This window comes from Taurulus bubalis (genome assembly GCF_910589615.1).
Source record: "Taurulus bubalis genome assembly, chromosome: 5".
NCBI lineage: Eukaryota > Metazoa > Chordata > Actinopteri > Perciformes > Cottidae > Taurulus > Taurulus bubalis.
Window position 1 is genome coordinate 20,978,074 of NC_136593.1, and position 72,089 is coordinate 21,050,162.

General features: G+C 41.9%; 1 protein-coding gene across 1 annotated transcript; it reads left to right on the forward strand.

The window, feature by feature from the left end:
- Positions 1–5,994: 5,994 nt before the first annotated feature.
- Positions 5,995–43,887, forward strand: cntn6 (contactin 6; the record flags this gene model as incomplete). The annotated part of the gene is made up of 21 exons (XM_079218911.1): positions 5,995–6,055; positions 10,168–10,291; positions 10,425–10,600; positions 11,681–11,776; positions 14,977–15,180; positions 15,760–15,862; positions 16,018–16,202; positions 18,771–18,913; positions 19,174–19,303; positions 19,631–19,781; positions 25,372–25,499; positions 26,139–26,311; positions 28,130–28,247; positions 30,209–30,367; positions 32,777–32,926; positions 33,515–33,585; positions 33,952–34,186; positions 34,290–34,405; positions 41,327–41,507; positions 42,636–42,748; positions 43,615–43,887. 21 exons carry the CDS (start codon positions 5,995–5,997, stop codon positions 43,885–43,887), a joined length of 3,090 nt encoding a protein of 1,029 aa, XP_079075037.1.
- Between the last annotated feature and the right edge of the window lie 28,202 nt (positions 43,888–72,089).

Genomic DNA, 72,089 nt, shown 5'->3' on the forward strand with positions numbered 1-72,089 from the left:
ACGGATTGTTTGATCTCTTAATGCTGACCGAATGAGCCCATGCACATAGTGTATTTGGTTGAAGGATGAATTGTTGGTTTAACAGCACTGTTGCCAGCACAGTAAAACCATCATTTAAATGGATTTAAACATGAAATCTGTCCTGCACAGAACAAAACATTAATCCATTTCTCTACAACCCTGTTTACCTGAAGATTATTTCTGCATATTTAAATATTTGTTGCCAAACCTCAATCTGCATTGTGATCAGTGAGAGCGATATTTGTTAATGTCTATCATGTCCCATCATTTTTTTTTGTTGAAGGAACACCTTAAAACCTGCTGTGTCTTGCAGATTGTCCCCTTCCTGCTGCAGACCGTCTTCAGATTATTACTACAAGTACTCTCAATACTTCCTGTCTCTCTCTGTGTCTCCCTTTCTGTCTGCCTCTCGTTTAGCTATCCGAAGGCTGATAGTTCCTAGGCTGCGGTACTCAGTGAGTCCTCAATCAGTGGGAAACATGCCTGTCTGATGGGCTCCATGATTTATTCCATTCAATAAACGAGTGGGATCATAGCTGCTTTTCCAGGTGGAGGAGCTGTGTGGCATGTTAAGTAATCTCCCCCTTCCTTGAAATGTGTTTGGCTAGATCTATATACCTAATCTGTGATATAGGCTGTATATTTAGGTTTAAGTTATTAGTAAGCTAAAATATGTCATCAGACAGATGTAAACCATAGGTCTATGGAACTCCTCCAATTCTTCAATATTAAATATATAAACCAAAACCAAGATTATGAAAAACAAAACTACAAACTACAAAAAGCCATTAGGGACATTTTAGCTAGAAACAAATACAGACAAATAACCAGAGCCGGTCCAAGATTAAAGAAGGCAGAAAAACCTCAAAAATGTATGAACAAATTTAATTGGATATTCTCTGAGAATAGAGTGGCACTTTTGCGAGAGAGAGATAGAGAGAGACAGAGAGAGAGAGAGAGAGAAAATACATATTTTTTTGTCTAGTAACCACATCGGTTCACTTTGCAAAGTCGGATCGACCTTGTCGCTCCACAGACGACACCCTCAAACGCTGCTTTAACGTGAGCTGCAGAGCGCAAAATGTATTATACTGTACCATTCTCCTCTCTTATCCGGGGGGAGTCTGGCAAACAGCTAAGCAGCGTGTGCCAGATGTCCCTCTCTCCAGCAATCTCTAAGGACACGATTCACCAGAATCTGTGGTTCAACACGCGGTCTTTGCCTGTTGCTTTCCCTCCACACAGTGAAAAGTTCAGCAGTGTTCCAGTGTAACTATGGTGGACACACACTCCATGATCCATGTTCTGAAAACTGGAGGACGAAAAAGGAAATAGAAATGGACAGTGACACACATACGTATGCACATGATACAGCTCAGAAGCCGCTCAGGTTCTTTGTGTCGTCTCACTTTGACCAAGTATTTCCACGCCCCAAACTTCATGTACGGATGTGTTTGCTGAGCCTCTATTGGATTGACAGGATGTTAGCAGTCAATATTCTCCTCCAACTCTTCATCAATGAGTATTAATATGCACTCGCACCGAGAGAGACAGTTTGCTTCCCCAGCTGCAGCGGCGCTCATGCTCCCTTGTGGCTGACTGGATTTAAGATCTGAGATCAGGAGGCTTTTTCTGGATGTTTACACAGCCTGGCACTTTCCATGATGAAACTGGAGCCCTATACAGATCCGACATTTTAATATGGGCGTCAGTTTATTGCACAATTACTACAAGCTACACGGGAGGGTGGGAGGGGGGGGGGGGACAATCATCAGAGCGATGACGTGATGTCAGGCCGATGCGTTAGGGCCCCTGTTTGATGCAGATTGGAATGCCCTCCTTCTAAAACAAGAAAAAGAGGGGAAATAACAAAAGCCTTAATTACCTCTCACAAGGCTGCTGAAGCTAATTTCTGTCGTCACATGTTCAGCCAATTACACGGCGTGTAATGAAGTGGAACACGGCTCACCAGAGTTCACAGGACACCCTTTTATTCAGAGCCCAGTTTGGCTACTCCAGAGCAGGAACCTCATTGTCACTGAACATTACACCGCGCATAACTTCACTCTGGATACATACATTTATCCGTGTCAATATCCATCCCCCCCAACCCCCCCATCCCTAATCATTTTCTCCACAGCTATCTCAATATCACGGGCTAGTGAGAGAGACGGGAAGCACATTATCTGTGGCGAGGGGAGGAGGGGGTGTTACAGTATTAGGGATTATCCCTGACAGATAGTTTCCCTCGCAGGCACCATTAGCTTGGCCTCATCCCATTTGGTATTTCCAACACCTGCGACCACCATCCGCCGGGCACAAGAATTATTACCATTGTATTTTTTTTTCTAGGGTATATAAATTAATCATGGGGATCACAAGCAACTACTTTAAATTTCTGGACTGTGACCAAGAAACACATCCTCCCCAAAGGATGCCACGGGCCCATGCATCATTAAAACAGAGTTGTGCTCTTCGACAGAGGAGCGGCGGCAGCTCCCCTCGCTTATACACCTTACGGGATTGTGGCCTCTGCATTTTCCACACTACATGCATAATAGCTACTGTCTATGGCTGAATGCAATCGGGCTCCTTGGGTCTGACTTTGAATGCCAAACGAGCGAGGTTGGCGAGCAGGCGAAATGAAGTTGATCAGCTCGAAAGTGAGAGTGGACAGCTGACTACAGCGGACATAGATTAGCATTGATCACCGGGCAGAGCACGTAGGCTAATGACTCAAGGCTGCCGGGGGTCTTGTTAGACAACCTCTGCAGTGTGCTGTAATGGTCCCCGTATCCTCTCAATCCACTAAATACCAATGGCTGCAATTCCTCATTGCGCGTCCTCGTATCGGCAAATGATCCGTCTCGGATTCACGTGCATGAATGAATTATGTGGGCATTGATGTAGACATTACCCCTGGAAGATATACATCAAACAGCGCGATTAAGTTCCGCTTTAGGGAGGAGTAAACGCTCCACAATCCAAGCTTCTGAGTCATTTCAATTCAGGCTTCGAAAGGTGGCCGAGACAATTATCAGCTCAGTTTGATCAACGTGAAGAAGCTCCTTCTCTTTCATATCCCGTTAAAGAAGCAGCTGATTGTCGGTCCAAACCACGAGTTTCGCTTTCTCGGCTCATTTTAAAAACATATTGATTTGGAATTACTTACAGGTGCCGGCCTATAACAGCATCGATCGCAGATAGGCGTTTTGACAAAATGTCTGGAAAACATTTCACATCGATTTCAAAAGTTTCTCAGAGCCCGAAATAAATAAAAAAAACTTGCGTTTAACCGTGTAATTGTCAAGCGCACCTTTGTGTGATTCCCTTCACGCCTATTCATCCAGTGTTCTAATCAACGAAACAGTTTTACCTCTGACTCTAAAGAACAGCGTAAACTAGAGCAGCTTATTGAAAGGTCATTGCAAAGCTTATGACCCGGAGTAGGTAAAGAATGCGTCTCTTTCTTCTTGTTGTGCGGATAAAGTTTCCTCATTGGTTTTCTCCGGAACGGGGTAATACATCAACACAGTGAGTCTCATAAGAAAAGTCATCAACCAAATCTCCCGTTACTGATCCATCCATCCATATTTGATTGAGACTTATGATGGGATTGTGGGCAGGATGACAAACAAAAAGGCAAAAGCTTGGAGAAGAGACAAAAAGTTGAAACCAAATCAATAATGATGACTGACAGGAGGAAGCTTGAGTGATTCACATTGTGCCCCCTTAGAATAAATAATGTAGAACAGAATAAATCTATTTCGCTCCCTATACGACTAATGCTTCTTCTCCATTGCATCCTTCATGAGTGGTGATTCTTCCTGTTTTGTTGCATCCATCTGTCTGCAACACTTAACCAAAGGATAAAGAGAAACAGAAAGGGCAAAGAAACGCTGTAAAAAAAAGAAAACATTTTTGTGTTTTATTTATTTATTTTGTAACATTGCGTGTTCTTCTTTATGAGAGTTCATAGTTTGTACGTATAAGTACTCGTTTAAATTAGTTTTGATGTGGGTGCAATCAGGTGTTTCTCATCATTTTCACTTAATGAAACTTCACTTTAATGATTAATATACAAAACAAGCATATAGATTATGCATTTATAAGGGCATAGAGAGAAAAGATGAACAGAGATAGCGGTGGTGCGTTAACTCTTCATGTCAACATCACACAATGGAGATAAGCGCGATAAACCAGGCGCCAACCTCCGGGTCTGAAAAATGAAGCTAGTGCTGAAGTGTCCTAAACTCTCTCTTATGGCCAGCAGGGGGCGACTCCTCCGGTTGCAAAGAAAAGTCTGATTGTATAGAAGTCTATACAAAATTTCTCTACTTCTCTCTTCATTTATTCCCTCAGTAAACATTGCAAGTATGGATTTATGGTCTCAATCTCTGGTTTCAAGTCTTCTTCAATAGAGCATGATATTTATTTAGTAAATTATGGTCCATTTAGAGTCAAATAGACCATAAAGTAGGGTATGCATATCTGTGATTGACAGATCGACACCACAGAGTTTTCCAGTCTGGACTTGTCCGTGTTGTTGTCTTAAAACTTTAACTTTCACAAAGGGTGTTTTCAGTTCATGAAAGTTAATTGTAACATTGTGTAAGAAATATCCTATTCAGCGATTGGCTCCACCCTCTTGTGTCACTTCTAGCTGCTAAAAAAATGTCGACGGGTTGAAAACAGACTAAATTAAATTTGAAAGGTCAAGTGCCAAGTTCATTTAGTTAGGAAGTAGTAGCAGTATGAATAATAATTAAAAGATTAGCCTTTTAATGTTGATTCATTTGATCTTCTACAACAAGTATTATTTATTTGGGCTAATTATTTTGGTAAAGTGACCCTTGGGGCAAAGTGAGCATGCCTGGGTTAATGCAACAGTAATAATACTAAACCATCCTGTACCAAATACACTTACAGTGACAAGATAAGAGGTAATAGCAAGAGATCAGGCCTAAACCTGCCACTCGGCCTCTTAGGACCAGCAAAGACGAGCAGTAAACACAAACAAGTGACATAATATTATTTGTATTATGTTAATATGGCCAACCTGTTGCCAACAGCACTCCCTTGAAGTCATGTTACTGCCCCCTGATAAAGACCAATATTAACTCTCCTCAGAGCTGATCGTTCTCTGTGCGTTCAAATATCGATTATAGAAGTTGTCAACAACAACGAGCTCAGCGGTAATATCCCAGCACCCTGATGTGGCTGCAACTGAAAAACAGCGTGAGCGGCATTGTCTTACCTGTAATTGTATTCGACAGGGTTGGCCAATTCATCAAAGCTTTCACTGTGCAGGTCTGAATCTGATGGTGAATGTTGCTGGCATCGTGATCCACGGAGGATGTGCTTTCTGTTAACATGTTTTTAAGTGGGTTGAATGATTTGCCCACAGAGGGAGCGTTTTATTTTATTATTTTGCTCTCCTTCAGTTCAGTCTGTCTACATTCATTAGCATTCTCTGTGATATATACTATACATTAATATATCACACATTTTTGCCAAAGTAAATATGTTGAACTAAGAGTTATTAGAAAGCTTAGCATTACCGTTGGCAGGCAGCTCCGCTCATCTGTTGCTGCAAGCCACATTTATTTTCCCTTTTCATTTTTTTCTCGTTTTTAATGCTTCACTTCCCACGAGGAGATAGTGTAGCAGCGGTATGTATACACTAAATATCAGCTCCTCGGTATCAGCTGCTAGCTGGCCCTTCGGCTCGGGATCTTGGCTCTGCTTATTTGGTTGAATGATTTATTAATGTCTTGCCAATTTTCCGCAAGTTCCAGCATGTTTTCTTTCTTTCCTTTTTTTTCAAGAAGTCTTGTTGTAGACGGCATCTCCTCGCGCTCATGTTCTCTCATTTCTATTTCCTCCAGAGCCAAACAGAGCAGCGTCTGCCCAGGAAATACTCTCCGCTCTCCTGGACTGGATGGGAAGAAGGAGAATCTTTGACCTTGGAAAATGAAGATGCTGTTGCCATGGGAACTGTTAATCCTTCTGTCACTCCAAGAGTGCCTGGCTGGTGAGACGCCAAGTAGGGCCGCCTTTTTTTTTTCTCTTTCGACACACACCTGATATGCATACATCTCCCTACAGGGAGGGCTTTGCCTCAATCGCATGCAGGTTCATTTCATTTGAAAGGGAGCGATAGTATTTAGCTTTTGTAGATGGGCAAAGTCTAGTGACGTTTTTTTATAGAAATGAGCAAAACACAGTCAAATCTGTAGATTTTAATTTGGTTTTAAAGAGCTTAGCGAAGCATTTTAGGGCAAATAAGAACGACAGAGGCAGAGTTTTGAATTTAGTGCTGCACTTTTCTATGGCGGCAGGAAGTTGTCTCAGGATTAAGTGTGACTGCCTTGTGCCATTCTAAAGGTTGACTATCATAGTTACATTTTTCTCGTAATATTTAACTACAGCCAGGGTTGAACATGTTCTCTTCAGATCCTCCCTCTGATAAACGTGACTCACTTTCGGTTTCATATTTGAAGAGAGAGTCTCATACGATAGCTCACACTTTCTCTGCTTTTTTTGTTTTTTTTAACGCCTTCCTGTTTTATTATGCAATTTCCCCACTTTATGTCCAACTGCTGCCACTTGCGTGAAATGTGTTAAGCGCTATAAAAAATAAAATAAATCCAACACAGGCTCTTTTCTCAGCGCTAATGTATTCCGTGCTCCGTTCTCAGCAACATAGATCCCGCCGTGTGCCTCCAGCGCCCTAATATCTGTGTGAGCTACAGCTGAGGAGTTAAAATCTCTCTGAGAGCTCTCACTTACCGCCTGGATACGGTGACCCGTGCAGGCCCCGGCGACCGAGTGACATTTAATGTTGACATATGACGGGATACGATGTACACTGATCTTAAGCTCACCGTGTATTCATCAGAAAAAAATAGATTTAAATGTATACAGCTTATGGAGTGTGTTGTTTTCTTATTTATGCTGCCATCTCCATTGATTTAGCGTCTCATCTCCAGTCAGCAGTTTGACTGCGGTATATCTATGCAGCCTGCAAACACAAGACAGAAGAATGAAATGCAAATAGCAGCGTGTGCCGCAACACATACAAACCTGCCAGTGAGCTCAAATTTGCATGCACTCCCATGAAATCTAATTAGGTGTTAATTTTGTACGTGTGTGCGTGTGTGTTTACGTGCATGCTAGCGGTCAGTCCAGTCGGTGTGTTTACAGGGCAGGCCTGTTCTCGAGCATACACACAGAACCACCCGGTCATTTCCCTGGTGAAATAGCCCGGCTATTTAAGGCTCATTAATTTGTTTAATTTAAAGGACATTGCCACCAGGGTAAAAACAATTCCGCTTCCATCAGAGGCCGGGGGAAACAAGGCCTCTTACCTGAAGCAAAGACTCCCACTCTCATTAGGATGATGATGGCGATGATGATACGGGAGGGAGCAGTCTTTGTCCTCGTCAAGGTTAGAGACAAAAAGAAAGACAGATGATTTTTTTTTTTTTTGCAAGAGCAAAGCTGGCGTGTGGCTCAGAGGAAAGGGGAGGGTGTTGGGGTGGACACCAGTGTGTGAGCGCATGTCCATTGAAGAAATGTTAAATTTCATGGAAGTAATTAGTGCAACATCGGTTAATTACTCCTGTGTATTGATCGCTTTCCTGGAACGTCCCAGGAACACAAGCTCGACTGAGCAGACGCACATGTACAAACAAACACGCATGCAGCCAACACGGCTCTAATGATCAGATTGCATCAAGTAAAGGCAGCTCTCTGATATTGCAACTCCCATGTAACCACCTTAACCAAGTTATCCTACTTGCATTGCAATCATAATAAAGCACAAGTCAATTAGCCAACAGGGTTACTTGACAATGTTTTTAATTACTCTTGACATGTAATATAGTGATATCTTTCTGTCTGTGCTTTGGTTCCCTGCATGTACGGTAAAAGTAACACATAATTTTACCGTACATGCAGGGAACCAGATGCAAAGTGTGAGTTTTCACTAAACAGTAGCAGATGTAGCGCCTAAGTAAAGCGCATTTTTAGGAACACTGAACACCAGAAGCAATCGACCATTTGCTTAAACTCACTCACCCTCAAACAGCAATTGTCCAATCAGAGCCTCTGAACCACACATTGATACAGCAGGCCTTTTAAACTGTCTCTACAGCGCTGTGTCAGCAACTAAAGGAAGGTCTGGCTCCACACTTTATCATTTTGGCGTAGAGGGAAAAAAAAATATCTCCTCTGGCTCGTTGGTATTTCTTTAAACCAATCACAATGGTCCTGGGCGGCGCTGAGTACAGGATGCAGCGACGGGGCCCTCGCAAGATAGAGTGCCGCAGGAGTGAGTCCCGAAACCAAGAAATGAGTAAGCTTTCCTCCACTTCTGGGTCCCTCGTCTCAAAATTGAAGCCTGAAATAAGGTCTGCGACTAACACAAGCTTAAGATGTTTTAACGTTTTGTTCTACGACATAAAATATGTCAGTAAGTGGATTTTGAAGTTTTTACGCTAAACTGTAGTCCGTCTTGAGCCTAACGTCAAATTTACGCATAAAGAATCATAAAAGTAGTGTTAATTTATGAAGATTACCTTGCTAAACAAAATGTGGCTGTATATTTATCAAAAAGTCAATGAAAAAAGCTTTTTGTGTTGAGGTAACAAGTGCGATGCAAACTTCTGGGGTTCGTCTTGGAAAAATATGTCATTCCCGCAGCGCTCTATAGCACAGATAGCACGAGAATGCCGCATGTGATACACAGTCCACTATATACCCACAGTCCACAGCTCTCTCTATGGATACATCCCAAGGCTCTTTATTGTCTTTATTTATTGTCTTTTTCTTTTGGAAACCATGCGAGGAGAGAGGAAACGAGGAAATATGTTCTTAGAGAAATGAGACGTCCTTTCCTCTAAAGCGCCAGGTGAAGCGATGTGTGTTTCTGATCACAGCTGGATCAGCTGCCATTCGGCTTAAACAGCTGGAGAAACTTTTGATCATTGTACTTATACTCCTAAAGACACAGTTATCATCACTGTCAGAGAGATGTTTTCTTTCTTTCTCTCTGTATTATAAAGAAAGAAAGTTGTTTGTGGTCCTTTTATTGTTGAGACCTACAATGAACATCTATTTTAACCAGATGGGGAAACAACTAAATATATAACTTGAGTTTAATCTGTGATCTGTCTTCACTCTGGTATGAAACTCCAGTGATGTTTAGACAAACCTGATCATTTTGATCAGCTGCAGCGTCCAATCAAATAACTGATGAACAATGAGGGGGCGTGTCGGCCGCTAAAACGCTTCCTGGAAGGCCGCTCTCGTGCATCCTCGCTCATGGCTCCTCAGAGATCCCTCTTTGCTCCTCGCTCCTCAGAGCAGAAATATGAGCTTTGGGACCGCCGTGCCGCAGAACGACTTTGGGTTCAAGCGAGGAGCGAGGAAAAGACAAATCTCTCAAAAACTAAAAACACGAATGTCATGAGTAGATTACAAAGTGTGTTTATCTGCTGCAATGGTCAGCATTTCTGGCAAACTAGTTTACTAACTAGAGATGTAACCTAACCCAAGAAGGGAGCATTTCATTTACTGACTACTATCTTCGATGAAGAAACATGTTTAGTTATCTCGGTAGCTACAATTGATATAGTCTGCTTGGCATTTTGAATATTAAATCTGCTACCGTTATCTTTATTGACTGAAAATGTATTGTGTGAGAATGGTACATGCTGACAGGCTTGGCAATACTAATTAATGGGGTTCGAAATTAATGAATGAGTCAAACTTGCTTCTATTTCCCGTTTCCTGTAACTGCACTGTATTTACACTGATAATACTTATCTGAACAAGCTTCCCGATTGTAAACGATCGAAAGAAACGCCACGACTGGCGCGTTGAAGGCTGCACAGAGTGTGCCAGTTAGCCAGTATAGGACTGGGTTATCCCCAGTTAAGTGCTCTCTCATCGCAATGCATTATCTGCCTCGTGACACGTGCACAAGAGGGTTTAATAAATGCAGAAGAGCCATATTGGCAGCTAATTATATGGGTGTAGAGTTTAAAGTTTTTTGAGCAGCGTGTGATTTATTTTTGCATTAATTCAGTGTCACATGCTGAGCACAGTTGTAGGGCTAATGTGCTTTTTTTCCCAACACAGAGAATACACGCCACGGTCCTGTCTTCACCCAGGAGCCCAGTGACAGTATTTTCCCCCTGAGCACTGATGATAAGCAGGTGTTTATTAATTGCAAAGCCAAGGGAAACCCACCTCCGCATTATAGGTGAGTGTTTTTTTTATTGCCTTTTGACTGTCTGCTATGTGAGACTGCAGTGTTTATGATTCATTTTCCCAAAGATGAGAAGGAATCACATTATTAGCAGACCTAGGAAACCTATCTTTTCGTTCCTCTACAGGTGGAAAATGGATGGGGGGGAAATAAACACACAGTCGGATCCTAACTACAGCCACGTGGAGGGCAACCTGTTGATCAATAACCCTCATGTCATCGACCATGGAGGAGTGTATCAGTGCATCGCCACCAACACTTTTGGGACCGTCGTCAGCAGGGAGGCAAAAGTTCAGTTTGCTTGTGAGTAGAGTCAGATTTTTGTATTCACTGATACTGCTACTGACATGAAGCTTAGCTTTGTAATTGCCCATTTGATTTGTGAAATTGTGCACAGCTTCACAGAATAACAATATTGAAGGTGTAACATACGGGATTCACAGGAGCAAACAGCTATTTGCTACATAAAGATGTAGTGGGGTGAAGTCTACGGAGAATGTAGTCGCTCTCCCTCGTGTGTGCTGTTGTCTGAGTTCCTCCTTCCTTTGTTGACGTAGCCTGGCAGGCCGTGTGTTATTACTGCATGTTGGTGCATGTGAGTCAGCGCCCCACAGCTGATAACGTCATCCCGACCGACGGTATCGTACTAACGGTGGTAACAGACTGGTGCACTGAAGTTATTCCTTGACTGTGCTGGTTTGGTATCTCTGTGACACATCCCCAAAAGTGAACATCACATAGTCTTGGCAGTATATTTTGTTCTGCAGCATTCCTATTTAAAACGCTGCACATCCACACAACAACCATAGGCTCCCTCTGAGGAGAGCTCTCCACAGGCATCCCCAAATCGCCATAATTGTCTTCGGTTTATCCTCTCCGATCCCGCCCTCGTATCGAGGAGCGCCATCTCGGATTGAATGTCAATCGCCATTGTCTGAGATGACGTGTCACCTAGGCTTGCTAGTCTGAAGGACCGAGGACCGCCACGTCTTGATTTTGGGCGATTTTCTTATCGGTCGAGTTCTGATTTGACCACTGCTGATATTTGATGGATCCCTCCTAGGTCTCGGCTGGCATTTAAAAGACTTTTGGGGATTGATATATCCTCCCCGCTGTTTGTTCTCTCACACCGCACGGCAGCATTTAATTAAAGGCGAAAGTAATCTCTCAAGCTCGATTGCCGAGGGCTACCCTTGACCAGATCTCCTGCTTGTGCCAGGATATTAACGAGCGACTCCCGGGTCTGACTTGTAAGCAACACGAACAGACAGGGAAGTCATTCTGCAGAATGAAATGCCCTTCTGCTCGTCATCACCTTATTAGTTATTCAAGCTGTGAAACACTGATAAATTGTCTTTTTTTCCCCCATTTCATATTCAACAGTTCTGCAGAACTTCAGCAGGAAGTCAAGGAACACGGTGTCGGTGCGAGAGGGTCAAGCCGTGGTTCTGCTCTGCGGCCCTCCACCCCATTACGGAGGTACAGCGCTAACTCTTCTGCATTGTCTGCCGCGGTCTCACACTCCTGCTTGCCTCAGCAGTCTTTATTGTTCCTCACTCGGCAGCTTATTATCTCCCTGTAACACTGCCGTGTCTCTTTTGTTTTTTTGTTATACCTTCCCACCTGCACTTTTCGCTGCTCTCCCTCTCCAACTCTGACACAATGTTTTCCACTCACCTCTCCTTATCTGCTAGACGGAGGGGAACTTTTTTTTTTTTTTCAGCCACCGCTCTACCTGCCCGGACCCATGCCTTCACATCTATAGTTCATAGCCTCGCACTTCTTAACCTTGAGCTCACTTTTCTCGCCCATATGATCTGTGACCATGCTGTCATCTATAAAGTGCCCGGCGCTCCACTCCCCCAACTGTCTTCTTAGTTTTTTTTCCCCCTCATACGTGGGCAGGTTATCTGTGGGTAATAAAGTCTGCCGGTGGCTGCTGCGACCATGGAAGCATTTATCCTCGTGGCACAGCTGTGAGTCGGCTCGCGTGTCTGTGCACCGCTGATTAGCAGACCCTCAAAGTGGTCCGCACTTCTGCAGCCATCCGGTGCCCACCAGCACAATTTTACGCCAGCGTAGCAGCCTTTTCTCCGCTCCCTGTTGCCAGCTGAATCCTGCGGCCACGCGGGAATCTACACTTTAACAATTTGCCCTCTAGCCTCCCCTCCCCCTTTTCAAAAGCCTCCATCTCTTCATTTTTTCCTCTTAAACACACATTGGCACACATTTGATGGGATTTGCGCTCCACGATAATGCTGGCTTGAGGTGTTCTAAAATTGAAAAATGGTGGGGGTTTTTTTGGGGCGGGGGGTCTTTTTTTTTGCTGCCACATTATGTCAACAGCTTCTTTAACGCCTGTTGATTGCGCCACTCGAGGAGTGCTGTGATGCACCTTGGTAAAAGAGGGATCATGCGAAGCGTCTTTGAGCAATCAATAGGTAAGTGGTGTAAAAAGGAGCCGTGCTGAGAGTTAAACTCTGTCAGAGGACATGAGATTATGTGCCTGCAAGTCCTCTGTTGCTGTGAGACTGCGAGCTCTTAAACAGACCCAATCTCTGATAGTTCCTAATCATGAAAGGTCTGTCAGTTTGTGCCCCTGACTTCTCCCCCATAATGATTTTAATTCACTGTTTTCCCTCAAGGAAGCAAGTGGGACTTTTTACCGTCCGCCCAGTCAAAAGAGCTGACTGCAGAATGTCATGTGTCTGATACAGGAGGGCTGCACTAATCTCTCTCTCTCTTTCTCTCTCTCTCTCTCTCTCTCTCTCTCTCTCTCTCTGTCTCACTCTCTCTCTCTCTCTCTCTCTCTGTCTCTCTTTCTCTCTCTCTCTCTCTCTCTCTCTCTCTCTCTCTCTCAACACTGCTACATTGGCATTCTCATCAGCCCTGTCCATTCTTTATTTTGACATAAATCCTCCTCTTTAATCTGTGTGGCGAGAGCAAGATACTTCCTGCAAAATCTATAATACAGAACACGACAAAGCACATGTGTGACCTTGTGACCTGCTTGCATTATGTTGCCAAATCCATATTTGCTCCATACCAGAAGATGGGTGTTCAGAGCAAACAGCCCTGTGGTAAAAAAAAAAAAAAGGAAAAAAAGGAATTTGCAGAAGGGGCAGATTTGGTGGGGCCGTGTTTTTTCAAGTACCAATGAAACAATGAAATGCAATCCAGGATCACTGGCTTGATTAATAGCTCTATGAGCTCAAAGGCTGATATGATAAAAGCCAAAACACTGCATAGCAGTTTGTAATACTTAATGACCTAAATAACATAATTTCTTCTCCTGTGATATAAACAGCAGAATTTGATTGTTCACATCCAAAAAGGAATCCCCCATGAATCTGTACATCTGCACATATTTGGTTGCAGGAGGATGTTGAGCAGGGTTTTTCTTCTCTACAGAATGACCCTGCAATTTGTTTTAGCTTGTGCCCTGCATGCCAACGCGCCTGCTGAGCAACGGAGCGGTCCAAAATAGAAGATCAGGGGGCTGCATTATTTCACACATTTTGGCTGAACTCAACCTTGATCCATCTTGCGGTGGTTTTCGACTTGCAGGCTCCGTCCCGAGCCAATTCATTCCTACTTCCTGTCTTAAAAAACGGGCCACAAATATACTCTTTATTTCTATGAAAACAAAGTAATTTTCAAAAACCAACAGTGTTGCTGATTCATGAATTATATTACACACGATACAGGAAGTAAACTAGTTCTAGTTTCTACTTATACCTTTATTTTCTATGTAACGGTACTGTACCGATGCCCAGGAGTTAAGAAGAACCAGAGCAGTTCACAGCTGCTTAAACAGAGTTGTCAAACTTGAACCTGCTAGCTCAGCTAGCAAATGTTTGTGGCCTACGATACTGCCTTTAGGCTGTGGCTTGTCTCACAGAATAACTAACTCCAAGTTGTTCTGAATAGCACAACCCAACGACCTAAAAAGTAAACATTATTCGGAAGGCATCACAAACAGAACACATAGCCTTTTACTGGTGGCCCTCGGCTAAATGCGCCGTGGTTGCCCGCAGTGACAGCACCACAAACAGAACGTGTAGGTGTCCTCGTAAAAGCCTTGTTTTTTAGTTTATGCAATTTAAAGTGCATACCCATTTGTTTTGGTTATCTACGCCAACCATCCACGTACTTTACCTTGAGCAACCACAGCCTCATCCTGCTGAAAGTCACTAGCTAACGCGGTTAGCAGACACAGCGTCACTACGACTTGCCACCGCACTAATGGGGGCGCAGTTAGATGGCGCAACACACAAAGCAGTCGCCGGATTCTACTGTTTTTTGATGACTCATCCTTAACTCATGGGTCTCGGTAGCTAACAGAGTGATATCAGGGGGATGAAGTGTTTGGAAACCTGAAAAATGTGTCCAACTCCCTCTTGTAATTAAAACCCTGCCCACATATTCTGTTCAACTAAAGAAGCTCTAGCTGCCATTATACACATCATTGATTGTTTTCGTGGGATTGTTGACAAAATATCAAATCAATTAGCCCACTTCTGTGATGTCATCTTCTATCTCCGTTTTTGGTAGAGAAATATAGATCCTCATAATGTATTGATGAAGAGATCTCTTCCGATGCAGGTCATAATGTCACTTTGGGAATGTCACTAGAAGATGTATCAGATTTCTTTTTGATCATCTTTTGTCTTTTCCAGAGATCAAATATTCATGGATTTTCAACGGACAGCGGAGCTTCCTGCAACAGGACGCCCGCCGTTTTATCTCTCAGAGGACGGGCAACTTGTACATCGCCAAAGTTGAAGCCTCGGACGCGGGGAACTACACGTGTGTGGTGAGAAACATGATGACCAACACCACAGTGTTCAGCTCTCCAACCCCTGTGGTGGTGCGGAGAGACGGTAAGCACCCTCAGTTCGCCTCTGCTGCCTCCTGGTTATCTTGCGCGCTGAACTGACACGCGCTGTCGGGTACGGGTGGGGGGTTAGAAGGGTAGGCGAGCCGGGGAGATAAATCGCTTGTCTTGAGCGTGACACTGTTTTTGCTTTTCGTTCATGAGATTTTTATTTTTTTCCCCGCACCATCCCAAAGCCTCTGAACTGTACAGGGGTTGTGTGTTCCAGGAAGCCCCATCTATCTGCATGAAGGCACATATTTACATAACCAGAAATGTAGTCTTCGCTGACAAAAATGCATGCAGACACACTCACACAGCGAGGAGCTTGCCACACATACTAAACCCCCATCAGGAGTGTTTATGTCTACCACTTCAGATTTGAGCTGAGGCGAGATATGTAATCCAAACTCATCCATCCGCTGGTGTGTACGGCGCCGACGCGCGCGCTCTCACTTCGCTCCCCTGCCAGTTGTCACCCGCGTCGCGGCTCTTATGTCCAATATGAATTACAAGGGGACTGCATGTCCACGTTCTTTTTGTGTGTGTTTGGGACTGATGTGATTTTCTTTTATCCTTCACGCAGCAGTGATGGGTGAATACGAGCCAAAGATCGAAGTTCAGTTTCCCGACACCCTCCGAGTCTCTAAAGGATCATCGGTGAAGCTGGAATGCTTCGCCCTGGGAAAGTAAGTGACGGGAATGTTGGCAAACCCTCACGCAAACTTGTGAATGGGCCAGACATCCTCTGCTACAGCAAACATGGGCCGCGAGTTCTTGTGGTCAGTGTGAGCGGGAAGGATGTGGCCGGCGTGACCTTTCTGTGTGTGTGTGACCTCTGCAGCCCCGTGCCTTCAATCTCATGGAGAAGAGCTGATGGAAACCCACTCCCTGGCAAGATTAAAATCAACCACTCCAGCGGGGTTCTGGAAATTCCATACTTTCGTCCGGAGGACGCCGGTGTGTACGAGTGTGTGGCCGCGAACAGCAAAGGACGAAATGTCGCCAGAGGGCAACTCGTGTTCCACAGTAAGAGCCTTGTATACTTTTGCTTGCTTGTTTCAAGGAGATGACTGCTAATCTTTTCTTTTTTTTTCTCCGTATTGAACATTTCTTTCAAGCATTGGCGTGAGGTAGAAAATGAGATTACTCATACGTCAGGATATGTCTCCCACCTCCATAGAATCAAAAGGAGCTGGCTGTCAAACCGCAAGCCTTGAAATTAGTCACAACTTCTTCTATAAGCAGAGACGAGTCGCTGCTGGTCCCGTCTGCTGAACGTGCCGACGGGGAACTGGGAACGGATCGATTTATATCCTGTCTGTACATATTTGGGTTTGCATACCAGCTGTTTTAAATCTGAGGCGTCTAGTTTTGACGCGAGCGGTGCCAAACAAGAAGGCGTAAGTGGCTGTTGACACAAAAGCGGGAGTGAGGCACGCCAGGGCGAGTTTATCTGTGTCGCATATTTCACACACAAATGCAATTCAAGGTGCTTCACATAATCCATTCGAAAAAAGGTGAGCCGCGACTTGAACTGACCAATTCAAAAGATAGAACTCCAATTAGAAAAATAAATAAGAAACCACAATGAACTGCAAGGTTGAAAATAATTAATGGTTCAGTCAGAGGCAGGTGAGAACATAAAAAAAACCTGGATTTAAAGGAAGTTTGGTCCACTGCTTGTGGTTCAAAGTAACTGAATGCTGCTATTCCATATTTATGTTGGATTCTCGAGATGCTTGGAGGTCCGAAACCAGTGAGCGATCTACCGACAAGCAACAGGGATTCAAACTCTATTTCATAACTCCCTGGACGTTGTTGTGATGTACCCACTCTTCTTTTCTGTTACGACTCAGCGGTCGCTTTGTGAATAAGATGAACAGTTTTTTGAGCAGGGGCCATTACAAAAGTCCAGCCTGCTGGAGATTAAAGCTTCATCCCCGAATCCCACGATGATAGTATGCAAACTTGAATATTGATCCGATTTGGCTGTCGAAGTTTTCTCTCTCTCTCTCTCTCTCTCTCTCTCGCTCTCTCTTTCTCTCTCGCTCTCTCTCTCTGTGATTATACCAAGATTGATTTTCAGTGTATTTATTTGGATCCTCACCAGCTGTTACCGGGGCAACGGCTCCTCTTCCTCGGGGTCGATGGCAAAAATAATTACGACAACAATTCCAATGTGTTTGCTTTCATCAAAAGAAGTTGTATTGCCGAGGCAAGCATTACAAAACTGGTAATATGACATACATGGGCATATACATGCACATGAGTAGCTGTATAAAATAAAACTAAGTACGGTACTAGATTGTGAAATCTATACTACTAGGTCTAGAAGTACAATGGAGAACAATACACTTTCCTACTATGCACTTCTCGTCGCTTCTAAACCCCCATATCTAGTCAGAACATCCTTAAATCTAGCTACGACTCATTTGGAGTCTCCTCAGCTGGTATTTTTTTTTAAAGGTAATCCTCTCAGGTTATACCGGATAAATGATGAAAATATAGAAGAACTGTATCAGTATTTCTAAAGCTTCTTCGAGCTTGACTGAAAACTGCCATTAGATGATGTGCTAGTTTTTCCTTCAGTATAATTTCTGCAAAAAGTTTCAATATTCTTAGATTTATTTTCAGTTGTCATGGTGGAGGGAGCACTGCTTTTCTAGGAGGCTAGAGGAGACAGTGTGATTGGCGACGATTGTTATCAGCACATAACATACTCGCTGATAATGTATGACAGCTCATTCTTCATAAGCCTGACCTGTTTCCGTGTGTATAGAAACAAAATGTCAGGCAGCTTTTTGGTTCAAGGCAGCGTTTCTGTTTGTAATCCAAGAAGTGTTGAACAATCACGTTTGAGCCGGCTTTGGTTGCATGCAGGTTATAAAAAATTAAAAAATCGGCTATCATCTGATGACGTTTTAGCTTTTTATTAATCTCTATCTCTCTCTACATTGCGAATTGAACTGTAAACAATGGCGGGCAAATCAAGCGTTTTTGAAGGGTCACACATTTAAGTAAATAGAGAATTGCAAAAATTAGGTTGTGGTAGGAAAGAGAAACTCGAAAAAGGAGACGCAAAGTAAGTAACGCTACACGTAGAAAGCTGCAATGAATCAGTTGAACAGAGAAATATGAATTAATAACAGCTACATAACTGCAAAAAAATATTATTAGGAATGAAATAGTAGTACAAAATGAAAACTGAGGAAATGATCAACAACTCTAGAGCATTTTTTATTGGGGGTTGATACATTTAGAGTTTGGCTACATTTACAGCAGTGATGTAGGGAGACCACCCTCTTCCATTCTGCCTCAATCCTCTTCCTCTCTCTCTCTCTCTCTCTCTCCCCCCCCCCCCCCCCCACACACACTCCACATTTAGAAAAAAAAAGCTGCTCTCTACTGTTAATGCAGCCTTTTTGGGTGGGAAAAGAAAATAAGTGCTACTGTTAATGCAATCCAGTTATTATGTCAACAAAAAGTGTTAAACCAATGGATATATCATTATAATGATCATAACACTCATTTGTTCCTTCTTATTACGAGGGAATCAGATATTGGTCAAACTAAATACATCTGTATTTTCCACAGATGCTGAACATCTGCACTGGGTCCAGACACTGAAAGATGCTCACATGGCCATCGATGCTAATCTGCAGTGGGAATGTAAAGCCATGGGTAAGCCGAGGCCCACATACAAATGGCTGAAGAACGGTCAGCCGATAACAGCAGAGGTAAGTCGAGCAAAGGTTTGACCTTCGCGATAAAATGTGAGAACCTCATTGTGGTTTTATTGTGTGCTTCTCTTAAAATAATACTACTTTAAAAGGAAATTGAGAAACACAAATCTTGCTCGGGCTTCGCTGAAAACCTCGAAGGCAAAGGATGATCCAAAAGCTTGCACTCATCTCGCAAAAGAGAAAAAAAGAAAAGAAAATAGACATAAATCATTGAAAGATGCCATCAAACATTAATCAGCTGGCCTGATTTGCAGGGCCGGATACACGTGGAAGCGGGCAGACTGACCATATCCAGGATCAGTCTGTTGGACTCTGGGATGTATCAGTGCGTGGCAGAGAGTGAACACGGAGCTGTGTATGCCAGCGCTGAGCTCAAGGTTGTAGGTAAGCAGTTTGCTCGCCCTGTATTATTTACAACGAATTGAACCAGAGGCAATGTAGAGATACACTGCATGTACATTGTGTTGTCAGTGGAATAAAAATGCTCCCTATCTGAAATAAATAAATGATAAGAGGCAGAGCCAGCTCCACGCTGAACCGTAGCCCCCCTCTCTTTCATTTCCATAATTCTCTCGTACAATAACCCAGCGTGGCGGCGAAGTCAAATTTCCGTAATTGCTCGTGATGCACTTGACATTTCTGCTGATGCGCGGCTGCTGCGCCCACCGCAAAGCAGAAACAAATGGCCCTTAACGCGGTTTTGTTCCTCAGCCTCACCGCCTGACTTCACCCGGAGGCCCGTGAAGAAGGCCACAGTGATCCGGAGGGGGGGCGAGGTGGTCTTGGAGTGCCGCCCCCACGCCTCCCCCAGGGCCACCGTCTCCTGGTGGAGAGCGGGCCAACTCCTGAAGGACAGCCAGAGGTAGGGCGTTTATTGCCTGCGCCGTCGCTGCCCACGCTCCTCGTGCCGTACGTCGAAGGGAGTGCTTCCATTTCTAGCATGGTTATTTATTATGCGTCTGCTCAAGGGGATTAGGGAGGGAGTCAGCATTGCATAACACTGCTTTGTTTGACCCAAGATAGAGATAGACACCTTTTCCGTCACGTTGGAAAATATGTTGTGTTTCTGTTGTCTCAATCATCTTTTTTTTAAGCTTTTTTTTTTTTACTAGATGTAAGAATGAGGCCATGACCTCCTACTCCATCAGTTTTTCTGAGGCACAAGATAAAGAGTGCAATTTTTTTCTTTTTGTTTGAAGTTCAAAGTGTGCCACAGCTTCAGAGCTCTTCAATGCAGTCAAAGGGGTGGATGTAGGCCTTGTAGAGATGCTCTCTGTGTGAAAAGAAGAACAAAAAAACACAGAGGAAAAAAAGAACTCATTGCATCCTTGAGCAAAACTCCACCCCGGGCGACATGACAGGCCATGTCATGATTTAAGGGTCTGAGGCGACACCTACGAGCTCAAAGAAAAACAGTTTATTGTTTGCAACAGACTGATGCACACGATAAGAGCCGACGGAGTTGGGAGCACAGCGGGAGAGCTGCTTTTGTGAAATGTTTCGGTGAAAGAGTAGGGGAGGAAAATGTAATGGAGGTTCAGAAAAGCAAGGGGCTTGGCTCGGTCACTGATAGAAGTAAAGAGGAAAGACGAGTAAAGAGACTCATCCCAGAAATGAGTCAAATCAGCGGAAATCACTTTCCAACACAAATCCACTTGCACCACTGTGGGACTGAAGGTAGCTCTGACCCTCTTAGATACGCTCCAAACAGAAACGCTCCCACTGTTGATGTCGTTGTTTTGGCCTCTTGATATAATATCTGAGCATTAAGGTGATTTTGTGAGAGGAAGGAAGGTCTGTATCCCGGTGTTTCCCTTTTTATGAAATATGGTCCAGTACGCCCACACATCATCAGACAACCAGTTGAAAAGCACATCTCTTAAAGAAAGCCTCGTCTCAAAGAGTATAATTAACTTAATGGCAGCAATTTTTTCTCCGAGAGCCTCGCTGGGAAGTGATTTTTCTTTCTTTCATATACTATAGGTGTAAGCAGAAAGTTTCACCACGTCCTAAGTTTCTGGAGTTGGTAGGTTCTTGTCAAGTATTGCCAGCTGAAGAAAAAAATAACTGTAAATTCTGACACGACATTAAAATTCCAGTCATATGCGTGCGAATGAATGCAATCGCATTTAATGGTGATGTTAGCGTGCGTATTTATAGTCATCCGCCTTAATTCTCAAACAGGTCGCTTCAGACAGCTGTGAGCATTTAGTCGAAGATCAGCGCTTCTCTTACAGACGCTTACGGACAAAAATAAAACTGTAAAAAGATACTTGTGAAAAAAAAAAGTGAACAAATGTGTACTCCAGGCAGCCGCATATAGGATAGCAATACAAGAACACTCCCGTTTCTTTATTTCCATAAATATTCTCTACATGGATGAGGAGGCTGACTTTTTTTTTGCAGAGAACATCTTTTAGCGTGATATCCTGTCAGTAGCCACCAAGTTCATATTTAAGACCCTTGAAAGGACCCTCTTTTTAAAAAGAGTCAACTGGATACCATTGAGAACATGTAGCTGGGCTTAACTAGCTAAATACAGCAGATGAAGTCACCAGTTTTCATTTTAAAGTTACAGTTTTGGTGGCAAATCTGCCACTCTTAACAATGTCAACTGTACGCGTGCCATGAGGGACTGGAAAGCTTGACAGGCTTAACAGTCTTAACAAACAGTCGATTCCCTTTCTCCAGCGACCCTCGTCAACGCTAACTCCACTGTTGCACACAGTGTGAGGAGCTCAGCTGGTTGGGGCCTAATACACCCGCTGCCTTCCCTCACCTCCTCAATGGCCACCCAGCAGAAGTCACTCCAGCAAAAGAAAGAAGAAAAAAAAAGATTCATGATTCCTCTCTGGCTTCCCACGAAACATGTTCGACTATGTTGTTTGTTTTTTTACGTTGGATCTGTGGAAATGTGCACATGTATTCTTTGAATGCAGCATTGCAAAGGGATTTCCATTAGCCAGGTCATACATAGTTTTTTGCCATCAACAATTTCACAAAGGTACGATTTTGAATAGCTGCTGAAGTGAATAGCTTCTCCAAGGTTATACCAACATCTGTATGCGGCCCCACATTTGACACACAATTCCAAAGCTTCCGCCATTACAGCTGTTCTGATTGAATAATAATCAGGATCCCATTGAATTACTCAAATGGGTCTTTTCTCCTGTGGGATGGCCACTTCATCCACAGACCCAAGTGTTCTTATAAGATATCTCGGGTACATTCAGTACAAAGATCGTACAAACTTTTTTTTATAAAGCAATATTTGTCTGAACACATTGGCTTGATAGTAAGAGTCTTTTGGCAATCAAACTCCAGGTGTGTTTTCTCTCAAAATAGAGTTGAGTAGGAATTTTCTACTCAAAACTTTTCTGTCAAAAAAGTTTCAAATGGAGCAAAAAAGAAAGTCTTTGCCAGCTGTATCCAGGGTGCAGCTTAACTCACTGAAGTTCTTTCTTGAGTGCAAATACTTCTGATGAGTCTTTGGTTGGAATTCACCAACACCAGAGTCCTCTGTGAACACAGGAAGATAAGACCTGAGCAGCCCATTGAAATCTGCTGGCAGAAGTCCTGAGCAAAAGGGAGCATAATCATAAAAAAATGTTTTAACACAGTTCATGCTCATTCATTTCCGATGCATAGATGTGAGTGAATCAGGAACATGCAATAATCAAAACCGAACACTTCACTCACTTCATGTGTCGTTCAAAAGGGCTTTTACCCAGTTCATTATGATTACCTGAACTCGACTGAAACGCTCCCGTACGTTGCAAGAGCTGCTCGCTCTGTTAGGAAAACCACCATCTGATGCACCCAGCAAGGGATTTCCAATTACATGTCCCGATTTCAGATCACACCAACAACGTCGGTACAGTGTTTTTTGACAGCCAATCTATCAAGGAGCAGACGAGAGAGAGAGAGAAAGAGAGAGCGAGAGAGAGAGAGAGAGAGAGAGAGAGCGAGAGAGAGAGAGAGAGAGAGAGAGAGAGAGATGATCAGAGTGGCGTTAAATGTACTCATGTAACACTCAGGCACATGCTGACTCTAATTTGGTGGGTTTTAATTTGCATGCTGGTTATTCATGCATGAAGTGCAAAGCGTGCAGATCATCTCTTGCTGTATTTTGTATAACTTTTTTACCTTTCTCATTTTCATTTGGGCTCTGGCTCTAAACGATACATTCAGCCATTTTTTTTTTCGTCCATGGACTCAATGTAGCTCCCTGGATTTACGACAACATGTAACCATCATGTGATTGAATATAGTTACTACGTTTTTTTTTGGAGGGGTGGGGGTTTCCCATGCGCTGGTCATGAAAGAAAGGGAGAAAAATGACCCGGGCAGCGCATTTTTTGGGACAAGAGTAAAAAAGTCCCAACATAAACCGAGTTTGTCCACAAAGCAGATAGTTTCTTTGTGTTTCTGTTTGTTTCGCAGCTCATTGCCCCCTCGGGTCATGTTCTCAGCGCGCCTCCATCACTCAGCGTTTGATATTTTTGTCAATAAATCAGTGCAAAGCACCCCGTGTCAGACATGCTCTCTGGGTCTCAGCGCGGCCTCCAGTGAATACATATTTATTCCAATGCGTAGCCAGTGTGAAACTGTTTGATTTTCGGCGCTGGCTGCTCGCAGCTTTCCTGTTTGATTTACTCGATCCAAAAGGTCACAACAGGAGCACATTATCGGCCTCGTTTATGAATATGTTTACATGCTTTCCAACTTCTCTGTGCAGAGCACACGGCGCCAATAAATGTGCGTTCCAGGCTGGAATGTAAAATGTTTTCACTTACTTTCTAAAGCCCCTTTTTAAAGTTTGATTGTTTCAGATTGATTTTGCCAGGAGAGTGTCTCTAAACAGCGTCTTGTTGTCTGAGCTGAGAGAAGGTCTGAGTTAATTTAAAATGTGCATACACACTTATCGAAGTCAACTTTAATTATTACCGCGCACTAAAAGCAATGAGCTTATTGGGCAGCAGCAATACTTTGTTTTGGCCCTCGGTGTCGCCTCTCAGGCTACATAGAGGATGGCCTACTTATCGGTAAAGGTTGTGGTGTGATAGAACATGAATGACTGCACTACTAACACTACACAAGGCAGGAAAAAAATCCTTCTTATTTATATTTTATATCAGTCAAAGACAGGACAGTAAAGGACAAGGCTCTTTCTCTCAGACAGTATGATAAACTAATTGTTTTGCATTAAAGAGAACAGACCATGCTCATTTTCAGGTCCATACAAAAATAAAAAATACGCTGACTTTCTTATATTTATTTACTCACCCTCTGTCGGAAATGCTTCGTTTTAGTGTCTGTCTCTTTAAGTCCCCACCTCCCTCCCCAAAAAGCCTAGTCCGCTCTGATTGGCTTGTGAGAAATATATTGTGCACCTTTGCAAAGATTACTCTCAAGCCGAGGATTGAGATACTCAGATAAGATAAGAAAGAACTTTATTAATCCCGAGGGAATGGTTTGTGTGTGTGTGTGTGTGTGTGTGTGTGTGTGTGTGTGTGTGTGTGTGTGTGTGTGTGTGTGTGTGTGTGTGTGTGTGTGTGTGTGTGGTATTCTAATGAGCCTGCATCTCACTTGGTTGGGAATCCAGACACCCATCTTGTATGTGCGCGAGTTTCGACCATCCGAGTTTCCCATGATATGTCCCCTTTAACAATACAGATAAGTCGTTTACATGGTATTTATTATATTTTTACACTTTTCGAAAATCAGATTTAATTGGCTGCATTTTTTTACGAGAGAACATTGCAAAAAAACAAAGGAAATTTGGTCCATTTAAGTAACTCGCAAACTGCTACAACCATGTGGTCAAAACTCCTTTCACAATTGTATTTTAATTTTTTTTGTCAAGCACTCTCATCAGCACACTTTATTCCTCCTATGAGACCAGCCTGACATTTTTTTTATCAAGTGAGATGCTTCTATATGTCTCCATGCGATTACTATTCAGAAATGGCTTCACAGCATGTTGATACTATCTCCACGTGTTGCAGAGCGATAAGGCTGCAGGTAAAGATCCTGCTCTAAATCGCCCCCCCCCCCCCTCTCTCTCTCTCTCTCTTCCTCCTCCTCCTCCTCCTGCTCCTGCTCCTATCACCGCGCTGCCCGGCCCTGGTGGCCCACTGTGTATCCAATTAATATGTGCATTTAAGCTGCTGCGCTGTCAATACTGTGCTGACCCTACAGCAAATCTGTTCTGCTTCAGCTAAGATAATTGTTATCTTCTGAGGCGTTGCAAATAGACTTTTGGAATAGATTCTGAAGCCTTCATTTAAAAATTAAATGTGGGAAAAAAAATAGTTGAAATGGCTCGAGAAATGACACCATATCTCTGGACAAGAAGCAGTTTCTAATTTGATGCTTATCATCACTTTTCATTCAATTAACAGCCAACGGATTGAGAGCTGGGCTGTTTAAGTTTCGTTCCTCTCCCCTAGACAGACAATCACGGAGGACGGGACGCTGCGTATCACCAACATCTCTGCCTCGGAGGGAGGCAGGTACACGTGTTTGGCCAGAAACCATTTCGGAACAGCCAGCAGCACCGGGACGCTGCTGGTGAAAGGTATGTCCTTTGTTATTGTTGTTTTTTCACCGCACACTTTCCCTACTGTGCCTTTTTTAGCCAAGGGTTTATACTGTTGTTAAGGGGGGTGAAAAAATAAAAAATACTAGCTCAAGCATGAAATTGATAATGAAATATATAGCCATTTTATGTTCCCGCCGCTTTGACAGACGTATAAGTCATCCGTGGTTTTGTCAGCTGTGAGTTATTGTGCATGTAGCAGAGTGTGGGGGGAGTGGGGGAGACCGCCGCCGTCTGTAGCTGTGAGTGAGGAATATTTTGACACTAACATTTAATTTAAAAAAGAGCTGCTGTAGCACTTTCAGATTTGGGTTTTTAAATAATGATGATCATAGAGTGGGAGTTCTTTTTCTTTTCTCTCCCCCCCCCACTCCCGCCTCTCTAGTTGACATTGTGATTGCAGTGTGTTTAATTATTCATTGCTGAGTTATGAGAGGCATTCGCTTCCTAACTGAAGTTATTTGAGGTCACTTAATTACACTGATAGAGCAGAATCTGTCGGACTGTTCTGGGCAAATTAGGGTTTATTGCGTTCTTCATTTTTGCTGGATTTTATAGATGTACCGCGATACATGCTGCCTCGATTAATTCTCTCCTTTTCTTCCCATGATGCCCTAGAGCCGACCAAGATCGTGGTCCCACCCTTGAGTCTGGACGCCACCGTGGGACAGAGCATTGTGCTGCCATGCGAGGTGTCCAGTGATTCGTCCCTGATTCCCATCTTCAAGTGGTTCTTCAACGGGAAAGCCATTGATTTCAGCAGGCAGGAGCACTTTGAGATGATTGGAGGGGTATGTATGATCTGGCTGAATGCTTGTTCTTCTTGCATTTTTAAGCCAGGACAATCAGAACCAAGGATTTGACCTATGTCATTGTTTTAAAAGCTAGAGCTGATATTGAAACTATGCTTTCCCGCCAGTGCTTCTTAACCGTCTAATTATTCATCAAAACCTGGATTGAAAATATATACATTTAATGGTGTATCTTCACATAGCGGTTCATATGATATCTCATAAAAAGGAACTCATGCGTTTTCCTCATTACTTTCAAAATAAACCTCCGTCTTCACAGGAATGTACTCAGTTAGGTTTAGGCAACAAAACTATGTAGTTAGGTTGAGGAAAAGGTCGTCGTTTGGGTTGGAACAACTACGGAAGTGTTGATACTGAAGTAAACAAGTCACTTGACAAACAAAGTCAATGTTGACATCTCGTTTCACACATGGAACAAACAGCACCGTCTCCAGGCTGAAGGATCGCAGTTTGTTTGACCCATCCACCGTCGCAAGATCATAAAAAACACATTTTAAGCTTTCCCATGAAACTATCAACAGGAGTTGATTGTCTTATATTGTTAGGATAAGTTTGTTCCAAACCTCCGCTGCGTAACAACAAAAGGCTGCGTCACCGTACTTCTTTATCATTCTTTCATTGTAGCTTGTGTAATTAATCTAGTACTGGTGTAAGATGTTCTCTTTTCCTGGTTTTTGTTCTAACTTAAGTTGTTGCGTTTTGAACAAGTTGCAGCCTTTCAGTTTTGTTTTTTTTCTCTGGGTGATAGAGTATGATGTGCATCACAGTGATCCAAGCGAGGCTTCCAAAGCACACTAAAAATGACAATTCGTGGTTTTATAGGGAGTTGCGTGAGTTGAATTTTCCCCAGGGTACATAGAAAGCCCACATAGTCTTTATGTTTGCAGCGTCATTGCAAGTTTACCCACAGCTACCCGCTGGCATATGCCAGGAAGAGACTGCATCTGGTTGTCTGTTAAAAAAAAACTGAGGCAAACTGATGTTGTCACGTTACAGTTTGTGTATGGATTGAACAAACGAGATGCATGTTCATGGAATAGTTTGACATTTTGAATAATATGCATAGCTTTGAAGAGCTAAGAGATGAAAAGATACCGCTCTCATGTCTGTCTGCGGATAAAGCTAGCAGCCGGTTAGCTTAGCACACATACAGACTGTAAAAAGGTGGAAAGCTCACTGATTAGCACGTTATGTCATGTTCATTAAATTGGTACTAAACAACAACAGAAACAACATTTATATTTGTACTCCCTGCGATCGAGTCCACCAGGCCCACGGAAGTCGCCCGCACAGCACTGATATCTCCACAGCGAACATAGCCGCGGCAGCTGTTCGGCTCGCCTTCGTTATATTACACAAAGCATGGGGGGTCGGTTTCTGGAAGGAGTTTGGAGAAACATCCGGGTGTGTGGGCGCGCGCAGCAGTGCAAACACGAACAGTCTCTTGTCTGAGCCATTCATCTGAGCTGGAAGGGTAAAGTAAGAACACAACAAAAGAGCAAACAAAAAAGCTGTTTTGAAACAAGTCATTTTGCTCCGGCCTCCCTTTCAATGTAGAGCTAAAGTAATTTTTTCTGCTACCCTGTCATGTTTTTGTTTTTTTCTTGTAGTCCTGTGGTGAATTCCTCCAAAGATTCTCCTGTGGAGGATTTATTGCGTATGACTGAGAAAGAAATTGAATGTGCTCTGAGGATTTTTCATACTTCTCTTTTTCTTCTTTTTTGACTCTGACTTTGCTACTTTTTGCTGTTTTTCTTCCTCTGCAAGACTTTTATACCAATGTGTCTTTGTCATCAGGGATTTGCAGGTGACCTGATGGTGAGGAACATTCAGCTAAAGCATTCTGGGAAGTACGTGTGTATGGTGCACACCGAAGTTGACACCGTCTCAGCAGCAGCCGACTTAATTGTCAGAGGTACACCTCTTCCTGCTTGTCATTTTGTAGCACTCTCTATGGAGGTTTTCAATTTCTTTTTTTCCTTTTTTCTTATTTTGTGGAGTGTGTGTGTGTGTGTGTGTGTGTGTGTTTTTCTTAACATCGTGACGCACACGTCTCACTGGTGTCAGATGAGCGCTGCAGCACCATGATGTCAGTTTTGAGGGATTCGGGGGAAAAACAGCTTAAAAGGCTTTCTGATTGACAACCATAAGCATTTTTGATATTAATTTATTCAGTTTTTAACCCATGGGCCCTATGATCATCGAGTTAAAGAGATACAGGTGAGTTACTCCGAAAGCTTTGAGGCTATCCGGTGAAGATCAGAGAACGGCTTCATGCAAGAGTGAAAACACTTCCTTCTAAAGTTTTTAACTCCATACATTCTGTGGAGGAATGTTGATGTTATAACGTGGATATCTTATAGCTTTACATGCGCATATCGGAGGTTCAAAGGACCCATGTGAAGCGTTATTTTGTAATTTAGTGCATTCTTTCAAGTTCGGCAGTTTGTGTGACGTGATCCTTCCTTAATGTTACTGTTAAATTCTGACTCTTGGTCTGTGGCCCTGCCATCCCTGTAGTGTCATGTTTTGGACGCGTTGGTTTCCGCTCATGACACGCACAGCGTCTTTTCAAAATAAACTGCTCACGATTCATCTTTTTTTTTTTTTTACCCTTCTCATCTATGGTGTCGATTTCCGAAGTGTGTTTGCACGTGTCATGATCCTCACCCCGGCTCTTGATTTTCTTTCCATCCTGTGCCCAGTTTACCGAGTGGGCCTGCAATGGGTCGGACTTGCAATGCATTTTCGGAACTGAGACCTTTTATATCTGCATCAACTGATTTAAACAGCTGATAAGATATTTGAACCTGACATCACAACAGACAAGTCCTGACAGTGAGAGGTCGTGTGTGTGAAGACAGCTGCTGGGCACAGCACACACAGTATGCTCCAAAAAGGTCATGGAATATATATATATATATATATATATATATATATATATATATATATATATATATATATATATATATATATATATATATATATATATATTCCATGACCTATATATATATATATATATATATATTTATTGCCCTGATACTTTATTTTTTTACTGTAAACTGCTGTGCCGGTCACAGCCAGTCACCCATGACTGAATTGGATAACCAAATAGAGGGGGGAAATAACACTGTTGTCTGAGGTTGAGATTGGCCAAGCGTGAGATCAAGAGTCGGCAGCCAAAGTCAGAGACGACTGCGGGTTTTACATATGGATCGTGTGCATAATCTGAAACCAAGCGTCGTTGATACTCAGTGATCTCCTTCCAGCAGCAGGTAGTCCCGCTGAGGGCTCAGGGCTGCTCTTTGCAGATTTGCGGGCTTAGCAGGAAAATCCGCCGGCCCTGTTTGTTTGATCCCATGTTTGTGCTTTCCCTAATTTTTCAATAAGATCTCAATTGAAAAATCCTGCCTTGTTTTCTATGAATCCCTGGCCATTAACAGCCTCTCCATTGCTATCATAAAATAATGATTTATCTTATCACGGTTAGTTAGTTTGGACAAGGAGAGCACACAAGATAAATAGTCCCTCTCACTTGACGAGACTTCTCGATTCACTCGGGCACGACTTCTTTCATAGTTGGTAAAAAAGTATCTTGTATTTTTTGTATTTCTGAAACTCTCTAGCCTCACACATGGTGTAAGTAAACTCATACAGTAGATGGCCTGACCTCAGTGAACTGCACTATCCAGTGTATTGATTAGACTGGCACTCCCAATAGAACCCATTAAACCTCCACAACACTGAGGTTGTTAGCAGAGTTATGAATCACTTCTGAGTCCGCCGCGCTCACCTGAAGTGACTCCTTTTGATTCGGCTGCTGTTTTGTGCAGTGAAGCTGATGCAGGTGTCTGTCCTCGTTTCGGGCTGTTGCAGGACCCCCTGGCGCTCCGGAAGGCCTGGCGGTGAGCGACATCACTGACACCGCTGTGCAACTGTCCTGGGGCTCCGGACCTGACAACCACAGTCCTGTTACCATGTACATGGTCCAGGCCAGGACCCCCTTCTCTATCGGATGGCAGACTGTGAGAACAGGTAACAGCTGCTTGTTATTTTCAATGCAAGTCAACACTGAGGATTTTACACTGTAAAATGCCTGTGTCTGTGGCCACAGGAGACTTTCCTCTCTTTCAAAAACTAAGGGTCCTGTTGTTAAAGTCGCTCACGATAGGCTCTTTTTCATCATTCTGAAGTTCACTCAGGAAACAGAATCTAGCATGCGGCTTGTTAAAACCACCCGATACGGGAGTTACGAAAATCTGATAATAATACAGCAGTTTTACACAAACACATAGCATATAGCCAACATTTTTGATCCCTTAAAGGGGAACTCCAGCAACTTGGCGTTGCAGTTTGATGAGGCTGAGGGACTCAAAAAGAGACAGATTTGGAAAAGAATAATCAAAGTCTATGCAGCCGATACTGCGGCATCCAGAAAAGTATATAGATCAAACTCCCAAAACTCTGCATACTCCTACATTTTTCAAAAATGCAACTCAAAATATTCTTCGTAAATGCCAATGTCAAGCCAAGTATTTTTCTTTTTACAAGTCAGCTGATCTTCACGTGTTCTTTAAAGAATTCTGACCAAGTTTTGAACTCATTGTCGCATTTTACAGTTGAAAAAAAAAATCTACTTTCTGGTGCTTTCAAGTGACGTTATCCTATGGAGACACTGCAATTCAGCAAACATAGTTTGGGCATCAGTACTGCTTCTGTGTATGTATATATATATATATATATATATATATATATATATATATATATATATATATATATATATATCTGCAACATGGTAATTGGCCAATTTATATGTCGAGCTCTTGTGCTGTGCTATATGTGCTCTTGCTCTTGCTATGTGTGCAGTTTTGGGGAAAAAATTATCCTGCCAGTGCCAAAATAAACAAAACAAAATAAAATGTGTCCATCCAAGGAAAAGGCAGACATCATATTTGATCAGATGTTAATGTTAGGCTTCATTAGCTACAAAGGCAGCTGTTAGGACCAGCATACCTGGGGTCCTCACAAGACCGGTAAGAAACAGGTAGAGGGAAAGTCAATGAGTTACGGAGACAATCAAGTATTCCAAATTAACTCGTGCAATCCACTGCAACAGCTCTACTTTTGTGAAAATAATAATGTTACATTTTCTTCAATTTAGACCATAGTTGGGCTGCTGTGTTATTATGAAAAGGTGATTGTGATGTTACAGGGGATGGACAAAGTATTCGAAACCTAATCTTGACTCTGTTAACAAGGTGTGAAATGGTGTTAGAAGGCCATATTACGGCTTATTCAAACTGCCTTTATGGGCTTTTATGTCCTTTCTTCGTCTGCGATAGAGGTTGTTAACGATCGGTTATATAAAGTGGAGAATATATAGACACATTGGCCGGCTCTTCTCTTCATTTTCCTTACACTCCATTCTACTTACCAGCCTATTTGTCAGAAATAATCATTAAAGTGGCAATAAACAAGTCTTCAACCGCCACCGCCTCCCCTACAGCGTTTCAAAGCGGGACTAAAGCAACTACCAACCACACAGGGCGACGATAAAAGCGAAGTGGTTTTAATAAGAGGGCAGGTTTTGTTACTTACTGATTTAGTCGAAAGAAAGATGACTAAATGTCGTTTTGGAAGCCTGTAATGTCTGAGAGCTCTCTGTCCGAGGTCACTCTTGTTTTAACATTGTTCAAAAATAATGATTCATCACCACCTAGGTAGAGCTTCCACAGATTTTATATTTTTCCTCCACAAACTTTATGAACAAGACAGTGCCATTGCAATACGAGTCACTCCGTTTGTTTCCCCTCCGCCACAAACAAAAGCGCTCGCTCAATAGTTTTACGCGCTCACTTTGTGAAGGGAGCCATCGTTATCCCAGGAGGTCGTAACCGGAGGCAGACTGAACTGCACGGTGGCTGCGAGGCTCACAGGGAGCCGTTCTAAACGCAGATGGTGTCATTATTCTACAGCCATTACTTTGCGCTATCAACATTTACTTGGTAATGACAAGTTTAAGCAAAATAACTTCATCTGCTCTAATGTCATTTCATCCTTCTGTAACCTCAACACCGGTTTATTTAACGTTGCAGTTTTATGTGAGAGACGGCGATCTTAAACATTCCAAGCTGATTGCAGGATGATGTTTATGTCTGTAATGTCAGTCACGTCAACTGAAGCGACAGTTTATTAAATCTGTGTATTCCTTGAATGTGTGTGTGAATTGCATGATGACGTTGCTGTACAGCCTCCACAATAATTGCTAAAGGTGTACTGAAAGTGCTGTAACGGGAAAACTATGTCAACATTTCATTTTGATGTACATTACTGGTTTGTGAAATGTTTTTTTTGAAATATTTGTTGGAGATGAAATGTGAAATGTGCCTTTTTAAAAGAAGAAGAGAAAGAAACACATCTCAATTCTAAATTCTTTAATCCTAGTTCCTGATTCTGTGCCTGGACAGATGATGCATGCAACAGTGAAAGATTTGAACCCCTGGGTGGATTACGAATTCAGGGTGGTGGCAATCAACGGCGTTGGCGTGGGAGAGCCCGGCACGCCATCAAAACAGATTCGAACCGAAGCAGCAGGTATCCTCTCAATGTGTTGTCTCCCTTCGTAACAAATTAATCAGCCACACTTGGAGAATGTGATTTATCCGTTTCCTGTGATGTTTTCGAACGTGCCGATCGTTTTTCGTGCCAATGCTTTGATTACTCAGTCGCATGCAAAAGAAGTGGGAATTCCGTTACGCTTTTTAAAGCATTCAAGCATCCACACTTACAGCTCCTGTATGTCAGAACTCTGGAACATGATTAATTAAGAGAGAGAGAGAGAGTTAGTGACCTATTGGAGAGTAAGTGACCTATTGGCACGCAAGACGTCAGCATGATGTGTCTATTTTGAGCGTGTTAGTCATTTCCGTCCCGCTGGTTGAATCACAAGGGAACAAGTTTCCCCGTCGTGCCTCACACATGGGGCCGACATACGGTGCTCGACTAATAACGTCACCGTACGCGGGCGGCGACACCACTCTCAGCACAACACACACACCTCCGCTGTGTGACAAACTCGTCTTACACCAATACCTCCTTTTTCACCTCCTCGTTCGACTGTCGTGACGTCGAACAGAATCCTCTGCACCTGCCTGAGACGAGTATCCTTTGTGCCCGTTTCAGTTCCCAAGGTTGCGCCGGTCAATGTGAGCGGCGGCGGAGGAGCTCGAGGAGAACTCGTCATCACGTGGGAGGTAAGATGATGGGAATCCCTGAGTGGTCATCCATTGTGATGGAGCTCTCGGCGAGAACAAACTTGGGGGGGGCGTGTCCACAGGGGCCTGGCACTCAGCGAATGGCTTTTAATTAAAGGCAGAGCTCCCCTGATTTGCTGCCTGCTCGCCCCCTTTCCCGCTGAGTAAATCAAAGTGTGGGTACGGAGCCAGTGCAACTTTCATATGTGTAAATCTAGAGTTAGGTGACAACTTTATATTCTTTGGATGTGGCTCGAAGTGCTGAAAGATGCTGAGTATTTGCTCGATACTTTACAACTCCCCGATTCCATTGCTGCTCACAGTTGTTTGGGTCAAAGGCGTAACTTTCCTGTGCTCCTCTCTCAGCCCGTTCCAGAGGAACAGCAGAGCGGAGAGGACTTTGGATACGTCGTGGCTTTCCGCCCACTTGGCAGCAGCACCTGGATCCAGACGGTGCTGGCATCAGCTGATGCGTCGAGATATATTTACAGGAACGACAGCATCGCGCCCCTGTCCCAGTGTGAAGTGAAAGTGGGAGTCTACAACAGCATGGGAGAGGGGCCGTTCAGCCTCGTCGTCACAGTGTTTTCTGCAGAGGAAGGTGTGTGTGTGTGTGTGTGTCCCGTAAGCGCTGCGAACAGAAATAAAGTTGATCTTGAACTCTTAATTGCTAACATGCATAATTCATGATCTCTCCTATTTAGAGCCCACTGAGGCGCCATCGAGAGTTTGGGCCCGCGCTGTGTCAGCCTCTGAGATCGAAGTGTACTGGGAACCCATTCCCAGCGGGTCCGGCAGCGGGAAGATCATTGCGTATGAGGTATGAAAAAGAAAAGTTGAAATAATAGTGCCACAAGGAAGATTCAAACAAGGAGCAGACATTAATCCCAGAATGACTGGCAGTATAATAAGCCGGCGTTCATTTGAATAGAACCGCCAGTGGCGACAAGGAGGAAATATTCTGACATTGAAATACTGCATGTGTTGGAGCGGAAGATTTTTCACCAGCTTATCTCGAGGATGAAGAGGTCTGTTGGCAGCTGTTGCAGCCTCCACAAGACCTCAATACCAAGGATATCTGGGAGCCTCTATTCACAATAATAAATAAATAAACGAAAGTGTGAACATCATACATCACTATCCGGTACAACAAACACTCTACTGGGATTTAGCTGTGAAAAACCTAGATAAAAATAACAGTCTCTCCTAAGCCCCAGGTATTTTATATGGTCGGGTATTCCCAGGTGGCTTGACCTCTACGAAGAAGCTTTGAGGTCATCGGCAGTTTTTTGTACACACATTGTTATAAGACAGGGGTTTGATGCACCACAACGGCTTGTTTGGGAGCGAGACAGAGCAGTTTAGCTGAGCTTTTCATGAATATTCATGCTGAAATAGGGAAACTAAATGTACAACTTTGTTCCAATATAAATAATCACCTCCTTTACGATAATTATACATTTACTTTTACAACCTTTTAATGTTGCAAAACATTTGATTTACCATTAATTGTATAATTATTTCTTACATTTCTTATTTCTTAAGAGATATGTTATTTCACTGTTGGATTAAAAATTCTAAAGATTTTTAGGAGGGGGGCTTTAAGAGACTAAAACATAGCATTTCAAACAGAAGTACAGGTATGTTCAGACTGACAGTATGAGAAAATTCATTAATTAATTTTACATTAAAGCATGTAAACATGCTTTAGTGGAAACCCAAGATACAAGCATGAACCTGCACATGATATGTCTCCTTTAAACTGGTTAGATATTCATTTAAATTCTAAGGATGACAAACTTTTCCTGAACAAGTCCACTGGGTTTCTGTAACATATTCTAATCATATTCTAAATTAAACTTAAATTACCTCTCAAATCAGGATTCAGTGGATCATTTAAATTGCAGGGTCTTGGCACAATGCCCTAGAGTGTACTATACAAGGCTGCTACAATCACTTATGTTTAGCTGTGGTTCATAATTAAAGTTATACAGCAACTGCAAAAATATAATCATTATCAAATATTCTATTCTGGATGAACAGACGCTGAGTCTGCTTTTAGAAAGTTACTTATATCATGTTGAGTTAGGTAATTAGTTCCAGAACTTCATCACTGTCACAATCATGTATTTAGATGAGAGTGTTTATCCAGAGGATATGTCTCATTAAAGGCTTCATTTATTTTGAATATTGGATAGAGTGACAATTTGGCTCACTAGACTAGCAATTAGACCGCCGGGGCAATTAAGAATAATATCTCAAGGTGTGGAAGTAAATGATATGCCTTTGTGTCACTAACTTAAACTGTCTCTTTGTGAATAATGTTATATGTTATAATAGTATAATGTACAGTAATGCAGAGTGCAAGGACGGATTCTGCCTATTTAGGCCCAACTACCACAGTCATTTGTTCACATCCGTGTCATACAAAGATTGTTTTCTCGTCAGGGCAGGTTGCCCACATATCCTAAAGGTGTTCCTGACCAAGACCTATTCATCCCTCCAGTACACTAGTTCCCTTGGAGCTGTCAGGGGAATGGTCCCCAGGTGCACTGGCCCTTCTACCCGCAATAACTGATGGGCACTTGGGGGGCGGTGGAAACAAAAGCGATGGGTTGTCACGCTAATGTCAAACAGCTGTTTACACGCCCATAAGATACAGAGCAACACGGGCCATTAGAATTAGCACATCTCCGCAGAAAAAGACTGCAGTGACTCTAATGTTATCTACACAACGGGGTCAGGGGCTAAACAGTGGCCGTTCATGTAGGTCGTTCCATTAAAGGTAAAGTGAAGGAACTTTTTGTGCTAGGGTAATAAAAAATAAACACGTTCAAGCACGGAAGTGTAGCGGCCACCTTCCGATCCCACTCAGGTCAACACCGCTGGCTGTTTGAGCCCTGTTGCCATTGTTTGCACCGTTAGTGTCTAGCTCAGCCATTGCCATAATGAGACCTGGGTGGATGCAATCCATAAATCATAGAAATGCTGTGAATCTTAGAGGGCATTTAAGTTTATTGCGGTTACTATTCGACTTGATTGAACTAGTTCCAGTAGCTCATTACAGTAAAAATGCAGAACTTTGTGCAATTCGTTACAAGTAACACGATGGCTTATTGGGGAGCACTTGAGAAAAGTATACCTGCTCCCCCCCGAGTCCTAGAAAGTGCTGGAATATAAACTTTTGTGTCTGCAGTCTTCTGGATGAACCCCAGAAATAACCTCCCTCTGTAGTTGCTCCTGAATGTCCCAACAGAGGATGCCTACAGCCTCATTAGAGGCCTCACTCCAGCCAAGACGGGAGGGAGACGGAGAAATTGAAGAATATAGCCCATTCACTATGCCCTGTCCATACACCCTGCTAGAACACAGTGCTCGGACAAAATGTATTTCATCAGAGGCCCTTAGTGATGGGAATTAAGAAGTGATCCCTATTTAGAATCAGTCGCCTCTGATTTATTTCTGGAGAATTGTTCACGCCAACACTGGTGATTCCACAGGACCCATGCTTTCTGCCTATGTTTTCATGTGGGACTTGAGCCATGGTCAATATGTTTTAGTGTGCGGTTGCATTTTATCAGAAACAGATGGTTTGGCCTTGTTCGATGGATATACCCGATGTCCTGTTTTGTTTTTGTTCATCCTAAATGAAACTATCACGATAACTGTACTGTACATAACCTGTATATATTTCTTCAAAAAGGATAGAAAAAGTAGAAACGATGCTGCAGCCAGCAGTGGAGCAGAGAGCCTTGAGAGCACCTGTAGGCCTCTACCTATCTGTCCCAGCAGGATTGATCTGCCCCAAAGGGCTCTCCCATGAGTGGTGGACAACTAATGCCATGGCAAGGCCTTTCCTCTCAGTGAAGTGTCCTTTTACTTTACAGTCCAGAAGGACTGCCTTTCAAAATATATTGGGGAAAAAACTAAACAACATGGCAAAAAAGGAGAAAAAAATAAAATGGGCTATACTGTATGTGTGTTATTTAACCGTCAGCTGCAATGACCAATATAGAAACTCTGCTTATCTCAGTGAGAGACATGGGAAAGAGTAGTATTGACTGAATTTTGTAGCAACTACCTCAACCAGAAACTCTTGGCACATATCCACAACGCTTGGCAAGGTTAGCTCCTCTGTGATCGTACAGGGTTTCTTGCAACCAGCTACACAAGCAGCAACCATATACCAGCTATGGAAGTGGCATTTGACCGAGTTGTTAATGTTGACAGCTTTCTATTGTGCCTTTTAATTGGGGTTCCCAACACATCCCGGACAATTTGTGTTTCAGTATTTCTGGAGCTTTGATGGTTTTAGCGACCCATTTTACAGGATTTCAACACACTCTGCTATCAGCTTGGCATCACTGCCCTTATTTGAAACCAAATGTATTGTATTCAGGTTAATATTTACTCACCTCACGCTTTGGGGCTTTTACTGGCGCGGGGTTGTCTCCCACATCTCTTTTTCACCTCAGAGGGAACGTTAGCTAGCTAACAGTGAGAATAGCTGCTCTAATATGTCATGGAGTAAAGAATCCTTTATTGTCTTTTAGCATCACAAAGCTGAGCAGTAGTTGTAGCGTTGACAAAACAAAAACAGTAGTGGCATTTTTTTTTATTTGCATGGCAGACCCGCTAGTTAGGAAAGCTACATTTTGGGGATTCCAGCTATTGTGGACAGAAAGAGTGGGGTGTTGTGTTTACTTGTATGGTACACTATGCTCGGAAATGATGACGAGCATTGAAAAGTCATAATGAGACCAAAGGTAAGAGAACTTTGAAGGGTGAAGGAAACATGCTCTTTGCTACTGCTAAAGATGATGCTATAACGAAGCATGCCATCGCATTACGGACATTAAAGACATTTATAGACTGAATATATTGAGGAGGCTTTCCTCTGCAACTCTGAGGTTTTGTTTGATTGCACTTGAGCCTGGATGTGAATGTTATACCATGTTTGGCTCTCATGGCGAGATACTGTGATTTATAGGCCCCATATGGAAGAAAATAGCAGGAGCCCTTGGACATAAATGCAGCTCCTAGTGATAACAGACTGAGAAAGTGTAATACTTCAGCGAACACTATCTTCTGAACACTTTGAACTTTTGAGTCTGTCTGTTTCACCATCAAAACTATACGCCTCTATAAAAGTCTCTGCATGGCAGGATTAACCTGTAAGCGGGGCCCCAGGGCAAAACAAGTGCCCTCCTGCCCTATCCAAGTCTTTCAGATCAGCCACACACGGCCGATTCATTATTTGCCCAGACTCCAACCAGCCCTAAAATACTGAGCTCAATATAAAAAATATTAAAAAACAGAGCCGCTCTGCAGGACAGGCCACACATACATAGATATTGTAAAACGTACGGTATAGTGTGAAAAATCAACAAAATCAACAAAATTGCTAGTACCAAAAATCTGTTGACCGGGACCCGGTTGAATCTGCAAGCTCATGACTGATTTTCTTTGGCAGATGCGTCTGGCCCCGTCTTCCCTTTGGACAGATTTCAAGCTAGTTGAGATCTGATGGGCCAATCACAACCGTTTATCTAACTTGGGGCGTATTTGAGACAATGATAACGACCAAGATGGCTGCAGTTGATGTGGATCTTAATGTTGAAGCTGCCGAGCCAGCAGCGCTTCTTTTTCTGATAATTAGGTAGAGTGGGTAAAAAAAAACAGTTTATCTTCCAATTCTGATGGCACTAAAATGACAACACTCTTCAGACATATTGCTTCCAGAAGCATTTTGGTCCACGTCCCTTGGAAATCCAAAATTTGTGTTTGCCATTTGTTCAGGAGATGTTAGGCTAATAGGGTCCCCGAGCGGCTGCACACTTTGTCTGGTTGGTACTCCAGGAAATGAAGGAGCTACATTAATATTGTATGATTTAAACAGCAACTTTGATGTTGCTGACTGTCATCAGCCACTGGCACATTAAAAGGCAGGTTAGGTTTCTGTTTCATTATTTTCAAACTGAATGTTGTCTTTTACTCGAGAAAAGGATTGGGGGAGCAGGACGAACAGATGGGTTTGTCAAAGGCATCATGGGTAACCTTGCCCAAACCCAGTAACGTCTAAGAGCATGGCTGAGGTCAAACACCTGTTGACCCCCAAGATATTGTAGTTAATTAACAAATAAGGTGCTACCTGGGTGTTGGAAGCAGCACTAGGTTTCTGCCGTGATTAACTCGTTTAGCCAGACATGCAGATAAACCCACAGCTTAATCTATTCCCTACACTTTGGCTCTTGTATTTTTTTCTGGATTTAAAAAGGCTATAAAAAAAAGTCCCAAGTCTTCAAACTCTTTCAATGCAGAGTATCACTTCCACTACTGCTCCATGCACACTCCCTCTCCCATCCCGAGTTACAGTTGCTAAGCGACCATTGGACAATCACTGTTTGGGGAAGGCATTTAGCAAACGTTCAATTTCCTTTACAATATAGGAATCCGTATGGGAGACAACAGAACAGATGCTGTTCTCTACAATGTCTTGGAAGAATTTCCTAAATTACAAGGCATTTCATATAAATGTCATATATGTGGTACCCTCAGCTTTCATGTGGATAATGCAGGGAAGTCTGCTGGTTATTGGCAGGACAATCCAGTGCCAACTTCAGACATACTTCTGTAGTTTATTTTACCTTTTCAGTAGATTTATCAGAAAAAGATGCAATTCACAAAAAATGTAGGCAATGCACGTACAGTGTTTATACTCTACTTTTTGATACCATAAGATGATCACCAATTCAAGTTCAAAATAGAAGTGGGAAAATAAAGAATATGTAAATAACTACGGTGATACGATGCACTTTTCTGCCACTATCTCCATAAGACTTTAAGATGCAGCAAGACAGCCTAAGCCTCCTCAGATCCCCCTCTTTCATCCCTGTGTGTGTGTGTGTGTGTGTGTGTGTGTGTGTGTGTGTGTGTGTGTGTGTGTGTGTGTGTGTGTGTGTGTGTGTGTGTGTGTGGCAGATGTGACGTTAAAAACTTCTTCCGCTCAGGTTTTTTTAGGTGTTTTCCCAAGTGCTGGTAAAACTGCTATAATTAAACTGCTGGTGTTCAAAATAAAAACCATCCTTGACGCATCTGTTATCAGCAACTCCAGGCCCTGTCGCTAATCTGCCTTTTCCACGAGCAAGATCCCTGCGAACCTGTGTGCAGCCAATTGAATAAGCAGCTCCTCTCAAAACCATCTGTTTGACATGTTTCTGTCTCGTGTTCGGGGTCATAAAGGATCCCACTGTGAATACAGATTCTGACGAGCTCCTTGTCCTTGCACTTCTCCCTCCCGGTGCTGCGTTTGGTATTGCTGATTGTCAGATACGGTATCACTTGGTAGTTTAAAAAAAAAAAAGTGGGTTGGATGCCTCAGGACCTACAGCTGATAGTGTGGAACTCTGTTTTTTTATTTCCTTAGAATGACTGTTGCAGCATGTTAAAGACTTAAACCTAGATGACCCTTTAGTTTAAATCAATTTCCCTTGTATAACCCCTTGCGCTTCTTATCACATTCCCTCAGCCAGCTTGCGACAACCTATATGCACTCCAGAATAATACTCTTCTTTATAAGCACATTGTGAGACTCTCAGTGGGGAATTGGCAAAATAAATAAGGCTCGACTTGACTCCACCGTTTCGCAGATTTGTACCGGTTTATGGATCGGTAATGGGAAACGGAAGATGCCAAACAATGTGGCCGGGTGTCCGCGGTAACTCTCGTATCTTTGGTGCAGGTTCTCTTTTGGGAGGAAGGATCTGAGCAGAGTGAGGCGGAGAGAGTGAGGGTTATCAACACCACGGCTCTGCTCTCTGGCTTGAAGGGCAGCACAGTCTATCTGATCTCAGTCAGAGCCCAGAACAGTGCCGGACTTGGACCCTGCAGCCCCGCTTTTAACAACACAACCAAGAAGCCACGTGAGTCACACACAAGACACACACGTGTGTTTGTTTCTTTTTGCTTTTGCCTTTTAGTCGACTCGCCTTCCACAGATTCAAGTCTATTTAAATGCAATACTCCGCATGTAACGCCACGGGTGGGTGGGTCACATTGACCAAGCAGCGTGGTTTGACGCGTTATGAGAACAGGGTGGATTATGCACCAGTACACCAAACCAAATTCATTGTATGTAAAAATTATCAATACATTGGATTCCGATCCAGACTTTATATTTTAGACTAAAAGTCTTAAATCCGAAAAAGGTTACTATATATAGCTATTAAAGTAGAATAATTTAAAATAATAAATAATGTTAAGAGTAAAACAAATATATTTTAAATTGTTTGAGAGATGCATATTATTATTATTATTAGTTTTTGTAGTAGTAGTCTTTTCATAGTTATTCATTTCTTGTGTTCATTCATTCAAATCATTAATTCATTACAACAACAAAAAAGTCGTCTTTCCTAAATCGGACCCACTCCTAACCGCTGAAGCTGTTCATTATAATGTGAAACACAAAATACTTTTTTCGCTGCTCCAGGATAAACTTTTCATTTCATCCTTTCTTTGGCTTTGTCTTCACACACACAAATGAAGAGCATGCATTTTCTATTTGTCCTAACCTCAGTTTTTCTCCAGTGTGATCCGGGACGTATATAGTTTGAAATGCATTCTGCTTCCAGTCCAAGGGGGTCTCATTTATATAACAGTGCACCCAAAATGCTAAAACATCTCCTGCTTTATGGTCTATTTTACTCTAAATGGGACCATCACTTACTAAATGAGCATCATGCTGTATTGAATAAGACTTGAAACTAATAAACTTACTGAGGGAATAAATCAAGTGAGAAGTAGGGTCATTTTCTCATAGACTTCAATACAAATTGATTTCTTTCTACAACCAAAGGAGTCGCCCCCTGCTGGTCAGTAGACAGAATGCAAGTGCAAGGCCCTTCAGGAATCACTTCAGAACTGGTGTTTGTCACTTGATTTAAATAAGACCCGAAATGTTAGGAAGTAAGTGTAGAGAATACTATTGATGATGGCACAGTTGTATGCATTTGTTTGTGAACCTTGTGTCCACATCATTACACGTCTTGCAGCTCCGAGTCAGCCTCCAGGGAATATCGAGTGGAACCTGACCAACTCTAAGATCTTTCTGAATTGGGAACACGTCAAGGCGATGGAAAATGAGTCCGAGGTGACAGGATACAAGGTGAGTTTGTCAGAGAAATAGCAGAAACTCCAAAAGTGGAGAAACAAATAGAGCCTCAGCAGCTGTCATCCCAATAAATGGCTTTCTCATCGCAGTGGAAAGATAAAGTGCAGTGCTCCAGTGCTACATTATGGATTGGCCCTGTCTGGCCCTTTCAAAATTAAAAGATCAGTTCCAGGTGATAAAACGAAAAAGGCATCATGACCACAGAAGAAATTCAGCTTCTTCCAACAAGTATAACAATGGCTCATATTGGATCCACTTTGCATACTTGTGTGGAAAAAAAAACTGTATTTGATAATGCTTTCCATAAATATATTAATAAAATGTATTCTCCAGAGATATGCGGCCCTGCTCGTTTAATGATAAGTCTTTTGTGAGGCTCTGTTGTAAGGAAGCATGCAGACATGAATGGGTTCACAATTTGGCATTGCTGTGAATCAGAAATACAAACATTCTTACAATTCTTACAGTTATTATTACAGTTTTTAAAAATGAATTCCCAGTTTGACTATTGAAGGATGAAATAAACCATTATGCTGCGTTTGAATTTAGTTGAATTACACAAGTAAATCTGTAAAAAGGGATGTCTGAGGTTGTGAAGTGAAAATATTCCACTTTTAAGTCAGAGGGCCAAAAAAGCAGCACCTCACAAGGCATTTAGAATTCATCAACTCCTCTCCAGAGGGATTGTATAACCAACATTTGGTCTCCTGCTAAAGGGAACTCGATTTGTTTTTCACACGCTAATTTAATATGTTGGATGAAGCCATACTTTCCCATTTGCCAAGGGGTCCTAAAGTTTTAATTTCTGACTTACGACTGGAGAATGAAGTGCTCACTGCGGGATCCTCGCTCTCCTCCAGGTTGTGTATCGTCAGAACTGGCACAGCAGGACCACTGTACTGGAAACCAATAAGACCAGCCTGGAGCTGCAAATCCCTTCTGGAGAGGACTACCTCATTGAGATCAAAGCTCTGACCGGAGGGGGCGACGGCACGAGCAGTGGTCCCATCCGCATACCAAAGATGTCCAGTAAGTTTCAAACACTCTGCGGCATGTCGATGATTGGAGTTGGAATTAAGCAGAGAGGCGGTGGAACGGGTGCACTCCGTGTAACTAATCCCCCGTGTGACTGATGCTGTTCATCAGCTTTACCGTAGCTTGAACAAGGCCTTCAGAATACACATTGCATTGCAATAAGACTTGGACAGTGGTTCACCCTCATGAAGATGACTTTTTTTACTCAGAATATTGAAGCCTCATATATTGAAGCCTCACATCTTCATAAATATAGAATATACTGTATTAAAAAATAGGTAGAGGCTATATTGTGCCTCAAATAGACAGTTCACAGTAAGAATGATTCCAAATAATGTACATTAACAAGACTAAATAAAGTGTTTTAATGTAGTTTTAATGCTTAATGTTTTTGAAAAGTGCTTCCATAAAATCTGTTTTCATTAATATACTTATAGTATTATTATAATGTAACAGGCTGTATGTAATACAAAAATGAACGTGCCATGAACCCACAAATCTTATTTTATTTGTATAAAAAAAAATGTCAAAACAATTTAGGGCATATAATATAAAATGTAGAGACACAACATCATACATCAAAGGTCATCTCGGTCTAGGAGGTTGTATTTTCAGTTCTCTTTGTGCATCTGTGTGTTGGCAGGACATCTCAACAAACGCATTTAACAGATTTCAGTGACCTATGGAATAACAAGATAACTAGCCAGTGTTATGGTTCACTTATGTCATTTTTCGAGGTAGAACTTGTTTGATTTTGTTGTGGATGGTGCCACCATACAACTATTTATACAACTAAAATGACTGTTGAGAAGTCATTTCTATCCAATATATTGGTATTATTATAATGTAACAGGCCATATGTAATAAAAACATATACCATACCTACATGTATCATCTGAATTTCATTTCACTTCCATTTACAACGACTGACATTTTACATTATTTACATTATTTTATTATAAGCTTGTTTTATACCAATAAAGCAATTTTAATCCAGTATACATCAACATTGGTGCATAATGGAATTAGGACTACGCTATGATTTTAGATGACACATACACGTACGTATGATGATCTAAATTAAAGTAGATTCAAAGTTATTTTGAATGCCTCCCACGGTTAACATTGTTTTTCTCTCTTTTCTTTCTAGGTCTTAACTCAAAGGGGTGTGTGTGTCCAGTTCCAATCAGGATTTGCCATTTTATGATGTTCTTTTGTATGTTTATGTTCATTTTTTGAGCTTCTAATGCCCTCTATATTGGGCTGTGGACATTATTTTATTTATGATTATCTTCTACATGTCCGATCTATGGCATAACAAGATAACTAGCCCGTTTCTGAACCACTGGTTTGCCAACCAAAACCGGATGATGGGAGCTCTCTTTGACAGCCTGTCAAATGCCCACAAATATGTGGCTGGACTGTTACTCACAGGCAACAACACAGTTACAAAACCATTTTCATCTGCCTATTTTCAGGACCACTGCAATCCTCCAGGATGCACCAGTTTGATAAACATGGAAAGATGAATTTCTTATCTGTCGTTTTGAAATGAACCTGAGCACAGGGTCGTGTGTGTCCCAGTTTTCCCATTTCACTTTCTGTTTCCACCTATTTTGCCTCAACTTCCAAGTCATTTCTTGGCTTGCTGTGACCTCAATGAATGTTACGGATCAAACGGTACAAGTTTCACTTACTTTACATACTATACATATGCAATTTGAAAACTAAAAGTCCAGTTAACATGTATTTACTTTGTCCTCATTATTTGGATGTCATGTGTTTCTCTTATATTTTAAAATAATCTAAACCTATGCCATTTTTTAGTTGGAGGGGGTGGAGTCAAAATTACGCCACATTTAAGGAATTACACTTTGGATTTGTAGAAGTTTTCCTTCACTTCTAGTCTTTATGCTGAGAAAAGTTAAGCTAATTGACTCCCAGCTCAATAGTTAAAGGAATAGTTTAGATGTTTTGTGTGAGGTACCTATCCATAGTCAGTGCATCAGCTACAGATGTTTGCACATCACTTTAAGTCCACACTATATTTAGAATATATTCATCCATTTATCTGTCGTCAGACATCCTTTTCCGACGGGGAACTGCAGCTGTTATCTAAGCTCTCTTCAAAGCCACCAGACTCAATTGACAAAAACTGTAATTTTACCTCAAAGAGGTAAAAGTTGTTGCTGACTTGATTAGTTTAGTTGTGTTATTGTGTGACTTTGGTAAAACGGATATAACCCTTTAAAACACCAAAGTTACACAATAACACAAACTAACTAACCAATCGACGCAGCAATAGACCTGCAGCTCCTGTGTGCTGCAGGGTAAAATTGCTCTTTTTGTCAAAGTAGTCTGGTGGCACAGACAGCAGAGATAACGGCTTCAGTTCCCTGTCGGAAAGTGCAATCTGAGGGCAAAGTAAGTGGAGATACAGAAGTGGTATGGATTTTCTCATCTAACTCTCGATTAAGCATACAGTATTTCCTAAAATGTCAGGTACAGGTACAAGATGTATCCACGGGAAACGGTGCATGCACTCAATGCTATGTGCATGTTGGGAAGAAGAGCCTTCAGCGAGCCAACTAACAAGCAACAACGGCTCATGCTTTGGTTTCATGCAACTTGAGACATATTCCTGATAGTATACCCATGTAGCTTATAATTAACTGTGTGCAATTATGTTTCTAAATGATTTGTGCATGTGTGATTTATGTGTGTAGTGCGTAACACTACACAACCCACACCCACATCCCAGTTCACTACTAGCTCTAAATAGCATTAACGCAGCTCCTTAGACTATAACCCCCAAACAACCCAGCAGTTTCCTGAAAAGAGTCCGAAGAGAGAAGCTTTTTGTACACAGACACCGTGGAAATAAAAACAATTCAATTCAATATTACTTGACCCCCAATATCACAAATCTGGTTTTTACTCATTGGGTTAATACATCCAATCTTGTTGTGCTTATTAGTTCACCAGGCTGTCCGTGCTAGTTTCTTTGGGGTTGTAGCTGTACAGATTCTTCAGACGAGTATCTGTCAGACGGCTTCCTGCACAGTCCACATCCCATTCAGTTTCATTTTGCAATTAAGGTTACACACGTAACCGACTGTGACCAGCAGTCACCACAGTTGTCACGGAGTCCATTATAACAGACATTCTTAATCAACACTTTAATACCTGTCTCAGTTCATCTGCAGAGTTAGAACAGGCGTGAATGTTTTGAGTGTTGATTGTATGCAAGGACACAGCGGCTAATCCCATAAGGCTGTTTGAACATGTTTCAAGAAACACTCGGAGTTGCTGCCTAAATGGATCGTATTTTGGAAACGGATGCAAACCCAGATGCATTCTCAACAACGCTGCTTTGCCTTATCACGTTTATGTTCTTCAAATCTGCTTTTAACCACTCTTTAAAACATACAGATTGTTATTGATTGAGCAAAAGGGCAAGCTTATCAAACATATATTATATGTTATTTACTGTGTTGTTTTCATTTGTGAAATTGTATGTTGTGTAACTTAGTGGGGAGAAATGGAGTAAAAAGGGAAAAAATAAAAACACCTCACATATATATTTATCACACCCTCGGACCTGAAAGAGAAGTATAAAAGTGTTTCCCGGACATGCTTGTTATGAAGCGATAACTTTAGCATAATCAAGTGAATACATTCAGAATACTGCATCTCACCTAGTTGCAACATTGGCAGAACCTTTTTGGAAATTGTCATGTTGCTATTCATACCATAGCAGGATATCAATGAATAATTTAGAGATAATTTATATTCTGCATTTTCTGATATGATAGAGAACATAATAAGCATAACAACATTATTACATTTATTCCAAGATGCATTTCATCGATGCAAAACAGCTGTAAATGAACTAATTTGTTGGAGACAAGTTTTCAGTTAGTTGCCACCTTTATACAACACGCTACTGAATGATTAAAGGAATAAGAGAGAAGGTGTTGTTTATGTTGTTGTGATGAAATGTAAAGACGTGCTACTGTAATATTTTAGATTTCAGATGTGTTTGCTCGATGCAGATTTGTTTTGAATTGCCTTTTTATAATGTTGTACCAGCCTGGTCTCATCCCCTTGGCGTCAAATACCGCCGCTTGGGCGGTGGCCCTCTGCGTCTCGATAGTGACACACAAGGCAACCCTTAAGCGTCTGTATGCGACGCACTGGGCTTAAGCGGGTGTAGTTTGAAGAGCGAGAAAGTGTGCTAAGTGTGGTGGTGATGGTTTGAAGTTATTTTTACTGACCAACTTTACGTCATGTGACTTTCCGTCTGCAGCTTAAGTTATGTAACGAAACAAACTTATTGGAACCCAATCCATCTTTCTTTTATTGCTTTGACGGATCTTCTCATCTTCTAGAAAATGAAATCCTCCTTTTTTCTGTTTAATGTTATTAACTATATATCTCTATTTTTTGCTGTAATATTTCATAATGTCCGAACCTTGTATTCATGATTATTTTTTCCGCTTTCATTTCTGTTTAATCTGCTTCTTTAACTGAACCTGCAATCTGTTACTTCAGCAATGTAATACCATTGTATTAATATAATAAGATATCTCTGTGAGATGGAAAGAAGACTCAATAAATCCTTCACATTGAAACCCTTTAATCAGTGGATGTGTTTCAGCTTGTGTGATTCTCACACCTTACTGAGAGGTAACAGACCTCTTCTTTGCGGGATTAGTCTCAGGAGAGTTCTGCTGTGCTACAGAGCGTGCAGTGGAGAATCACGGCAAATTGTGAGTAAGTACACGGAGGGATTCTTATCCCGTGGGACTGAAAAAAGGTTACACTAGTGAAAGAAAGTTGTCAGGAAAGAGTTTTCCCTCAGGTCCAAGGAAAAATTAGCAAAAGAATGTAACGTGAGACTGAAGTTTATTCACCAGTCACGACTGAATTAAGAGAAATCCCACATGCGATGAAACTGCTGGCCTGAAACCACACCTCAATATTGTGGCGACTGATGCCCTTCACTTGAATAGAGATGCATATAAGTAATGGTTAGTTACCACAGATGGGCCTCATCAATCTTTAATCATTCTAAAGCAGAGATCGTATTTCAATATGGGTTATTAAACTGTCAAACGTAAGACTACATTATAGACCTTGAGTGTATGTTTGGTCCTGATTCTCCTCAAACAAAGACCGACCTTCCGCAACTCGCTCCCTTTTTCATTTGTTTCCTATCCTTCCATTCCTATTACTGGTTGCAGTCAAGGTCAGTTCCCACAGGGATATGATCCCACATGATATAATATTTCTAATAAAACGCAACAAGCAACACATCCCGATTAGCCTCCATGACTACAACAGTAACATCACCAGCTGATCCTGGAGCCCTGCAGGAGGAACTGATCTTATTCGCTCCGCTAAGTAAAAACTGGTGAAAAGACTGCTGAAGATAAATATCCCTCGTTTTCATTTAGCTGGTGATCCTTATTGTGCTTCACAATATTGTGAAACTGGTCAACATTCCCGCCAACACAATATAGATGAAAGGTGCTGGTCAGATGTGGACAGCAATATAATCTGCGGAAATTGTTCTGCAGAAAAGTTCAGTTGTATTTCTGTTGCGGCTCAGTCTCAGTCACAACATTTGGAGAACAGTTAATACCAGATCTTTTCACGTCAGCCAAGCGGGACAAACAATTGCGGGCCTTCTCAAAGTGTGACAGCTGATCTAAATGTCATTCTCTAATAGCCAGATCTTCAATCATTCAGATAATTAATCAGGTGGTGTGACCATTGTCAGAGCTGAATGTCAAACTAGTTCAGGGTTGAATCAAACTTAATTCATACGGTGTCTGAGGACAGGACCCTGGACAGCCTGGCATCACCAAATTGCCTACAGCTACCTGTCAATCTCCTTATCAAAAAGTAATTTGCTATTGCTAATATAAGAAGTTTAGAGCAGCTGCTCTGGAATTCAGATGACATACGATGAAGAACGAGAAAGTTCATGTAGCGAGAGTTCGGGGTGGAAAGGATGTCTCAAACAAACACATGGCTTTCACCAGAGGTACTGCTGTTCACTTTCGATGTGAAACTAAAACTCAAGCATTGAATCATTTACATTGACTACTTAAGTAAGAAACGTCTTTTTAACCCTTTAACGATGACGACTTAGACTTTGAAGCTACGCCCTGGCCTTAGTGATGATGTTTTATTGTTGACTACTTAGCTTACGTACTTCACTTAATTCACGTAAGAACTGTCCGTATGCTAACCCAAACCATGATATTTTCCGAAGCCATACCAAGTCGTTTGGTTTGAAATCACAAAGTTAACCACATGTTTAAACCTGCAATAGTGCGTCCGTATGTGGCGAGCTGGGAATGGAAACAGGACGGCCAAAAGATGAAAATGTGTAGGCATGAAAATGCACTTTCGCCTGACGATGAGATCAAGGTGCCCGGCACCAGGTCACTGAGATACAAGAGTTGGTTCACTCTTAATACACCTGTGGCCTGTAGGCCAGGTGGCACTAATAGGCAGTCCGAGTCCAGACCGAGATGGCGTTGTCTCCGGACCCAGACCTATAACCGATAGATAATTGAGAATTATTAAATTTTCACGGCGCACTTCTATTTTAACCGACGCAGCTTTTCAAGCATTTATGGCACTCGTTCAGTGGTCCAGGAAACACACCGACCAAATAGCATGTGATGCTAATCGGCCAATCAAATATGGGTATTCTCATAAGTGTTGCCGTCAACTCCAGTGCAATATCCACACACACACACAGGGAAAGAGAGCCAACAGTCGGAGAATTCTTTTTAGAAAACGAACCCACTCAAATCCGAAATGAAGTAACAGAAAATAAACAATCTAAGAGCCCAATATGATCAGAATCCTAACATAACATGTTTTGTGTCCAACAATGCTGTACACAGAGAGGGGAATAAAGATGAAACAAGTGGTTTAAATAACCACAGATAAAGTCCCTGCACACAAATTTTTCTCTTTTGCGAAGATGGGAATAATATAATATCGGGGCTTTTTTGATTGCCACCACATTATTTTTTCTAAAATGAAGTACTTTATTTTTCAAAAGCTTTTTTGTTAGGTATTTAATTTTTTTAATCCAATCATTGAGAAATAAGAGAAGAATATTTATTTATTATTAGAGTATGTTATTTCAAATTCATCCAGTCAAATTTGAAATATGACAATAAATATTGTTGAGATATTATTCAATTTAACTTTATTTGATTAGGATAGTCTGCTGTTGACTACATACAGACGTTAATACAACTATTGGCTACTACATATGTGCCACTCAATCATAGCGCAAGTTAGACATTATTGTGATTAGGGTACTTAGCATGAGGCAGTACAGCTGCTGTAGGCCTACTAATACAGCCAGTGTTACAATAGCTGCAAACTGTTCAGTAAAACAGGATAACTCATCTCAATAAAACCATCATTTTACCAAAAAGGCATTTCTAGAAACAGACTGTGTGACTTTCACCCTCATAATATCACTATATAATCATAATATATTTAGAGAGGCAGAAGTTATGTACATACGCTCATAAAGTTGATATCAGTAGCAAAGATCCTGGTCGAGGCAATTAAATGTATGATGGATTAGGCAGTTTATCCCTGGCATTAGTCTTGGGAGATAAAATCAGCAGCGATATGACTTTCCTCAGAGCTCATCGGAAGCTTTCTGATCTCAGCTCATCATCTCTGTGTCATAAAGAAATTGATTTACTGTAAATATGTCCAACATGATGGGATATATTTGGCTTTAAAACATTTTTTTAAAAGACCGCAATTTAACATTCTCAGTTACAAAAGGAGGAAAGTCAAAGATAAACTCTGACAAACCCGATAACGCATGTACGTTTAGAATTTCAGGAACTCATTGTACTTAAATATACTCGTCCAAGACTCGCTCCCACTCAACAGAACTGCTGCACAATCTCCTTTTGACTTTAAGCCGCCTGTTCTGCCGGTGCAAAAGTTGGCCTTAAATATGTAAAGCAACTGGGAGAACCAGAGCTTGACTCACAGCTTGAAGCTAATCCTTTATTCATAGAAATCTCCTGAGAACGTCAGCAGACGAAATGGTGGCTTCTTTACCTTTGCTTGGCTATGCATGTTGTGCTGCTCGGAATCCAACCCCCCGCTCGTTATTATCAACATGTGGGACAATCCGAAGAAAGTGCTTAGGTCACTTGATAAGCGTGGGGTGATCTGTCAAAAACTAAACCCGAAGCTCTCACAGACACACACACACACACAGTACCAAAAGTAAACTATGGAGTGGATTGGTGTGGGGAGGTATAGGCAGGATGCTCTGTTCCTACATCCAGTTTCAAAATATGATTTGATGTTCATATTGAAAGTGAGTTGGGGGCGGGGAGGAACTGACAATATTTTCTGGTATTGTGGAGGTGTAGGCTGCAAGATATGTCAGAAAGTGACAGTGTGTGGACCTGAGCTGAGCTCCAAAGTAGGGATGAAGTGCTGTGATGGACAGAAGATTGGCTGGGAATTAAAAAAGACCATGAGCCCTCTCCAAGCACCGTGGGACAGCTGACAGGCAGCCTGTAGAGCGCTCCTCCCGAGTTCACAGGGAAGAGGCTCTGTGTGGAAGACCACTGGTGAGGGCTGGGACTGACAAACACTGCACTCATCACTTTCAGTCTTCACTGTGGCTAGTGGAGGCAAAACATTTCTTTGCAGAATCCCACTGTCACGCTGGATATTGGAAATAATAATCAGAAAAGCTATAGACAGGCCGATAAGAGACCTCGCTGAAGCCCCAAAACGCCAACGCAGAAGTGCCTTTAAAATGTGCATTGTTTCTATGAGTGGGAGAATCCTCTGGTTGCAAAATTATGTCTATGAGAAAATGACCCTACTTCTACCTTGATTGATTACCTCAGTTAACATCACTGACATGAGTTTATGGTCTTAGTCGTCACCATGGTGTTAAGCTAGCACTGCGTCGCTACTAGGGTGTTAAGCTAGCACTGCGTCGCTACTAGGGTGTTAAGCTAGCACGCCGTCCCCACCACTACGTTGCTACCACAGTGGTGCCTGGTTATGCTTAAAGACATGTAAGGAGTCAACTGTTCATCTATTTTAGGAAGTAGATTCTGTTTTCAGCATGTTTTCTGTTAGCCAAAATACCAACTAATATCACAGTTGAAAAACGTGAATTACGGCTAAATAAGATAAATAAGTAGCGCTATGCTTATGGTGCCCCGCTGGGAATTTTGGTTAAAAAAACAAAACAAGATGGTGACGAACAAAACTGAAGGCTATAAAACATCCGTCCACACACTTAGGTGACGTCACTGTGGCTACATCCACTTCCTAGAGACAGTCAAGGCTATAACCTAAACATAAAGCTTGTAGCATTCATTTGCTTTATTACAATTTATGTCATATTTGGCCATCATTCAGTATAATACAACCTATCATCGACTAGTGTTTGTGCTTAAGTCAGGATCTTCTCTGTCCTGAAGGACGATAACAAAAACTGAAAAGGAAGTGGAATTGATGGCTTGACTGATATTTGGGGTGAAGCCTCAATTCAAGTCAAAAAACAGAGAAGACATCAAAACCAGGATGTTTTCAAAACAAACTGCGGATATGTGACATCTTTTGTTACTCCCGCTCTTCACACAATCTTTTCAACATGGCTGTCGGTTCACATCCGTGTCAGATATTGGTTACATCCCAGAATAGATATGAAGGAAACCATCCCAAAAAAAAGTCAGACATGAGCAGCAATTCAGAGCCGAGCATGAAGGTCTGCCTTTGTACACGTGGCCTATTTTACGTGTCTGCTACAGTGTGAATGCCGGTACCGCCGCAACGCTGAGAGGATTCTGGAGTGTGCTCCGTGTCAATCTGCCGTCATATCGTACAGCATGTTCGCTGCATCGTACATGAATTCCTTGTGAGTATACTCAGAACCTCGTTCGTTTGCCTTCCATTATTGATTACCTGCTGCGAGGCTGTAAGACTAAACAGCCCATAATCATCTCATGAATCCATCGTCACATTTCCTTTTATTTATTTTTTAACGTCGACGGGTTTTGCACTTTGTCTTTTTCACTTGACATCAGCGCTTGTGCCGTTCAGCGGGCAACAATGTCTTCTTATGTGTTATACCCTGCACAAGCACATCGGTGCATTAATGCATGTAGGCCGTTAACCTTAGAAATCCCAAGCGGATCTAGACGTTGCTGTGTCGATCACTCCTTTGTAAATTATTGATCGCCGAAACATGAGTTTATACGCCATCATTTGTTGCCTATATGTCATCCGAATGCACACATATAGAAGAACGACCGGTGATTTGATTCATGTGCTACACAGTTAGAACAAAACGCAATAAACGCTCACTTTATTATTATTTTTTGATTGGATGCTAATATCTTCCTCATGTGTAAATAGTGTGATTCTCTGTGGACTCTCTTGGCTGATAAAAATTAACACGCAACACATTAAATCTGCTCTGTAAAGGAAGATACACTAGTATGGATGATAAACTGCTACCAGACACCGCTGATTTACAGTCGCTACACAGCCGGAATGGATGTGTTTACTAAGTATTTGTGGCGCCATTTTAACGAATGTGTGAAAACTGCTCATCTATGTGTGATTATTCAAATTGATACCGGTGGAACAATTTGAAAAAACTGGCAACCCTAAAGGTGTGTGTGGTATATTGACATGGTTAAGAGTCTCACAATGGCCACAGCAAACGCAGGAAAGGAGTCATAGAAACGGTGGGAGATTACGCTGATGTTTAAATATAAATGTTTAACAACGCAGGAGGGACGAGAGGGACTTAAAGAGGCAGTTGTTGAATTATTTCATATGAGTCTGATAAAGATAAAGGGATGCGGTTGGTTATTTTGTTATCAATGGAGAATGTCAATGACTTACCATATAGAAGTTGAAATAGCCGACACTTGCCTACGCTTAAAAGGGAAATAATTTCATTTATTTCCCATAAATGTGGCTATTAGGGCTCTTTGGATCGTGCTAACGCTTTGTTTATACTCGAGCATGAACAGGGGCGTTTATACTCTGTGCGCTGCATTATTCTTGGAAACGCCAGAGGGCGTACAAAAACAAAATGAACAGTGAAGAATCAAAAAGACAGCGGACTTAACTCATAGATACACTAATAGACTGTCGGTTTAACCGTCAAAAAGCCAATAACCAACCTCAACTATACCGAGCAGGGATCATAAGTATCTGTAAACTCATGTCTCATATTTCATGGACTACTTTATTGTCTTTTTACAAAGCCCTGTAAAGAAAAAAGTCAAGTGTTAAATTCAATTAAACCAGGTCTTGCACGAAACCAAGTATATACGGGCTGCAGCCTCCTACAGCTATCCAAATAAACAGGATTTGTGACATGAATCACAGCCTGCATATTCCTCCACACATGCCGTTTGGTTGAAGTCAAGCCAATCTTGTTTATATAGCCCAATATCACAGATCACAAATTTGCTTCAAGGGGTTTTACAATCTGTAAAAAGAATAGGACACCCTCTGTCCTCAGACCCTCCATTCAGATAAGAAAACAAAAATATCTTTAGTTAAGGTTAAAATGAGAAAAAAAAAGCTCATAATAGGGATCCCTCTCCCAGGACGGACAGACATGCGGCATGTTGCATTTACAGAGTAGACCAAACATATTAAACATGATAAAAACGTATGGCTCGACTGTAAACATGTGTGAAGAAGCCGGGAGGACGTCGAGGTTGTGAGACTCATTGCTGCTGCAATACCGTCTTCTACAGAATCTCAACAATCTGAACGCAACGGTGAATTATCCCCTGGATAGTTAGGATGATGACGAACAGCTTCGCTTTGATGGCCGAGCAAATTTATCGGAACTGGAGCAGCTATAAGGAAGTATATCGGACAGAAGTGAAGACCAAAACAGAGCAAATGAGGAGATTGAATATTGGTCTTACGTTTTTTAGGACTGGTGGACAGAAACACAGCTCCAAGGGAATGCTAACGTTGCTCCGTGACGCGTAAATGCGCAACTGTACACTCACAAATTAGCCATGACAGCTTCATAAGGCCGCAACATCTCAAAAGTGTGTGTGGATGGCATGACGATGAATGGCAGGGTGACGCTGATACGGACTCCGCACTGTTATCAATACGGTTTTCATTCCGTCATCTGTCAGTCGAGAGTCTGCACCGCCTTAATCATCCCAACCCAGCTTCCACTGCGCACTTTTAATTACCAAGCCGAGGATTGCAATTTGTGCTCTCTGTGAAGCAGTCGTCTTCAAAGATGCAATTACTGAGACGACCAAATCGCTTCAACATCATTAAGACGGATAGATGTTACAGAAATGACTGAGCTTGTTAGTCATATCGCCGGACTCTTTGTTAATGATGAAGAAGAAACAAAACAATTTGACAGCAAACCAAACTGACCAAAGTAAGAATAAATGAACCAATCGAGTGAACGCAGCACACAACAAGACACATTCTGCAGTTTACCTCGAATGCCCCGTCTTACTTCACTAGTTGTCTTTACTCCTGTCCTTCAGCACTGATCTGATCTGGATTTTTCCTCCGGTGGAGGCATTTATTTTCATTGCTCACTTTGTCTCAGGCAATCAGCCTGAGTGCTGGGCGGACATCTGGACCGTGTCAGCACTATATGCTGGGCTATATCCAAGATGTAGGGGCGGAGCAGGCCGCATGTTGCTTAGCTGCATACGTGTGTATGTTTGGATGGAGCCACTGAGTCTGACTTCCTGTCATGCTGATTGTCCTGTTGTCCATTTCCTCTTTCCACTTGTTGTAACTTGTGATCAATTGTCCGTAATAAAGGAAACAAAACGTCTTCTATAATGTGCACCCGTATTGTATTGTCCAGAAATTCAATATGACCTACATTAATGATTTTTTCCCCACTTAAATAAGCACATGTTTCTATTTTTATTCTCGTGGTGATAAAAAGTATAGGCGGCTCTCCTCACTCTCCTCACAACATGTACTACTTTTTGTTTTAAAAGGGTGCAGTGTGCAGAATTTTAATAAGATTTTTTTTGGAAAATTATTATTTCAACACAACCCCTTGTCCTTGGTCCTGGTGGCCATAGCACTTAAAAGAATAAACTTCATAATTCTCAAAATTCAGACCCTTTGCTTTTTTATTAAAATCATGTACTTGTACTTTTACTTTCAATACTTAAGTACATTTTATATCAGAAAAATACTTTTGATACTTAAGTACAGAAAATATCAGATACTTTAAGACTTTTACTCAAGTAATATTTTAATAGGTGACTTTTACTTTTACTGGAGTAATTTTCCAGTAAGGTATCTTTACTTTTATTCAAGTACGGCTTTTGGGTACTTTGTACACCACTGCTATTTAATGTGATTTTATAAAGGTATTTCAGGGTTTTTAGTGACAGTGTCCTCAAAGTGACCTCAAAAATTCCCTTTAAAAATAATAAGTTCTGCACAACTAACACAAAAGCAAACATGAAACAGGACATTGGTGTGTGTAGAGCCCTTTTGAAGGTAACCCTTATTCCCCGGTCCCCACCGACCATATGGCGAACATAAAGAAGTGAAATATCCTCCCCGAACCATCGGGGGAGCACGCGGCTCTTATGAGCAGTGTTCATTAGCCCCGCGCGAACTCTGAAGGTGAGAGGGAGCGGTGAGGGAGCCACTGCGGCTGTACATGGGGAGCGATATGTGTGCGTTACACTGCGCTGCCACCGCGATTATGGTGGAATTGAATAATTGTTTCTCTAATTATAGATGGTGTGAAATCACAGTTAAGGCCACAGTCTGTTCCTCGGCTCCTTGGAGGAAATGGAGTAATTGAGTGTGGCGCACAACAGATTAATGACATGGTGTTTGCAACTTGGCAAGAGTGCTTATTATTATTGGCAAAGGAGGAATCGCTACATAATGTGTCTAAACACCGATATGATTTGATGACATTATCGCAGTTTTTCTCACTTCACTAGCAGGTCTCAGATGGAAAAGAAATGGCTAATTTGTACCCTTTTTCCATCTGGTCCTGCGGGCAAATCATCTACCAAAGAAAATTACACTGAAAGGAGAGTTTCTCCCAGAGGCGTGACCCCAATTAACGTTGTCGTCTTCCGTGTCTTGCACAGTGCTCCACCTTCGGCGACCGCAAAACATCCCGAAATCTGTTACCTGTCCTGTCCTTCCCTATCTTCATGGGACTTAATTCACGGAATTTCTCGGCCACAATCTTTCTCCATCAGCGCTTCATCAGCAGCTGCTCGATGCATTGATATTTCGAGGACTCAGTCAGTCCATCTAGGCGAGCAGAGCTGGCATGTTTGGATGTTTTCTGCTAACTAGAATACTTAAATCAGAGGTCGTTGTAGTTAGATGTCGGTGGTCATTGATTAGCCTTCAAACACGCTCAAAGATGACTCTCGAGTGACAGGACGAACTGCTGCTCTTGCACCTCCAAAGGCTTGACAAAGTCTTATTTTGCATACCATCTTTTTTGACCTATTACAGCATCTCACACATCTTTGGAATGCAGATAATGCGACTCCCTCCCCCAACGTCTTGGCTGGAAGCTGCCCTTTTAAAAGCTGTTGCAGGAATCATATCTGGGGAGTGAAAATATTCATATTCATATTCATGTTTAGCTGCACTCCATCGGCTCCTAGTGTCTTCTATGAATAGATTTCAGAGTTATTTTACTTGTTTTGAATGCTTTAAAGTACAGCGTAGGATGTGGTGGTGCCATTTTGAAGCCTTGAGTTTGACGCTTTGGCCGTCGCCATCTTGGATTACAGGCGTCGCCATCTGAACATTGCTGTCGTTATCTTAGATTTTATTGAACAAATTCCCTGGTTTAATTTGAAAAGTTCTGTTTTGGTTTTATTCCCCTTTATGTTTCCTACCACCTTTTCTTACCCTAATGAGTTTTCACTTCTTCTTTTTTACTGTAACTAAACATTTTTTTATTATTGTCATAGATACATCTTTATACATGTCATACATCTAGTGTTTATATTGTCTAATTTGCCCTTGTAAATTTTTTAAGCACTTTTAGCTTGACCTTTTGAATAAAAAGTGCTTTTTTAATAAAGTTAATTATTAATATTACTATAACTGGAGAGCAGCACACTTGAATGCATACCTCGACAAGGACTAGATTCCAGTGCATCAGATTCATGAGTTTCTTTGTGGTTGATTGAAGATGGAAATTGCAGCAAAGCCTCCGCGAGCCTTTGACTGACAGATGTTCCTCGGAGGCATCCGTCTCCCGAGAGCGACTGCTCAGTGGTCAGGAGAGCCCGGTAGCTCAACTTGATGATGATCGATGACGCCAACGGGACAAGCCTACCTCATGGATCAAACATAAAGAAATGTGACATTGAAAAATAGCCAGACTGAAAAGTTTCATTTGATCGAATGGTCCTGGATTAGCCTCATCATCCCTCTCATGGGGGAGAAGCCCGAGAGTCGCTACATGACTGAGCTTCCTGACTCAGATGTTGGATGCAAAACGGCAAAAGATAATCAAGTCTTATCAACCCAATTATAGCACCCACAGGCTGTCACATAGACGTGTATTCCCCCCCCCATAAAATGTCATGGTTTCAGAGTCCTCTTTTGCTCATATTTGCCAGTGCTCGGGGAATAAATACCCTCCTCTCCATGTGATATTCGTAATACTAACCGAAATTGAAGCCAACTCGCTGGGTTGCAGTTAAAAGCAGCTCAGACTCGACTATGTTCCTCCAGGCTACAGGAGAGCAGCCATCTGCGAGGGCAGTAAATGCTATTGAAGCATCGCTGAGCAAATACATCCAAGACGGGCCCGTTCCAATTCGAGGAAACAGAGACTATGCATCGCTGGCAATCCGGCAAAATATACGGTGGATCTGTGAAAAGCAGGAAAAAATAACAGTGAAGTGGGCTCCGTCCGTGCCGCTCTGGCTGTTTGCACAGAAATTGAAGCGGCTCTTTGGCGAACCCAATCTGTGACATTTCTCTTTGTATTTACTCTCCAGATGATGACTGAAGACATAGTTGTCATGCAAAGAAACCCGTTACTTGAATGTACCCCTCTTCGTAACAGCACCTCCACCGACTCCTCCACCGTTGAGGACGGCCCCTTAAAAGACTGTGAGGCTCTTCCCAATACACCCCTATGCACAGTCTGCAGAAACGTCTCGGATTTTCCACACCCGACTTCATTTGTATTGTAGCGCAACTCTTGCGTGGACACTTGTCTCTTTCCTTGAGCCAGTTTATGGCAATTAAAATATATGTGTCTGTTGGGACTGAATAACGCAGGTGAGCGAACGCCCCACTAAGTGCAACAGCTATTTTCTGGGTGTGCTACGATTCGCCGATGACGGCCACGGCTTTGTTCCAAAACCCGAGTGTCGCGGCGGCTTCGTGTTCCCACTCTCTCGTTTTTTTTTATCGGAAGACTTTTGAGCGTGAAAACACAAACTAAATTCACAGATTAAAACTGACACATTCAGAAATGTTTCTTCCGGGCTAACCCATAACCCTGTTGATTAATCCCATTTGCCTCAATGTAATTATGGTGCACAGGCTGCGACAAGAAAGGTTCTCAGTGATAAAGTGTGAGAGTGAGAAAGTGTTACTTAATATACTTCATACAGCATCAGGAACCTACAAGATGAGGAAGTTTCAGCTCTTACTGTCCTGTGAATGCAAAAGTAGTGCACACAGAGAAGATCTAACTACGAGCTCATCCTCTGAAGGTTCAATCATCTGACTAGTCTGATGTGACCTTCACCTCCATATTGTTGTCACGTAGCACACAACATATTTGCAGAAGTACGAGCAATGAGAACCGAAGATGCCGTATGAGGAAAGTTAAGGAAGGCACTCAGCGACTGCCCTTCTTTCGGCTTCCCGACCATTATTCAGATGTCCTCATGCTGGGGCAATTGAGGACCATGCCGTCTTCCTGCCTTTGCACCGGGGCGTTTTTGGCCCCACTAGCAGTGCGGCTCTCGGGATGTCAACCCCAAATCCGTCGACTAACCACATTGATTGCTTTTTAAGGGAACGACAAGAAAATTATTTGTATTTCTTTTAACTTCATAATGTTTTAAAGGTTCTCCGGACGATATTATTAGCACATCTCAAATACATGATATCAGTACAACTGATAACGCCACCTTTGTCAGCACTGTTGCCGTTTTGTGCTGAGACTATATGCTGCATGTTTTTTTTGTTTTTTTTCATGATGTTCATTTGCAAAAAGTGTTAGTGTCTATAGATGTAAAACTTGTCACACAAAAGATATTATAAGATTAAAAAGTCAAAGCTGCAAGCTGCCGCCTTACCCGTCGCCATGTTGAGAGCTGAATGGAGGCAGTAGGTATGTGCTTAATATATATAACATTTTAAGGAGGATATTCATTTGCTTATTTGTGTCTGTCTATAAAAGACACTTTAGATTTCCAGAAAAATTCAAGTTTTGCAACACATGTTGCCAACTTTTTCAACTGATGGCTGAATTCATAAGAAACACCCGTTTTAAACGGTCATATAATGAGGCATATGCTAATAGTGCAGCAGCTGCTGGCATGCCGTCAGTGTTGCGTAAACTATGGGCTAATTAATTTGAGCACCATCGGTCCGCTCTTACTCTGCATATTTAAAAAGCATAATTTATGTCTTTAAAGTCAAATCAACAAGAGTCCATGTGCAAATTATGAGTGTGTATCTAATGGGAGGGAAAAACAAACCGACACACATCTTTCTGGACTTTACTGGTTACGCTATAACTTCCAAACAGAATCATTTTCAACTCTTCTTTTTTCAGAGTTGCAGGCCCATTCATCAAACTCTTTGCAGCAGCAAACATCTTAAATGTTATCCGGAAAATGTGGAGCCCCTCCACGCAGCCAGTATTCACCCAGGGCATGGCATAACATTTTGCAGAGATGAGTCTTTGACATTCGGAATAAGAGCAAAACAACGCTGGTTGCACAGGTAGAAAAACACATTTCAGCTGGGAATAGTGGAGTGAAGAAAAAAAGAAAAATACAATGCAAATGAGTTTAACCAGATCCTCTGTGATGGCCACCTCTGAGCTGTGTGTTTTTTACTCCAGGCTCCCACGTGGCTTCCGTTACTCCTCTCGCATAAAGTGAAACTGCAAATTAATAGGAAACGCATGCAACTGCCCCCATTATGTCATTAAAATCCCACAGTTTGAGTGCTCCTCTGGCGTTATCCAGGGCATCTATCTGTTTTATTGCGGCTGCTCCTCTTTGCATATCCACACGGGGAACCATCGCTTCGGCTTTGCGAGCGTCACAGCCCGTTGTCAAATGTGCTACCGGGGGAGTCGTCAGGCCCTCGCATCCTCACCACGCAAAAGGGCGAACATGGGGGGGTAGATCCTGGGATGTGGATCTCCTGAAGACGCTCCGCACTTCCTAAGCGAAGGGATGCGGTGGGGCCCTTTTATTCACCTTAACACCTCCCAGAGTGCGGTGGCTTGATGTTGCTGAGGCGTGCGTTTCTTTGCCCAGTGATTATATTAAGTGCTGTAGTGAGCCGTGTTTACCCTTTGCCTTTGAGGATGCCTCATGCATCCCTCTTGGTATATATATATATATATATATATATATATATATATATATATATATATATATATATATATATACGAGGGGTTGATTGAGCGCCTGTCTGAATGAAAGAACATGCCAGAGAGGTTTATAAATAAAATTGACAGCAGGCACCTTACTGAACCATGACTTGAATGTTTAAAGGGTGGTAGCATTTTTTTTTTTTTTTTTTTATGGTGGAGGCTAGGGAAATCTCTCGCTCAAAAGCGCAGCCAAGTACACCATCTCTACATCACTAGACATAAATATGAAATAGGCCCCGTTTCCCTTTGGAGGGGGGCACTGTGTGGAATTACGTGGTGTTGTTGTGTCAAAGATGTGTGGGGCTCAATTGTTGAGGAAATGCCGATTATTTCTCGGATTAATTTCGTTAGCTCAAACCAGAAATGCTCCTGAGAGCGCACACGACCGCCTCAGCTCTCATCCTTTTGAGCGCCATCGTGATGGATGGCCTTATCCCGGACAGACAACGGGCGGCGTCAAAGACTTTTGTTGATGTACAGTATGTAGGAGGGTCCCATATTACCCGCGTAAATCAAATCCCGTTATCACCCCGAGACCCAGCCCGCGTGAAAACGTTTCTTGTTTTCATTATAAACGCAGAGTGAATCTGCTGCGGGGGCACATTTCGACACTGGGGGTTTCTGTTCGGGTGACAGATTGGGATGCCTCTTGTCATCAACGGCAATGCCCCGGAGGGCGGGAGCGGGGGGGGTCACCCGGTGAGCGCCAGCAGGTACCGATTGGGAGGGAATTACGCCGTTTTTAGCGTTACAGCGAGAGCTGCAAGAACCCTGCGTTTTCAGTTTGACATCACTGTGACATCCTCAAAGCACCGAGAGACCCTCCCTCGGGACGCTCCTCTCCTGAGGATGCACGGAGCCACACTCTGAGACACATGTGCAATTGTGGAAATTGCATAGGAGGTATAATACAAAATGGATACTATCATTAGGCTTTTTTATTAATTTTTGTTTATTACAACGCACAATCACAGTATCACAATCACATTATGAGTACAAGAAGTATTCAGATCCTTTACTCAAACCAAGAATTACTGATCTTTTGGTAAACAGTAAATATGAAAATATTGTATATATAGTAAATATAAAATGAGTCATGAGCCTTGGTTTGAGTGGCTGCTTTCCCTGCAGGTATTGGGTGTGGAGGTCATCAGTAAAGTGGCAACACCTGAGCTCTGTGTGTCAGTGCTCTTAAGCTCTCTCTTAAGACGACTCTTGGAGCTCAGCTGGTTCTGGTTCATTGTCCTGATGTGTTTCTATCTGTGCTTTGCTTTAGCTGTGAATAAGATGCAATCGCATATTTAATTGCAAGTGTAAATGTTCCATAGAGATATGCAAAGTGTATCAAGTATACAATACAAAAGTATTGTTTACTTAAAATCATGAACTCATTAAATCAATGCATTGTTATTACGGATACATTTAAGTGAAAATTAAAAAGTATGTTGAAGTTGATATTTTTAGTTGTATAAATTGGTAGGTTGATCATTTCTAATTATATATATGCATGATGGTATATATATATATAGATATATATATATATATATAATGTCATTTCTATTGTTACAAATCAAGGCTGACATTGAAACAAGTGAGCAAGTGAGCAAAATAAGGCAAACAAAATGTGTTGATGGGAAGAAGAGGCCACAGCTCAGTAAGTTAAATTATACCAAAAGCTATTAGGCTTACTCTCCCTGCTAGAGACCGTTCATTGAACATTTGTTGAGAAATTTCATTCTCGAGGAATACCATCAACACCTTGTAATTCTAATGGCCCTCTATTGTGACATTTATTTTGAAATCATGAATTGGTCCAGAGTAATGATCGGCACTAAGATCCTGTTTAAAGTCAGCCCTGTCTGCTAAAAAGTACTTTTCCAAACAATGAAGCTGCGTTGTGATCTGATTTTGGAGGAAAATGTAAACAAATGAGTCTGCGATTGTTCCTTTTTGGTGTGAGGTTGGGGGGTGAAGGGGTCCAAAACCACAAGGGTTTCACCCAAAAGACTGCTGGGTTCTCCCCGTGTTCTGAGGCATTTTAAGCCACATCGTTGCTTTTTTTACAAAAAGTCTGTTGTTTTTTTGCGTAAAACACAAGAGCACAATATAGCAGTATGGGAAAAGACTTCTGTCGGAGACGAGGGTTGATAAAACACATGCTTTCCAATGCATATGTAGTGAGGTATTCACATCCTCCCTTCTTACCTCAGTTTCCATCATTTCTTTGAGCAGGTTCAGAAACCCGCTCAGTACGGAGATGTTACCATTTAAAGGGGGAGATAATAGCCATTCCCTGTCTGCTGAAGACACAGCGGTATTACTTATAGACTTACATACCAGCTCTTTACATCCTACACCAAAGGTCAAAGCGGTCCTCCTTTTTAAAGAAATCTCCCTCTTTTTTTTTTACTTTGTTCCTGTCAAACGATTAGTACGGAGCGCCTCAGCACACTTATTATACTGCCAGTCGGAGGGATACGCTCTGATAATCCCTTAGTAGGAAACGGGTGAATCTTTTAACCACCTCTGCCTCTCTTGTTAGTGTGCCTTTCAGTGTATTTTTTTTTTCTTCTTAAATATGAGCTGAGTGCATCCACTTTCTGAATTTTGAAATTGAAAAGCCTAAAAAATGGATGCGCACCCTCAGGTCATCCACTTGACCGACACGCAGTGTTTGACAAAAAATTAAATTTTACCCGTGTTGTAAGTTTGAGGAAGTAGTTTTAGGGGACATGAGAGGCGGAAGAACACGCTTCTGTTAAACCGAGTCAATAACTTGCACAACTGCCATGGCACCTTAGGGTAGTATCACACCGCCTGGAAAAAAAACCATGAGTGGATATTTATTGAATAGCTGTCAGAGCTCCTATTTCTATTCAAATAATAATGGAAAGAGCTTCAAAAGAAGAAGAAAAAAAACACGAAAAAGGACCTAAAGATACGATCAGTCCATCGCTGCCAGCCGGCTACTAATCAGGAGCTCGTGCAGAACTTTCGAGAACTTCATTTTGAACGAGCTTGATGTCAATGACTGAAAAATAATAATAAAGAAATGTGAATGTCACCCCACACAACAGCCCGATCTCTCCGGGGAGCTGATTAGGTGAGAGTTGCTCACCTGGGTTCCCAGTTGGGAAAAACACTTAATGCTGGCCATAATGATTCAAGAACTGGACAGGATATTTGAATGTCAATCCCTCTACCTCCTGAGACACTTCCAATTTGGCACTGTGTAATAATAATGTCAGAGGAAGAGCCGTGAACTCAGGGGGAGGGGGCTCGGGGGGTGTTATCACAAGATAGGGTTAATTTACATCTCTTGGGGCAAGACTTTTTACTAAAAGAAAAAAATTGTAAAACCGCATCTTTATCTGCTTAGTGGACCTTTATATGAGTTTATAGTCATTCATATTTTATTCTTAGAAACCCTCAGATTTATATTATTTTCCAGGAAAAGGAAGGAGGCATCTTATTTGGCTCTGCTCCTTTGACAGGCAGGGGCTCATTGGCAGTCGGGCAGTCTATTGTTAAAGATATCGTTATGAATCCTCTTTTGAGCCCTGACAAGTCCTCCATTACAGACCCCCCCTCTCCCCTGCTGCTGCTGGGAATAACGTGGCCCTGTCACCTGAGGCCAGTTGACTTTTTGAGTCCATGTCACAGCGCAGCATTGACCTGTTAATGGTTTTTCTGCTCGTATATACAGAATGTGAGAAATGCCTCGCTAACATATTTGACAACTTGGTGGCTTGAATTCATATAATTTTTTTACGATTACATAGTATGTGGCTGCTTCCCGATTCTGATTCCTCCTTCATATTCAGTTTAGAAATAAACAGAATTGTAACGATGCATTATTGAGTTGAATGTGGAAAAGGTTGGTGTGGACTCGGGGTGTGATATAGATGGAGCTGTTCCTGGATGAAGTTATTTCATCCTTTCACAAGCTAAAAAAAAAAGAAGAAGAAGAAAAAAAGAGTCCTGCGCGCGTCTGCCTGAGTCTCTTGCTGCACATTTCTCAGCCCTGCTGGACGGCAGGTCGGGGCGGCGTGATGTATAGCCTCACTGTCTGAAGGAAAGCTCTGCCACGAACACAATAGTGTTATTGTACCAGAATACTGTACACCAGAAGAGTGGGGGCAGGGGAGACACGTTGTGGTAACACTATGACCTCCACGTCTATAATGTATTGTAAACATAATTACGAGCTATAATCTGCCGATTATAGTTATACGCACTCACGATAAAGCATTTTATGAGAACTTGTAAGTTCAAGTATCGTAATACTTACGTATTTGCTGCTCACCTACATCTTTTTAATCATAGTTTATTATAATTCCCATACTCGTTAAGCATAATATTTTTTCAAATGCATTATAAGAGTGATCAGTGCATTACTATGTGATTATAAGTTACTCTAGTCTAAATGATCTATGTTTTCTAATCCTCTTGGAACGATTTAATTATAAATATATTTTTTTCACTTTTACTTCAAGCTAACAATGGCACAGTGAATAGCAAAGATTGTTTATTTGGTGTAAAGAATGTTCTGCACACATTTGTCAGATATATCTGTAATGGGTGAATGGTTGACTATGAGAGTGTATAGAGTATGCTAAATGGTTGTGAAATACATAAAACCATGAATACATAAAAAAGAATTATGAATAATTAGTTTTTATTAAATCTTGTATTATTACTTATTTGGCAAAACAAGGCTGCATATGCAACTCAAAGTAGTTGTCTAACGTGCTAGCCAGAGCTTTGAACTTGGATTGCAACTCTGCATCAAAGTGAAGAGATGGCATCAGCGGCAGCAGCCAGCTGCTTAATTCAGAGTTACTCCTGCCACATTTATTATGTAAATGTGATCCTCAATTGTACCCGAATGGCGGCAGAAATCTGAGTGGATGTGTCAAAATGAGGATGTGTAGGACCCAAACTAAATGCAAAGCTAGACGTCACTAGATATGTTTTCACATGTTTTAATCCTAACCTGATCACGTCCCAAATGGTAAAGTGACACATCGTGAGATTGCCTGTTAGCGAGCTCACAGTAGTTCATCTACCTCGCTCCTCGGAGCGTTCACTTTGGCACTTGTCTGCGACCTGTGAAAGTACAGCTTCTTACGACGAGCGAATGCACACGGACGCGTTGGAAGTCGAACAAATCTGTAAAGGTGTTGTCCAGGCCGACAGCCGCTTTCAGACGGGGACATTAAAATGCAGACGTCAAATACTGGTTGTTTTTGTTCATTGGGTTGAATAAAAAGACATGTCGGTTTGTTGACACCAGTTTGTGTCATCTACTTCCTATTCTTACTTCAAATTTGTGATGATGAGAGAAATCTTATATATTTTTTTTTCTCTGATGTCTTTTCTTCGCTGGAAAGCAGCAAGCTAAAGCTATTCAGAAAAAAGTAGCTGAACTCACTGAATATATTTAGCATGTTGCAAGAAGGATCAACCATTTTGTAATATCCATTATTAACAATATCATTATAAATAGTAGTAGTAGTAGTAGTACGATTAATAAAATTATACTATTAAAATATTGTAAGTAATTTATTGGAACTGTTGAGTAACTTACAGTTTTTGTCCGTTGCTTGAACACTATAGACACATGCTTAAACCAAAGTAACATAACTTGAAGTTGTTGTTACTATACCTTAAACAAAGTGTAACCATACCTTAGCAACTTTGGTGGACCGTGTCATAAACCATGGCCTGACTATGAGGGAAGCTGGGCAGAGAGTCCATCCTAATCTAAGCCGCTTCACAGTTTCATCCATAATAAGGACATTCCGACTGGCAAACAGGTATGTCTTCAACTCTCCACTCTACTCAGACTGTATCTAGAGTATTTACAGTACTGTACCATATCACGTTACTGTATCACATGTATTGTATTCCAGGGTGCCTAATGCTCCTTTTTCAACAAAAGTGGTAGTTTTGTGAAACATACCGTGATAACGTATTGAGATGTTTCAGTACTGTGTATGGTAAATACAGTAAAGTTTAGTATACACAGTACTGTAAAAAAGAAGCAAACGAGAACAATTTGTGGTTGCATTTTTCTACAGAATGGCTAGAAGACCTACTACCTAAGACGCCAATGCCTGTTCATCCAACAGCAGGAACTTGCCATAGTGAACCTAGTCAGAGCAAACAATGCAATCTGTCTCCGTCAGCTACAGCAACAAATACTTGCAGATGGGCAAGTATTCAACAACATAAATCGAGTAAGCATTACAACTATCAGACGGATCTTGGTAAAGCACAACATGACCATGAAGCAACTGTACAGGGTCCCATTTGAAAGGAACGGTGTCAGGGTCAAAGAACGTCGACATGAATATGTACAGGTAAGTGTTTCAGTCCTTTAGATATACAATAAAGAATGGGTGCAGTCCAGCAACAGATGAATATGTGCTACTGGATTAGTACCACATAGATACATTCAGGTACCTGTGTGGTGGGGTGGGTCGGTTCTGTATATGTAGTAGTGTAAGTGTGTGCTTTGAGTAAAGCCATCCACAATATGTATTTTTTGTTACAGAGAATCTTGGACATGGATGGAGCTGCCCAGCCGCATGAATGTATTTACATTGACGAGGCTGGATTCAACCTTAGCAAAAACAGGGGTAAACATCACATTGTGTGCTGCCATAAGTCTTCGAGGGCTACTGCACCATCATGCCAAACTAGGTCCCTATAATGCGCAACACATAATCACATTTCTAGATGCACTTCATGATGCGGTTGTACAGGATGGACCAGAGCAGCCCAAGTTTGTTGTTGTCTGGGATAATGTTAGTTTCCATCGGGCTGCTCTGGTCCAGAACTGGTTCACCAACCATGATCAATTTGAAGTTCTGTACTTGCCCCCTTACTCGCCATTTCTAAATCCTATAGAGGAATTATTTTCCACTTGGAGATGGCGCGTATATGACCGCCAACCACATGCCCGTATGCCTCTTCTGCAGGCAATGGAACAGGCCTGCAGAGACATCGAGCTGAGGTCAATCCAGGGATGGATTCTCCACACAAGGGGATATTTTCCGCGATGCTCAGCAACAGAAGACATTGTTTGTGATGTTGATGAGATCCTGTGGCCAGACCCCAACAGACACCAGGATCCATAAGCCCACTTGCGCACAATTGTGTTTTTCTGTGTTTACAGTAGTGTATTGTTTGTTTTATTGTTTGATTTAACTGAATTTACTGTACTGTAAAATATACTAATGTAATGATTTTGAATTCAGTATTTCATTTTTTTGGTTGTTGTGAAAACATGCCCTCTGTGGAACTGAATAAAAACATTGAAAACAAAAGACTGCAGTTTTTTTATATAAAGTAGACTAGTGTGTTGCTGCTGATCTGAAAGTGTATTCATATGATGCAAGTGGGTATCATTTTGTCATCAGAGTGACATATTGACAAAGGATTGTTAGGTTTTGATAGCAGAGTTTCAATTTGACATAGATGCGAATGGTTTATTTCCCAGTGCTATGTCTTATTTGCTTGTGTGTAGAGTTTTGACACAATGAGCCAAATTTAGCAAAATGTGTGTAAGCAATAGGAAAAAATTGTAATAACTAAATCCATTCGTATTTCCTGGTTAAATGTATTAGACTATACACAAGTTAAAGGTGCCCTGTGTTTTCTTGGGAACAATAAAACAAATCTTTATTTAGTTTTACTCATACATGCATTATGGTCTGACTAACGTGCTGAATACATTTCTTTCCTCATGAAACATTTGCAACGGAGAATCATTTTTTTTTTGCTCTTACATTTCGAAACTTGCATTCATGTTTCCTTGCTGGCAGTCTTCCTCTGTCTCCCTCAGAGGAGTTATATGCAAGTGTTGGTGGGAATGTGGATCACCGGCATGCATGGGTGGAGGAGAGACAATGGACACCTAGGCACAGACGTGCAAAAAGCCCCACAACCTCTCCAACGTAAGAGCAAGACACACAGGCGTTTGAGATGATTAGTTGTTTTATGTCTCTTTGTGGTTGTTTTGTGTCTCTTTGTAGTTTTATTTCATTTCTGTGTGGTCTTTTTGAGTCTCTTCTTGTTGTTTTGTGTCTTTGTTTTTATTTTGCGTGTCTTAGTGGTTGTTTTGTGTCTCTTTGTTTTCATTTTGTGTCTCTTTGTAGTTATTTGTGTCTCATTATGGTTGTTTTGTGTCTCTTTGTTTTCATTTTGTGTCTCTTTGTGGTTGTTTTGTGTGGTCTTTTTGAGTCTCTTCAAGTGACATTTTGTTGCTGAAAGCCGAGGAAGAGGGGCACTGACGCTTTGGGCTCTTGATAATGTGCCCGGCAGGCCCGCTCAGTAATCCATCCATGCCTGCATGTGCGTGCATGTGCGTCCTCGTTTAAAAGTCTAATTACTTTTAAAGATTAATTGTCAAATTAGTTGAGCGTGATGTGGCTGTTTACTAGTGCATCTGTCGGACTGGCTGACCACAGCTGCAGTCGCAGGTTGATAGAATAAAACAGGGAGCAGAACTGTTTCCAGATCAACTTCCACTCCGCTGGCCAGCTCTCAAACCAGCCTGCTGCTTGATTTTCACGTGAATGAGGGGATGGGAATGTGTTGGTGCAGAACCTGCAACATTTCAATCGTTTTCGATTAGGTCCATCTTTTCTTTTTCTCTAAAGGTGCCAAATTCAGAGTATATCTATGATTGAGGGACTTCCTCCACACGGCTCTCAACATGGCGACGGCTAGTAGCTAACAGTGCAACCAACGGCAACAGTGTTGATGGATGTAATAGTGTTGATCTGAGGGAAAATTGCACTTCTGACGTTTGAATTTAGCACCCTTGAGAGAAAATAAATGACACTGATATAAAATATACAAACAAATAGTTTATATATACACAAGGTTTGGGGTCACCCAGAAAAAATTTCAGTTTCTTCGCAATTTCTGGCATGGAATAGCCTTAATTTCTAAGAACAAGAACAGACTGACGAGTTTCACATGCTTTTCTTTGAAAAATAAGGAAATTTCAAAGTGACCCAAAACTTTTGAACGATAGTGTATATCTGGGGATGTGTCTTTGGACATCCGACAAGGCGGTAAGTCTCTAATTATTATAATTATCTGTTAAATGTGTTGCTATGAGCATCCCAAGTTACATTACACATAGTAACATTTCATCCATATTGAGTAGAAAATTCAACAATGCAATGTCTTTAATTTCTACATCACCCCTTCTGTGTTGAGCGTGATCAGAGGCAGAGCGGCGCCGGATGTTCAGCAGCGAGGACAACAATACTGCTCACACGGGGAAACGAGTGCTGAGCAGACGTTGAAGCGGAGCTCCCACAGCAAATAATGCATGGGGAGACTGCCAATGATGCGGAGAGCCACCGCCTACAAGATATGCCCTCCCATCGGATCCACCTCACAGACCATGCTGCTCCCTGTCACCTTATTCAATATGAGATAAGAGCCTATCTCCACAAAGCAGATACACAGGTAATTTAGGCGACAAGGAAGGAAGTAAAAAGAGATTTCTTGTCTGCTGGATCGCTGGGGCGGAGAATGTTGGTGCAGTGTTTGTTTCTCTATATGGCGTCACAC